The following is a 72,089-nucleotide window of genomic DNA, read 5'->3' on the forward strand; positions in this document are numbered from 1 at the left end:
CTCTGGAAGCCTGATTGGTCAGTTGGCTGGCTCTGTTGTAATTGGTCAACCGCTTAGAGATGTCCCTCCCCTTAGCTTATCACCAACGTGTAGGAGCGCTTGCCAAAAGAAGAATAAGTGGTACATAGTGATGTCACTAATTCCCGGAAGTAAACAAAGGAGTCCAATGGAGGCGTTTCAGGATGGGGGGGGGGGCTGTGTGGGAGAGAATCCAGCTTAGACTTTTTGTATTTCCACATGTTTATTTATTGAAGCTTTATTGAATCTTTATTGAATCAGCAGTCCCATTGAGATTAAATTGTCTTTCCATGCGAGACATGAGAACACGAACACAACGACACAAAAAGCAAGGAATAAAACAAACGAAACTCTTAATAAAACCTCAGAATATTAAGCTTTAAATCTCTCAATGGATTGTAAGACTTTAGTTTTAAGATTATTTGAAAGGTGCAAAGTACCTGAAACATTAGTGCATTCATGAGGGATTAACGTGGACGATCCAGGCTGCTTTTAGTGTCATGTAACTAAACTACTACTTTCGCTTGTTTGTAAAATACCCATTCATAAAGTCAGTCAACAATGGCAGTAGTGACCTTTATTTTTGAAAGAAACATGAACTGTGTGCTGATGGCTTATCCACCAGAAGTTTTTACAGATTTATAAAGAGGAGCTTTTATCTCTCTGCACATCGGGAGCATTATTAACGCTTCCTACACACACTTAACTTACACATCTACATGTGACACTAGACTATAATGGTGTGATTACATCCAATTTACTGGCTGTACTGCACACATGCACTTTTCAATTACTCTAAAGCAACATTGCCTGAAGCTATTTTAGTTATTGTATTTTTTGTTTTAGATGGCATCACATTAAATGAATCTGAAAATGACTTTTACACGTTTTTTAAAATGGAATTGAGAGAGTGCTCAAAATGATATAGAAAAATGATATTCTGGCTCAGTTAGGAAAACTCGCAATAATGTATACAATTATTTTGTCAAATTTGTTGGAAGGACAAATGAGACATCAAATTAGGAAATTTACTCATAAAATGTTAGGAATTTGTTCCTGTTTCTCCTCAAAATCTCAGTAATTCTTTGATAAGTATTTACAAGAGAAACACTTGAATATTCTCTGAGATTACAGTAAAGTAATTGTTAGATTTTTCTTGTAACTTTAACCCCCTTCCTCACCTCTTTATTTATTCATTGTTTACGCCCTAATCATGGTTAATTTGCCCCTTTCATATGGGAGGAACTTGGTAGAGAAGGACAAATGAGACGTCCATTAAGGAGAGAGACTCTGTCTGTCCTTATTCCCCCTCCTCCTCTAAATGCTGCGTTTCCCTCTGATGTGTGTGTCTGAAGTGTGTGTGCCCTGTGCAGGTATGATGTTAAGGATGATTGTTGAGACAGTAAACAGCGGCGTGCCCTTTGTGTAACCTCTTCCTCCTCTGGCCTGCAGCTCAGGACAGCGCTGTCATTCCCATTTGTTGACTCGTATCTCTGTGCCGCCGTGCGAGTTCATCGAGGTCTTTCCCTTTTTGATTCTCCATTGTAAACAGCCTCCCTCATGCTCTCATTCAGCTGCTTCTCTATTTGTTATTTTATGAATTGCTGCCACTTAGCTGCTTCACTGGATTTCAACTTCATTGTGTCATTGTGTGTGTTGCACGTACTTTAAGTATACTAAGCATCAATATAAAGACCATTTGCTCTTTACTGCATCTTATTACATTCACTTGCATCACTTTCTCTTTTATTTTGTTCCAATCCACATCCTGTAAAAGGATAGAAAGTGGACACATGGAAACAACCTTGAGGAGTTATTATCATGCACCACAATTATTGCCAGTCATCTCCCACTGCGCCCTGAATGAAACTTTAAAATTAGGACAAGAAGAAGCTACGAGTGGACAGCATTTATATGCAACACACATGCTGTTCACTTAACATTTACCCGCCTCTGTTCATCAGCTTCTTTCTGCATAATGAATTTATCTGCCAGGGGTCAGTCTTTGTACAACAGAGAGCTTTTTATTTCTGCCTCTGAACTGTTGCATGTGTGAGTTCATGTGCTGAAGAGATGTGGACACACAGTGTGATTATGAGGGAGGAAGGTTGACCAAGGTCCTGTTTCACAGACGCAGTGCATTAGTGCAATCTTTTAATAAATAATAATACATGAAAGTGCAACTGTAGATCATCACCTCCCTGCTACCAACTGCACCACCAGGGAGCTATAAGCCAGCTTTTGAAATGTGGGGTAGTGCAGAAGGTCATGAGACATGTTTGTTATTGTATATTTATTGAAATATTGTGTGGTCGTCTGGCAAGGCAAGTTTATTTATATACCTTTCATATGAATATATCAAGAAGACACAATAGAGAGAACTAAATAAGAAGACAGACAGGAGTTGAACACTCATGGGAACAGCAGACAGAGACAAACAGGAAGTAAAAGACTGACAGGAAGTAAAGACTCACAGGAACAGAGTATGGGCTCCGGCAGTTTGTATTTATTTATTTAAGAAGGGACAATACACATTAATTAACATGAGCACTTTCTGTAAATCTATCATTTCAATGTGCCATATGTATCCATAGAGGCACATTTTCATCTACAGTCCCTGACAAGTTGATGGCATTCAAACAAAAAGAAAAAGTTGTTAATGGAAAATAAAATGTGAACAAACTCTGACGGTGACACAAAACTGGAGCTGCTCTTCTCCTCATTGTGCCGTGTGATTGTGTCCAACATGATCGCATTTTTAAACGGAGCCAACAGCAGGGTAACATGATCCTGGAGAGGAAGCTCTCTGCAGTTATTCTACACACAAAGAGTGGAGCAGCTTTTCTGGCCTGATCATGACAGACTGAGAGTTTCCCAGGGACACATTTTTCAGCCCAACAAAGAAAATCTCTGCTTCATTCAACATGAGCTCACCCCACAATTCAGCCACCTTTCTTCTTTTGTGTGGAGCGTCTCCTGCCTCCGGACAGCTCGTTTACACTCAAATGGATCTGTGGGTGCTGGGAGTCAAAGGGACAAATCAGCAGCAGGCAGAGAGAAAGTGTCTGCCTGATGTGTTCACACGCTGCCGGATTTATTCTGTGCCAACAGCTGGTTTTGGAGAAAGAATCATCCCCTCTTTCACTCAATATGATTTCAAAAAACAAACAAATGATAACATAAAGTAGCAATAATGTCTCTTACTGAGAAAATGTGTTCCCATAAAACTAAACTGCATCCTCAATTAAGATTACAAGTTTTTATCTTCAAGATAACAGTCCAGTTTCAAACAGTGTAAAGTAACTAACTATATTTATTGTACTTTACTTCCATTTCAGGCTACTTTATAATTGTACTGCACTACAAACAGGAAGCAATATTGTACTTTTCACGGCATTACATTTTACAGCGTTAGTTACTATACAAAATAAATCATGATGTTTTATTACGGGCCAAGCGACCCAGCAGCTTATAAATGAACCCCAAACTTTACCAAGTGCAACATTGAAGAGAAGAACACATTAATGCATCAGTAATTATCATCAAATGATTTAAAAGATATGATTCTGAAATGGGCCGTTCTGTATTTACTTTAAGGTATACTTTCCTACTTTTACTTACCAAGTTCTTCTTCCAAGAATGGTCGGAAAGGCAACAAAACAACCTTGTTGGGTTTTGCAACGTACCGTGGTTATTGTTAACATTTTCTTTATGTATTAATAAAGGTGTTCATTTAAAGTGAGCGAGACTTTAGTTTTTTTGTGAGCCAAACTGGTCAGGGTTTTAACAATTGTAAATACTGTATGTTCCCTCTCAGTGTAAATCACAATGCAGTTGAATTGTATGGCAACTCACTCTTTAACAGTCTGGCTGACTTGTTGGTGACAATTTAAATGAAGGACTCACAGAAGTGGATAAAAACCGCTCTGGGATTATTCATTATACAATCATCACTTCCTTTTGTAAAGCTCAGCAGATACTCTCACTCACTTGTGTTTTTTTCCCTCAAACCAGCAAAATAATTTAAATAATGGTGTTTATTTTACCGTGCAGAAACTCTTTCTTCGCCCACGCAAATAGTAAGCCAATCCCAGTCTTCAATATGCTGACAGATGAGTCCAGAGAGAGTCATTTGCAGTGGGGCCAGTCTCCAAATGATACATACATCAATCGTAATTCGCTGAACGTGGCGGCGGCTTATCAATTCCTCTGCACGCATGACGGCCTATTCATCTGTGAAGGTTAAATATCACCAGTGAACAGAGTCAATACCTCACAACTGATAGCGGGCTTACTGTTGCCTGCCATCTCCATGGAAACAAAGATTTCACACACACCTCCCGCTGTGATCCTCTCGCTCTCTTTTCTAAAGTTTCTCAAGGACATATGTAAGGATGGGCAGGAGGGAAAGATGAAAAGGAGAACGAGTGAGCAGCTTCATCGTGATTTATTTAGCATGGGGGGGAATGTTCAGGTCAAAGGGAATACATCCTCGCGGTGTGTGGGGGCATGCATTCTATTATTGTATGGCCCCACACAGTGAGCAAAGCAGAAATGAGGATATCTGCACATTCATGCTTACCGTTCATCTCTCATGTATGTAAGGGGTAATGTGCATTAACATTTTATTTTCCATGAACCAACTGCCACAACCAATACCATGTTCCTGTTAGTGTTTACTTCCTGTCTGTGTTCTTCTGCTGTTCCCGTTAGTGTTTACTTCCTGTGTCTGGAGTCTTCTGCATTTCCTGTAGGGGTTTACTTCCTGTCTGTCTTCTTATCTGTCCCTGTTAGGGTTTACTTCCTGTGTCTGGAGTCTTCTGCATTTCCTGTAGGGGTTTACTTCCTGTCTGTCTTCTTATCCTGTTCCCTTCAGTGTGTAAAAGACAAGCATGAGCGTGAACTTTCACATCTTTAATCATCCGCCTTTCTTCGTGCACATGAGATCAAATTAGATTTTACTTGTGTAGGAACACGAGATATAAACAGAGGCAGATTAATATGAACACAGCGCGATGTCTTATCTCTGCTCCTGTATACCAACTCATTCAACAGATGTGATTACTCCTTAGTTTACACCATCCCCCCCCCCCCCATGTTGCATGCCCACCTCTCAGTGTTGTCATGTGCAGAATGAGAGTATGTACCACGCTATGTTCCAGTCAGTCTGATGAGGAATATGGCCCGAAGCCAATATAATTAGAGCCACACTGACTCAGTGTTCACAAAGCCGAGTGTGAATGAAAGCTCTTAATTTTGGTTTTGTTTGTTTCTGAGTTTCTGTGGCTTTTGAAAAAGAAGCATGTTTGTGGAGCGATAAGACGAGGTGTGTGTGTGTGTGTGTGTGTGTGTGTGTGTGTGTGTGTGTGTGTGTGTGTGTGTGTGTGTGTGTGTGTGTGTGTGTGTGTGTGTGTGTGTGTGTGTGTGTGTGTGTGTGTGTGTGTGTGTGTGTGTGTGTGTGTGTGTGTGTGTGTGTGTCCTCTTCTTCTCTTTCCTCCTACACTCTCCTTTACAACATGTCTTCTGCTTCCTTATTTAGCTAGTCTGTTTTCAATCTGGTTTATAATCTTTCTTTATTCTTCTCCTCCTTATTGTTTTACTCGAACATATCCTCAGCTAATCTTATTTGTGCTGCTTCTTATTCACCTGGACATAACACTGGGGCCTGTATTTCAAACATCATGCAAGCAGTTCATTAGAGTCCTGATGTGAGTTAACCTCCTGGAATTTCTACTAAAGTAACACAAAACATATTACATCTTTCAAATATTGGGAAATAGATGTTTAAAGATATGTTTCTGTTCTGCATAAGGATGTTTTTTTAGTAGATTAATTTAAATTGGGCTCCTAAGAAATACACAAAATAAAAATGTTGAATAAATGAATATGCTTGATAATAGACACATTTACTTCTTCTTGTTTCAAATATGAATTACATTTAGTAGAAAGTGTATTATAATGTAGGTTTTGTGATAAAAGATGCACCCAAAGTCCTTTAAAGATAACATAACAAAATCGTTGTAATAATTTGATTCTTTAAATTACCTAAATTGTGTTAAACTAAATCTAAATTATTCCAGGTCTTAGGAGTTTTAAATGATCAATAAACACCTGTACACAATAACTAGACGGCGCGTTGATGGGCACGCTGCTGCATTTCTCTGCAGTCGGAGATCTCCATAACACTTTAATCAAGGATCACTCTGCTAATTAGCATAGTGTTAGCTCTTTAAATTATCAAGGCTAAAGCAGCTTGGTGTAGTATCAGTCTGTGAATGGTGGAGGTCTCCCCCCCCTCCCTTAATTGGATGTTTGAATGCACCAATTTATCCACATAGGAGCATCTAATTAGGTTTTCTTTGACATCACAAACAGCTTACGCAGTTTTGGCTGGGCTTCTAGATTTGAGCCGGATTTAATTGTGGGTTATGGGAACGTTAAAGGCACGTGTTCACGGGGCTGTGAACATATCACCTGCTCCAGAGTTCTGTTGTTGCTGCGTCTCCTGGAGGAGAGTTTCTGGCTGGCTGCTCCTGCAGGAGTCTGTCTGCGGTCAGGACCTCAGGATGCTGCAAAGTGAAAAAGTTTTATATTCCAACACAATTTTAAGAAGCAGAAACAAAGTCATGCATCTTTAAACATTACTGAGAATGCTTTGAAACTTAACTGAAGCTGAACAATATGTTGGGTGTTATCATTGTTTTACTTTACTTTGCATAATGTAAATTAAACGTTGACAGATTATCAGAGAGCATTTTGGCTTCTCCAAATGCAAAATGCTGATGCAGAGATATATTGCTCTGTGTCTAGACCACCTCAAGCTCTTTGCCAGACTGTTTTGACCAGTATTCAACGTACCCTATGTGAAGCGACACTTGTTTTAAATGCCAACAAGACAAAGCTCATGTTGTTCTCCAAAGCAAAATGTAAACCCTTAAACCTCCCTCCTATCACCACTTTACAGGGTTCTGAGATTGAATCTGAGTCTCAATACAAATATTTGTGGAATTGTAATTGACAATTTCCTCTCTTAAAAGCAACATTCAACAACTGGTTGAAAAATGAAGGATACCAACAGGTTATAAACAAGTTCTGTTCTTCTTTCAAGGCCAGAAAGAGACAACATTTATGTCAGTGCTCTTCAGAAACCGTCTACCACTGTCCCTGAGGTTCATACAAGCCTTAAACCCCTTGAACGCACCATTGCTCCTTTTACGCTCGGGATGGATGTTTGCCCTGATCACCTGGGCCCAGGAGTTCAAAACTTTTAATCTCAATCAGATCCGATCAGATTTTGAAATCGCATTTTTTGTGATCCAGGATCAGACAAGTCGGCCAGATTTTGTCCCTGGAGTTCAAAGCAATTCAGGATAGGATCAGCCTGATCCAGATTACGATTTTTCAAGATGACTAGATCCTGAATATCAGTGGTTTAATCCTACCGATCGAAAAATGTAAAATAATACAAGGAAGACAAGAAGACCACATTGCAGACATCTATTTAGACCCTCCAGAAAAACGCGGGCAAAAATCCTTTATTATGCGGGCTAAATTCCTTGATTATGCGATTAAACATGCGGGGTTTTTATGTGATTTTATGCGGTGAAATTGCGGGAAGTTGCGAAATATGCGGAAATATGCTAAATATGCGGGGAAAAAGAATAACAATTTTTTTAAATATTGGGCTGTCTTATTTATTCTCTCTCACAACAACACATCCTGCCACTAACGTCTAAACCCCTTTACTATTCACACACACACACCTCACTCACACACACACACCTGACTCACACACACACACCTCACTCACACACACACACACACCCCACACACACACACACACACACACACACGCACACACACGCACTCACTTCTCCGCCTCATTCCGTTTTCATTTACTCGTTCGTTATCTGACCAGCTTCAATCTTGGTAGGTACTCACTTCGTTTCTTGTAGCCCTTGCGAAAGGGTTTTTGATGAGGTTTACTGCCTCGGTGAATGTGAGGTTGTTTGGCTTTCTTGTCCGCAGCAGCAGAAGCATTTTCGAATGTTTGGAATGAGATCAAGTGGGTCGTCCCGTTCGATTTTCTCTTATGCTCCAACACACAGTTTGCACGGGGTGCAGAATAGATTTCCCCCATTCTTTTTGTTCGTCCGGTAATTGAGATGGATTAGATTGTGTTGTGGCGTCATCTGGGTCGTCTTTCTCTATTGGTGTGAGCTTCCCACGTCATCTCTAACTAGTGTTGTTTAACATTCTGTGATGCGCCGAGCTGATGACGGTCAGGTCAAGACGATCCAACTTTTTTTTTTCTCAACTTTGTGTGGAAAAATGCGGGGATTATGCGACCTTTGATAAATATGCGGTCCTTTTAAAAATCTGCGCCATTTGTCTGATTATCGGATAATTCTGGAGGGTCCTTCTATTGTCCGCAATTACTTTTGAAAGGTGATGCAGATGGACTTTTTTTTGTTGAGGTATTTTTTCTTTAATCCTTAATTACATTTGTGATTGACCATCTTTGTGTGATACTTCATGAGCAAAATTATTCTATGTATCACTTTGGTTTGTGAAAACAACAATAGCACCCCAAACGTGACCAAAAAATGGAAAATGAAAATTGATTTGCATGAAAGCTAAAAATGTGTAATTTATTTCAGAACAAACTTTTGCCATTCTTATTTATATTGAAACATATTTTTAAATAAATGCTTAGTACATTTTGCTTCTGGTAAGTCCACTGGAAATCCCCCCTCTGGTGGATCAGGATCAATCCAGTTTTTTGTCAAACTGTCCCAATCCTGTGTTTTCGGTTTAGAACTACCCGTTTTGAACGATTTGACTCCAGATTAAAAGCTGGATTGCGATTTGCCTGATTGTCGGATCATCAAAGTGATCCTATCCTGTTTTTTGGTTTGGACCTTCCAAAATTCCATCTGATCTGATTCAGATAGGGATTAAAAGTTTTGAATCCTGGGCCCTGTAGACTAAACCATGGTCCATAATCCTTATTTATAGTCTATTCTTTGTTTGCTCTCCACCTAATCTTCCGATTTGTATCCTTGAATAGTATGGTGTCATGGCTTTGGCTTTTGAGGACTTGGTGACACTACTGTCCCTGAAGTCCACACTGAGATGGCGACAGTAAAAGAACCGACAAACAAGAAACGGAACAAGGTCACCTAAACTGAAACACAATTTACGATTAACTCACATTCAGATTTCACCAGACTTCCCTTGCGCATTTTGGCCTCTTCAGCCTCATGTTTTGGTTTTCGCAGCCTGCAACTTAGACTTGGTTCACTCTCACGCTGACACCTCGTTTTCCGCCAGCAGTGGGCTTCCCGTTTAAGGTGACCTATCATGGCAAAATGCACTGTGTACTCTTTATACATGAATAGTGTCCCCGGTGTTCCAGGGAACTCACCACGGAGGAAGTGGCACATCCTGTTCTCTTTTTGCTTCCACCCAAATCNTTTGGAGGGAGTTGAAAGTCAGTGTTGCCCAGCGACAGTCCCAAAACATCACTGCTCTAGAGGAGATCTGCATGGAGGAATGGGCCAAAATACCAGCAACAGTGTGTGAAAACCTTGTGAAGACTTACAGAAAACGTTTGACCTCTGTCATTGCCAACAAAGGGTATATAACAAAGTATTGAGATGAACTTTTGTTATTGACCAAATACTTATTTTCCACCATAATGTGCAAATAAATTCTTTAAAAATCAGACAATGTGATTTTCTGGATTAGTTTTTTCTCATTCTGTCTCTCATAGTTGAGGTATACCTAGGATGAAAATTACAGGCCTCTCTCGTCTTTTTAAATGGGAGAACTTGCACAATTGGTGGCTGACTAAATACTTTTTTGCCCCACTGTATAGGTATGGCCCTACAATATATTATTCAAATATAGCATGATAGGTCTCCTTTAAGTGCCACATTTGTTGGTTATGGTAGATGTAGACTTTGACAAAACTAGTGACAAACAAAAGCATATCATAATGATGGTTCCACTTTGTCAATTGCCAATATTTGGTCTCTTTTGTGTTGAAAAGTGGTCTTCTTACTGTCGGTACATCCTTGACCTGACTCTGAATGATCCCGTTTCTCTGTGCCGCCATCTTGACGCTCCCCTCTCGCACCAGCGTCAGGTAGTAGCCGCTGCCGAAGCACTTCTTCAGGAAGAGCGAGGAACCGCAGCAGCGCATCTTCCCGTTGGCGATGATGGCGATGCGATCCCCCAAGATGTCCGCCTCGTCCATGTGGTGTGTGGACAGGATGATGGTGCGGCCTGAGGAGGAAACACACCAGTGAATGGACTCAGTGAGAGAGAGAAACACTGGATTGCAAATATAATCAAATTAAAGCACAGATTGGAAATTTAAAAAAAGCTCCTCTGAAGCATTTTCCCTCTTTGGATTTTGTTTGTTTTGACAAGAAAATGTGTCTGGGATCAGAAGTGTTCGAATCAAGCCAATATCACAATCTGTCTCTGCATGGTGCTCTCTTATCTCCTCTCTGCCAATTCCACACTGTTTTTACCAACGCGGCAACAAAGCTCCAGAGGAGTGTGTGTGGGTGTGAATCTGGGACAAAATTAAAATGATGATAAAGGCCACACTAAGCCTGCTTTCCAGCGTTTCTGTGAGTCTTATTTCCTCTGTGCTCGGAGACGACGAAAACTGATTGCAATGACAACGACAGCATGTACTGCGAGGCTATTCACAGATGTGCAAATCCTTTAATATCACGCTGTATCAGATAACAAGCGTTAATTATCACGTGCCCCAAACACCAGGACAGAGGGAAGGAGTGTAATTAAGTCTCAGCATGGCTGGGACTCTGCAGTCACTTTTTATGGAGTCACTTTTAAAACATTTAACCTCATCTTTTCATCGTTTAGTGACAAAAAGGAACCCGATTCAACTCAGGCACTTTCAGCAGACTGTGTTAGATTCTATGTGTACGGCTAGTAATGCCACAAAGGTCAACTAAAGATAATAACAGAAGCTTTTTCTTTAGCAATGATGGTGCATGTACACGCTGCTACATTTAGACAGATTTTCAATTTGTGATTAACTTGAACTCCCCATATAGACACTTTTTTTATGCACATCATGTGAGCACATCTAGTTTATCTTCACACTGTAAACATTTCGCACTCTTCTATATCTTTTGCACATTTCTGTCCCATATCAGGCATTCCAATCTCAGAACATGCACTTTTATATCTTCACTTCATTTGGTGTTTATTGCAGAAGGCTGCTGAGCTGGTTAAACCCTCGCAGGTCACATATATCTCGGGGGCACACTCAGACGTCTTCAGCTGCAGCTCCACATTTTGCTTGGCCATCTATTCCTCCTCCTCCTCCTCCTCCTCCTCCTCCTCCTCTTGTGCCCTGTCACCAGCTGATCAGCTAAATCCCTCCTCGGTTAAATATTGTTTGCTTACGCTGTGCCGAGCAAGTCCTCAAGAATAAAACTCCCCAAAAAATCCCCGAGCTGCACAGAACTATTTAGTATAAGGGGGAGAGCGCGCTGCTGATGAGGGGAGGGGGTGAGGAGATATTTTGGACGCTCAAACTCACACATAATTTTCCTCAGGATTTGTTATGCTTTACAAGAGGAAAATCTAAAGGCTCAGCGTCCTCTGAGAGTTTGGAGTAAAATAAATGTGTTTGGACTGCAGACGGCCCACTCAGGTTTTCTGATTTATCGTGTTTTGTGGTGCATTACAGCAGAAAGTGATATATCAAAAGCAGTTCAGGTAAATTGGAATTACTCGCACAGCAAAGAGCGGCTGGAAATGTTCCGTTATTCAGCTTCCTCGCCTCTAAATCAACCTGAGAGGAATGGGTACTACAACCTGGACAGATGTTATGTACTTCTGCAGAAAGATGAATTATTGTGCAACACTTTATTAACTGCCGTCTGTGGAAATCATCCGTCCTTCTATTATCTTGGTTTTTTTTTTAAAGCGGGGGACACTATGCAGGCACACATTCACACTGTGAATATTATTATTAACCTGCACGCTTCAGACTGTGTGAGGGAACCAGAGCAATTCCACGCAGCCATTACGCATTATTTTGTTTCCATTTCAATATAATAAAGAATAAACTGAAATAATGTATTTTACTCAGTGGATGAGATTCAGATATGGTGTAACTGCTTCTGAATGGAGGAAGATACATACAGCTGCAATCAGCATCCACTTAAATACATATAACTTATAGTAGGTTTGCATGCTCTGAAATGATTTTCTTTGCAGCTCTGTTCCTCTCAAAGTGAATCACCTTCCTACATGTGTCAGATGTAATCTCAGTGCTGTACTGTGCCGCTGTAATATTCTGTTTATTGCATTTCAGACGAGCTGCTTTATCTAATTTCACTACACAAGCACTAATTAAATCATAAAATAACTTTACTTCAGAGGTGCTAATTCTTTTTTCACTTCCAAGAAATTTAGTGGGAGAAATCTAGTTTCGTTTGCTGTGTAATCTAAATCTTGTTTGGTTGCTTTTTTGACAAAAATGTCATATTTGTGTGGTGCTTTCCAGCTCAAATAAAAGAGGCCTCTCAGGGAAAGCCAATTCAATCAAAACACTTGTTTGAAAAGCCTGCACGCTTAATTAGCAGTGAAGAGCCAAAATAAGTAGAATGTTCTATAAAAAACACACTCTGTATTGATGTGCCAATTAGAGGACTAACAGGATGTGGGAGTTCTCATTAACGCTGAGTTATCTGTGGAAGTTAATGATGAGCTAATGACAGAGAGGGCGGCATGTCACTCAATGCACATTCAACATTTGGACACGTGTTGAGTTTATGTTGCTGTAATGTCCGTGTCCTGCAGCAGGAGACACACGGTATACAACGCTGACTGATGGAGGACACAATTACAGACTCCGTTGAATAGAAATGTCAATTAAAGCGTCTCAGATTCACTTCTGTTCCAGGACAAATTACAATTTCTGTCCACCCACTGCAGAGAGGCACAGAGTCAATCGGATACTGTCATTACCCTTAGCTCTCCTAATCGAATGTTAATATACACAATACAAGCGCTAAAGTTGACCTGTAGCTCAGCTCTGGTTGGAAAAGTTATTTTTTGTGTTTGTATTTTATTGTTATAATAGTTTTTCCTTTCTTTTCTTGTTCTCTTAATATGAACACTATCAGTAGGTTAGTGTGTATTTATGTTAATTCCTGCTGTAAAATATACAAACTAAAATTATTCACATATATTAAAGGCTGTGAACAACACCATTAGTAAGTTAACGTATATTTATGTTATGTCCTCAAGTAAAGTACCAAAACACATACAAATGATAGCAACACTTAAAGCTGACACTTAAAGCTTACTTGTCCTGAGACAAAGCTCAAGACAAGTAAGATTCAAGACCTTTTTTTAATGCCACTTAGAATAAAATAAGAACGTTTTACTGACCAACAAGTCAGTCCCTCAAGAATAACACATTTTATGCCATATTTCAAAGCCATTAGAAGTAAAAAAAATAACATGTTTGAAGTATTTGTAAGGACGCACTTGAACCCGGCAGAGCGTTGGTTCTTCCTCACCTTGTTTGTATTTGAGCAGCAGGTCCCAGATCCCCCTGCGGGCGTAGGGGTCCACACCCGCTGTGGGTTCATCCAGGATGACGATTTTTGAGCCGCCGACAAACGCTATCGCCACAGACAGCTTCCTCTGCATCCCGCCTGCAACAGAACAACCTCCATCATGTATTATGTCTTAAAGAATAAAGTATTTCCTGTGTTTTTATGACACAATATGGGAACTGATTATATACTAAATGTGTCAGGATGATCGGTTTTTTTCTCTCTTGCAAGAAGATTGATGTCAGAGGAGTAGACACACCTTCCTCGGGTTACTCCAGTCCAAATGCATCTGCTGCAGAGCTAATGTAGTGGAAATGTCGGCATGCATCAGCCTTCAGAGTCATTTTCAGTGATTTTGCTCACAAGTAACCCGTGACCGAGGACAGTTTGTCAAGCTCATGTCCCCCAGACAATGAATTACACAACCTGTGACACACAGGGGCGGTGTGTGTGTGTGTGTGTGTGTGCGGTGCAGCTTCACCTTGCAGCAAAGGGTAATCTGAAGATGATATTCCCTCCCAGCCAGGGGGAATAAATGAATGCACCGAGCACAAAACACATCTAGAATGAAATGTACATCACAGCATAACTTCACCAGACACACACCTGACAGGTTCTTAGCCAGATCCTTCCTCTTGTGCAGTAAACCAACGTCCTCAATCATCTGCTCCATCTCCGTCTGCACCTCCTGGCGGCTGAGTCCCTTCAGACGGGCGTAGAAGTAGATATGCTCCTCCACTGTCAGGCTGGGAAGAGAAATGAACATCAATAGCAATAAAAGAGGCCATCTTCCTGCCACATATTTATGTAAAAGTGTTTGAAGTGTCCAGAACTGTCACATTAATGCAATCCTGCAAGATGATGAGGCTGCTTTTTCTCAAGTGCACGTTTGGAACTGATAGAGAAAAGTGGGATCAAAATATGTCGTGATGTCTATCTGTCTGTGTGCATGCATTTTAACCCTGTTTAATAGAGATGCGTTGACTGTCAGGGATTCATATTAATGAAAGTAATCTGCAGGTATTCAGACGTAATTATGATGTAGGACTTGCAGGTAATCAGTTTGTGCAGAGAAAGAAACCGAAGGGACGCTAAAGGTGGAATGTACGAGTTGGGAACGATGCCATCAGGAGAAATATGATTTTTAGGAGAAAAGAGAAAGGGATAATGATCATGAGACCTCATTATGCACTCTAATGATCTCTTCTTTTAAAAACACTGAAATGAAAGCATGGTTATAGCAGTGTTTAAACTTGCAGATTTCCCTCACTCATTGAACAAGACGTTGTGCTGCGGACACATTCCCAGATACTTCCTGATGGAGTCCATGTCAGACAGGATGTCGTATCCGTTGATCAGAGCCGTTCCCGATGTAGGAGGGAACAGGCCGGTCAGGATGGACCTGCAGAGGAAACACACACACACAAACACACACACTCTGATTATTATTAAGCTTAGAGATGATGCATAACTCCTTTGTAATTATAGAGCTGGAAAGGAACTCAATATACCTACAACTATTTCAAACTTTTTTGGCCAGTCCTCGAGACTTGCATTATTTGATTTCGTTAAAATAATACAATTATGAATAAAAGATTATGTTTTTAGTCTCTCCAAATTGATTTCACATGGAATAAAGTGAATAGCTAATAGCATAAATAAACTATTTTCTTCTTTTTTTGCATGCTTCTTGCTTATGTAACTTTAAAAAGAATAAGATAGTAGCATGTGCATGTTTTCAGTGCTCTGTTATGTTTGGTTAAATTCGCTCAGAGCTTTTTCTTCTCTGCTTCTTAGTCTTACCTACAGTTTGTGTTTTAACCCCCTGTCATCCTAAAACTCTTCCAACCTATTATCCCAATTTCTTTCAAACATGCAGAGCACAACCTTCTAGAGGAGCAACAGGTGACTCACATGGTGGTGGTTTTCCCGGCTCCGTTGTGTCCGAGGAAAGACGTGATCTGATCCTCGTAGAAGTCCATGCTGAGGCCGTCCACCGCCAGCTTCTTCCCCGTCTTGTAGATTTTAACCAGGTTACGGATTGAGACGCCTGCTCTCATATCGGGCGGTGCTTTCTCCAGATACTCTGCAGACACACGCAAACAAAACATGCATACACTTATAAAACATGCCTTCATTATCTTCACAGAAAATGATATATTGAGAGTGACACATTTAAATGAACTTAAAAATACAATTATTTATTTAGAACACTCTGTATTCCTTTAAAAGTGTAACATTTGAAGACACCTCACTCGATCCTCTGAATGTTAATTGGAAATATTTTTTTTTCACGAGTTGCACACCGCTGTTCCTCACAAAGCAACAAACTCCATTTTCACCTGAAGTGACAAATCAGGTGTTGCTGTTTCTTTGCGAGCCGTCGCGATAAACTAACACTTCATTCTCACAGACACACACACACATATTACCTACCGCTGTTTACGGAGGGGTCCTTCAGCGAGGGGGGGGCAGCGGTCGTCACAGAGGCGGTCCCGCACCAGTACGACGCCGTGACGGGGAAGTACCACGGCTTCGGGATCCCATACTGACCTGGGATCAGGTGATATTCACATTTTACTTCAGAAACATGAATTACAGTTCATGTTTCCTCCCTACACATCCTGTCTCTCCGTTATAAAGCATTAAGTCTGTTTGCATGACTGCATCAATATTGAATTTTGATCTCATTCATGTTTTTGTGCAATAACATACATATTCTTAATGACAGGATGACCAATTTGTGTATATGTGTATATCCATATGTAGCCAATGCAAAACTCACATATATTATAAATCCTATATCTCTACTCTGTACATTAACTGAGTTTCTAAGAGAATCATTAGGTGTCAAATGAATCAGCTTTAATAACAGTGCATACCTGGGAAGACGTTCTCGATGTACCAGGTGAGCAGCCAGTAAAAGACGGCGTCGAACAGCATCATGATGATGGAGACGATGAAGGTGTAGCTGTCGCCCTCCTCCGGGCTCTGGAGGATGTTGGACCACTGGATCCCGATGCCTTGCACCTCGTACTTCGCAAAGTTCTCGCAGCCGTACCCGAACGCCACGCAGGACAGCAGACTCTGGAGGATTGACAAGAGCATGGTGGATCGGAAAGAGTGCGAGGAGGAGTTAATGCGTGCATGACTTTAACCAAGCATGGGGACTACCGGCATCTTTTAAATATATTTAATGTACCTAAGATTCTAAATCTTTATTTTTATTAAATGGTATTATTATTATTATTTAATTTGTTATTGTCTTATTTATTTTGTACTTTCTACCGAGGGGGTCATCTGTTGAGTATTTTTAGATTACTATGATTCATTTTTTTGTATTCTCGACTATTTGACCTCCTTGTAATCTTTGAAATCTTATATATCACGTAAACAAAATTATTATTATGATTTAAACTTTCTTTTATCTCCCTAACAGTATTCATTAGTAAGGAATAGCACAAATTCTGCATATATTCAGGTTTAATATAAGTATTTTGAGTCTCTACTGTGACATGTTTCCAAGCTTTAATGTTCACAAAGCTCTTTATTTGTTTTATGGCGCCTGTGCTGCAGCATCCTTTTCACCCTCTGTCTTAAACCAGAGCCCAGCCTAGAGGTAACATTGGGATTTTAGCTTTTTCAGACCGCTAAGCTAACCAGCTCCATATTTTACATCCTGACACGAAAATAGTGTCCATCTGCTCGTCTAATTATCGGCAGTAAAGGAGAAACGTCATTCCAAAGCAACGACTCAGAGGACATAGCATTCAGTGATTCAGGTGATGACTTAATCTGAGCATCGAGGTCACGCTCAGCTGATCGGCAGCGGCAGACAGAAGGAAGCTCAGCTGCTGTAATTGCTGCGCCGGCTTTGTGAACATCTCTCAGGACTTCATTTCAGAACAAAGATGGAGACTGAGCTGCAAACTGAGATTTGTCTGTGCTCTCATACAGTACAGAGGGAAATTGCAAATGATGCTTTTGCCCATGAGACATCATCTGCCGCGGGCCTATCACTCCGCACCGCCAGCTGTTTCATCACGCCTCATTTGCTCACAGCGTTTGTGAAGCTGCAACAATCACGGAGACTGCCTGCCCGGTGTTACACAACCAGGCTGAGGAAGAGGAGCGACCTGCTGCAGAGACACAGACCTCCAGCTTCCTGTTTCCTCTGACAAGCAATCAGCAGACAGTCAGAGAACGAGGTGACAGCAGGGCAACTATCCTTGACCTCGGAATGAATGGCTGACAAAACCACAGCAGCCACTTATATAGCTCCGAGAGGAGGTGGAGGCGGACCAAATAAGCGCCTCACATGAACACATGTCAGATTCATCTGGCTGCAGCCACAGAGCATCGTTAGAGGAAGAGCGATCAGAGGCGCTGTGCAGAAAGTCGTCTCTGACAGCTGCATGACGGACAGGAGCACAACCAGCTCCTGTGTGACGAAGATTGATTTGATAAACTGGAAGAGTTTTTATTCCTGCAGGAACATGTCGGAACAGAAAGTCTGGAAAGTTTAACAACACTGGGAATCGGTTAGTTCATTGGCAGAATATTATTTTGATACTCATAACTACTGAGAGAAAGATCAGCATTGCATTGCGATGAGTAAACTGGTATATTTATGTAGGTCCTTTTTAAAGATAAGATAAGATGTACTCTATTCATCCCAATCTGCTTTACGGACAACATAGACATTGAGAGCCTTGTTGTATTGAATTCCCTTTGTGTTTCTTGCAAAAATAAATATAGTTAATTGTCTCAGTTTATTCTATATTACAAATTATATTAGAAGAGTTGAAAATAATCACACACACCAGAATATTGGCAATTATTTGTAATATACTGAGAGAATAATGAGCAGTGCATTGTGATTAGCACAGTAGGTAATAGTAATGTACTTATGTTGGTCTATTGAGAGTTTCCTAAATAAGAGTGCATTATTAGACATGTTTTAACAAAACCCATATTCTGAAGTGAGCGTCCAGATGTTGAAAAAGCAGGAATCAATTATGACCTGAGCAATATCAAATGATTTTGCAGGAATTAGCATTTTCCTCGGGATTTTTCCAGGACAGAAAGATTAATTGAAAATATTTCCAGAAAACAGAATAGCTCGAGGCGCTCTCTTGTTTCCACCTCGTTCAGAAGTGCAGGTAAAAAAAGATTTAAAAAGTACAGTAGAGAGTGCTAGGATGTGATTCCTGCCTGCAGCTGCTCTCAGAAGCTCTTCTCGTAAATCCAGGTGATCTTTAGAAATTATAGACTTCATTATCAAGGACAATGTGGGGGACAATTTGTATGCCTCGGCACGATGGGGTTTCATCCCAGCTCTGGACACACACACACACACACACACACACACACACACACACACACACACACACACACACACACACACACACACACACACACACACACACACACACACACACACACACACACACACACACACACACACACACACACACACACACACACACACACACACACACACACACACCAGTGATGAAGTGTGAGGATGAACTGGATAGTGGTTTGGTCAGAGGAACATTGCTCATGCTAATTAGAGGAGCAGAGGGAGATCCATCTCACTGTGCAGAGGCAGAGGGAGATGTAAGCGCCGGGGGAGTGTGGAGATTTAAAAAGGTTTGCACTCCTTTATATTTAAAATGCATACATCACCTGCATGCAGAGTGCAAAAGGAAATGGACTGGAAAGAGTGAAATAATGTTTACGGTCAAAGTTATTTCTATTGGATGTCGGTTTGAAGCAGATTTAACAAAGTACAATACATTTGAAAGTGTGTCTATTAGGAAGCCTCAATTATATAGCCTTAAAATGATATATCACAATGTATTTTTAAAGATATTTAATCTACGGTAATCGAAATTTCGTTTTTAGTCCTTTCAGACAATATGAATATTTTTCATTATTTTCATCTATTTATTCAGGCATGCATTTAATTATTTAATTCAATTTCATACATTTAAAAAATAATAATTTGTATGCACTCTGTGGATACAGCTGAATGGTAATGGACATTTTATTAATAAATAATATAATACAAACATTCAGACGGCCCTAGACGACATGCACTTTGATAGATAAAAGCACGACAGTGTTTGCTTCTCCTCGAGTTGATATCGTATTGTTGAAAGGACAAAAAAATAGAAGATAACCGGATGAAGTTTTGGGACGATACACAGCGATGAAGATTCAGGATGCTGTGTCTTTGTGTGCAGAAAGGACAGCGTGAGGACAAATGATAGCAGCAGCTCCATAAAGGTCGCAGAAAGGCTACACTGAAGGTTGAGCAATGGTGCAGCATTTATCTTGATGAGACAGAAGAGGGTGGAGAATCTTCCTCGCTGTGTCCGTCTACTCCCTTCTTTATGTGCGTCCAGTTTTAATAAAGTTCTGCAGGTTTGTGGCAAAATATGTCAAGACAATTGGGAAGCAATGCAGAGTGACAGGATGAATATGTATTCCTAAATGATTGAATGTTTAAAGTTCACAGAAACTCTAAATCCATCTTGCAGATACAACTCATTATCAGAGTTATGCAGAGAGGATGAGGGCAAATCTATAAAGAAATAATTGAGTAGATGAACTTCCTTTCAACATGAGAAACGTTATCAACCGGCACCTGATGGAGTTACTTTGGACTTTGCACACGTCCAAAGTAGTAGTTGTATTTTCATAATTACAAATATCTTTACATTTGAAAACAATTCATACTTTTGCATTTACATTTTGCATTTCCCTGCCACTTAAATAAATGTTTATCTAATCTGTTTTCTTTTTTATTGGGACAACAGAGCACAATCAGCGAAGATTATAAAATTAAAAAATATATATATAAGACATTAATATATGTAAGAATCATTGTACGTGTTCATTTCATTATTTGTACATTTATTTATTTACTTATTTGTGTGGAAATGTATTCATTTATTTATTTTCATTTGTATATATTTTTTTCTTTCATGTTTTATTTGATACTGGAACAATACAGCACAATTGGTCAACATAAAAGAACCATTTTAATTAATTAATTAAATTAAATAACAAAAAAAGATCTTAACCATGTATAACAGTTACATTTTCCAAAGATCTATCCCATTTATCTTCTTGGAATCTAAGAGTACAAGTTCATTTCTCCATAGAGCAGATAGTGTTTATTTTGTTAATAGGAAGAGCAAAAGTTACTTTGGAAAAGTGCATGCATTTATTTTATTATTATTTATGCACAAAACGTTTTTAGGTGGAATATCTAAGGTTGAAATGGCCTACTCCTTTCCAAAAAGGCTTCACATGTGGACAATGCCAAACATGTGTGCATGGTCATCTTATCTTTAATAATCAAACTCAAGTTTGTTTGGATATACAGTAGAGTAAATGGAAAAGGAGCTTTGATTGCCAAAGTGTGATTATCGTGGCTGGTAACATACCTCAGAGTACGGTGAGTATGACAACAGCAGGAGGAGATATTAAAACAGACTCACCACCGCCACCTTGACCGGGAAGCCCATGACGTCCCTCCAGGCGTAGCAGAGGACGTGCGGAAGGTAGAGGACGAAGTAGATGAGGCCGCCGCACGCCGCAGCGAGGTTAGCCTTGGAGAAGAAGACGCTGATGAAGAAGCACTGCGTGACGGTGGCCAGGCAGAACACCAGCAGGAAGACGAAGATCACCGAGGGGTCGCTGTACTGCAGAACCTTACCGTACTGACACAGGAAGCAGACACATGACACTGAAGCAAACACTTTGGAGTTTTAGTCGAGGAGATTGGAGGAAACAGATTCAGAAAGTGTGATTAAAGATGATTATTTGAGGAGGAGGCAGAGTAAAAGAGTTTTAAAAGGGTTCAAATAGGATTTTGTGTGAAACAACCCAACATGAAACTCTGTTACTGTGCCAGTTTGAAGGAGGACCCTGCTCTATTTTTACTGAGTTTAAATCTGGAGAGTCCCAGTTTGGAAAATTATGCTTTTTGATGCAATTATGATTAAAACCTCGTGATTTAAACGTGTTTTCCTCATTAACATAATGTCAGACTGAAGTCTCTGCAGAAGTAGAGCTGGGTCCTCCTCTAATCGATGGTAAATCATGTCACCTTCAGGACGAGAGCGAGGAGCACGGCGCTGAGGGCCAGCGGCAGCAGGCTGGACACCGCCCAGCTCAGCCAGTAGATGGCCCCCCGCAGACCCATGATCCTCACCGTCTCCTTCAGACGCGCCTCCTTCTCCGCCACGATGCCCTTCACGATCATGGCCACTGAGTAGATCCAGGCTAACGTCATGTATAAAGGCAGAGACTGGGCCAGAGAGCGCAGGAACCTGGGGGGGGGGGGGAGCCGGGGGCAGCTTATAACGGGGGTCTGGAGGATGACTCGTGGAACACCAATGCTCATGTGCAATACCGTTAACTCTTCATTACCTTACATAGTTTGTTAATGTTAGCGGCTCATCTGTAGTTTATATATTAGCCTGCTGTAACTCCTAGACTTGTTAGGTTTGCAATGCATCCTGGTACATGTAGGCATTGCACATCAGAAGCAACATAAACCTGGGTCTGGAGTATGGCTGCTGATGCATATTTGTTTTCTGCCAGCTTGAAGATTACATCTAAAGTTATGTGTCTTAATCGTTATATTTTAATAATAATATAATATAATCATATATAATTTGTGTTCATTATTTATTCATTTTGTCTCCAGGTTTTGTTTTCATCTCTCCTTTAACAGCACCTGCACTTGCGTTATGTTTTTTCTCCTGTGGCTGTTTCTTATTTTAAAAGTTATACAAAAAAGACACTGAAATATGCCTGACCGCTGTGTAAAGCCACATTTGATCTACATGCTCATTTGATCCTACTGTATGTTCATATAGATCACATTGATTATCACTGCTGTCACAGAGAGGCTTCGCTGTGCAGACTGCATCTCCTGGCTGAGATCTCATCACATCCATAAGCTTCCTGATTGTAATGATCTCTGCGTGCAGTCACATCTCCATGATCCTCCTGCTGATTTCCTTGTCCAGAGGAGAGGCATTCAGACACACATGGTGTTAGGCGCACCAGGAGGAAACTGACACACTTCTCACCACAGTGCTGATAAAAAGAAAAGCTTAAAATGTACAAATACAACTTCTGAATATATGTAGGCATGTTGTTTGAAGTGTGTCTGCACTTGACTCAGAAGATGGGGGGGGGGGGGAGGAGTGTGTGGGAGAGGAATGGGATGTTAAGTTTGAAAGTAAATGTAATGTTCTAGCAGCCTCACATTTCTGGATCAATAGCGTCTAATTGCATTAATTAGTTTTAGTCCTGTGTGCATGAGTGATTGATGACACGTCAATAACACAGAGGAGGTCTCTGTTGTTGTGCACGACTAATTCATCACATTTTAATGAGTTTCAAAGCATTTGGAGGATGTGTCAAAACAAGGACACCCTGCAGCGTGTGTGTGTGTGTGTGTGTGTGTGTGTGTGTGTGTGTGTGTGTGTGTGTGTGTGTGTGTGTGTGTGTGTGTGTGTGTGTGTGTGTGTGTGTGTGTGTGTGTGTGTGTGTGTGTGTGTGTGTGTGTGTGTGTGTGTGTGTGTGTGTGTGTGTGTGTGTGTGTGTGTGTGTGTGTGTGTTGTTGATCCTCAGTGATCTGTTGGTTATTAATAAAAACAGATTCCAGAACAATAGAAGGTAGTCGCTGCTATAACAGAAGAGACCGAGTGCACGGGATCAGGTGTCGGTGACAGAAGCGTTTGTTGTCACACCTAATCCAGATACAGCTTTATGATAATTGCCTTTTGATTTGCTATTATTATTAATGCGATGAGAATGGCTGTGAAATGATCACTTAGAGCGGGCCTGTGATCTGAATACACATCCTCCAAGGCTCTGCTCTAACTCAATTTATTGTTGTTAATGTTTACAAACGGCTGATGGCTCCAAACACATCATGCTGATGGGAAATTACATTTCACCCAGCTGTTCAAATATCATTTTATTTGCCAGCCGCATTTCCTAATTAAACTGCAAAAAATTGATTAGGCCGATCGAGAATAACAATCCTTTGTATGTCGTTTACAACACTTCAGAACAAGGAGCTGAAGGATGTGCTGCAATAATAATAATAATAATAATAATACTGCATGCAACTTGAAACAACTACAACGTGTTCAAGTAATAAGACTTAATGTTGGTCACATTTTCTGGGATTTGTTTGTGCAGTGATGGATGATGTTAGGAGCATTAGATGATCGCGCTCGACTGTATTATGCATCATGAGCGTGATGAAGCTCAGATAGCCTTGCTCGTCTTCACTATTGTTCTTCACTGTTCGGCCTGCGTGCGTATATTATGCATGAGCTCAAAGGCTGCAGAAATATATCTACTATCAGACTTTTCTTTTAGTCAGCACGGGAAAAGGAAATATTAATCATGTTTGGCTATATCTCTGACACATAACCCAGGAGTACATTCATCCTACTTTTTCTCACAAATCAGAGCCGTGTATATTCAAGTTATGAACATACGGGATGTAAAAGGTGCAAAACTAGAGCGGGAGAAAATGCATTTTCATGTCATTCAGTCCTCCAATGATATGAAGCACCAAAGAAGAAGAAGTGATGCAATTAGAGGAAATAAAAGGGCAAAAACGGAGCAGTGATATTAATTTGACTTAATTGCAGTGTTGCTTCCATGCTCAATTAATTACACTGAAGAGGCTGATTTGAAGAATTAAGGGTAATGATTTGATTCTGTGCTCATTAATTGGTAATGATTAATAACAGCGAAAAATACCAAAACACAAAGCATGAACAATCCTCTGTCCAGAGCAGCAGATTTATATTTCCCTGCTTCTCAGACTACAGGAAATAAAAACTCTGACTTTCTGTAGAGTTCTTCTCCTGAATGTACCAACATTTAGCATAGCATAATGCCTCGTTGTGCATATTTTAACAAAACATTTCATAAATAAAAAATGTCTTAAATGTAAACTATCAAAAGGGGAAGTTTCACTATTGCTCCCTGTAGTGTCCCTCTCAAATTCAACGTTTCAATACACAACGATGCAGCTTTGTTGGTGTTATAACTCTCCAAAATGGACATTTATGAAAAATAAGTGGCTATACTTTGTCAAAGGGTCAAATGTGACAAAAAAGTATTGGTTGCATGTATCTTAGAGGAAACAAAAACATCCTAAATCCATATTTAGGAGTTCATTTGACTAACTTTGTCTATTTGTTTGACTAAAGTTAGCGTTAGATAATGATATATTTGCATATTTAAAATAACATAAGTTAATGTAAATACTGAACTTGTGATATCTATTCGTTACATTTTATTTATTTATTTATTCACCTGTTGTGTCCACTTTAAATCAAAAATGATTTTATGCATTATAAAGATGTTATACTTCTTCAAAAGTCAATGAAATAGTAGACCTTTAGTGCAAAACAAGTGGCTAGCTTTGAGCATTATATTGACACTGCATGCTTTGTGTTTGGGCATCTGCGCTGAGTGTCTCCTCTCCACTGACCTTCACCATGATGCTTATGAGAGCACATGGCACCGTGAGCAGAACCATGTTCTCGAAGAACGTAGCGGCCCACAGGGCGCCGTTCTGAATGCCCACGGCGCGCAGCACCTCCTTCAGGCGGAGCTCCTTCTCCAGCACCAGGTCTTTGATGATCATGCACACGGTGTACATGAAGGCCAGCACCAGGAACATGGGAAGGATGCCTCCGATGTTCTGGATGAAGCTGGACAGAGCAGCAGAGAGGTGAAGCAACAAGGCAATACGAGGTCCTGAAATGCCTCTGTGTCTATTTTTTAAGTTTGGAAGTACTTGGCGTGAGAAAGTAAGACAAAAAGCTCATATTTTCAGATGTGGTCAAACATGTTAATTTCATAGATAAACAAAGTTACAGCTGGAATCAGACACGTTTGGTCAAAGATGGCCGCCATTTATACAGGCCATACCAGAATGCCAGTTTCATATTCATGTCTCAGATGAACGTAAATGCTGAAAACTATCAACAGCACAGAGACATTGCCGCATCACCTTGGGCTAACGGTGAGTTTGATGAGCTTTTTACTATTTTACAACATTTGAGGGGAAATAAAGATGAATTGATAATAAAGATAATGGCCCTAAACAAAAAGAGAATCAGCTTTTTACACGCTTACTTTATTTTAAAGGTTGTCTTTTGCAATATTACCCTGTACGTGCTCAGGTTTGGGAAGAGAGAATCATTTTCTAATGTTTTCAGCGTGAGGGACGATGGAGACGATGGAGTCGTATCCGCGGACTCGCTGCCTGCGAGGCGTTTTTATCGTCACGCTGAGCTAACCTTCATAAACCTGGTGCATCAGCTCAATCAAACATTTAGTGCTGCAGCGCTGCCAGACGTGATGTATGATCGGAGGCTGTTACTACACAATGAGGCGATATTAAACCAGATTCATAATGCCACCAAAATGCCATGTCAATATCTTCTCCCCAGGCAATATAACAAAGTGCTTCCTGTGCTTTATTAGACAGTGAAGGAGAGACACCAAATAGATTTTGACAAAGTATAGATTTTTACATCTCACTGTGCTCGCATTCCATAAATACTGACTGTGTAATGCAGGCAAAGCTCTCACACACACAGAGACACAAAGTAAATGCTATTTAACATCTAGCACGTTCATGAAACTACTTTCTCTTTTAATTATGGCTAAGGCCTTATTGCATCGTATCCCCTTTAATTGCTCTTAAACTTGCAGATTTGTTTTCTTTTTGCAGAAGTCTACGGTGGCCAAGAGGTGCAAATGTGCTACAGCGGCCCCAAACATTTCCATCAGGAAAAACGCTGCAGTTTAATAAAAAATTCAAAAACACAAATGCGACCAAAAAACATGCAAAAGGAGAAACTTCTTCACCAACATGACGAAACATAAAGACAAAATGAAAACAAGCAACACTAGAAGGGATTATAAAGTTGGCCAACTGTCACTGTTCTCATAGTTGTATTGGTTTCGGCAGTATATTTGACTAGGTTAGTTTGTAGCGAGCTAGCTTACAGCAGATCTGCAATAATACGGGAAGGAATCATGCGATCACATTAAAAGAACTGTGACAGTTAGCAAACTTTATTATCACAGAATCTCCACAAGCACTCCGGTCCCAGCTGTGTGCGTCCCTTTTTAGTGACCCCTGGTTTCCGTTGTGTTTGCAGTGTTTTGCTAATGCAAGCTTTTAGTAAACGCTGTGCATGTTTCGTCAAGTTTGTGCAGATGTTTCTTAATTTCCATGTCTGATGGCACATTTGTGTTTTGGGCCAACGTAAGAGACGGCCATTTTGAATCAGTCATTTAATTTGCCCTTTGAATTGCCTTGTGTTGAAAGGTGCTATATAAATAAACTTGCCTTGCCCTCATTTATTTTCAAATACGTTTCCTTTTCAAATTGATCTTTGTAGTCTCCTACTGTGACTGCTTTTATTCTCGTGGACAATATTTCTGGAAGCCAATTCACTCATAATGATATGATGTATTAGGAAAATAATGTTTTGCATGGAGAGGTTTGTCAGTAACTGCAAACACACCAAAGAGATGAAGTGAGTTCCAGTGAAAGCCAGAGGAAGTTCATTTCAAAGAGAGAAAGACAGACTCTTTTTGGAGGACACTTCCCCGGCCCTCGAGGGATGGATCACTTTCAAACGAGGACTTGATTAGCTGCAGGATGGCACAGAGTTTCCAGACCCAGAGCGACTAAAACCACAATCTGTTACGAGATTAGAAGCAGAAGAAAAGTGCCTCTGAGTCTGGAAACTTGAAATCAATATGATTTGGCAAATAAAGCTACATTAGCACCTCTAGTTGTGAAAGCATCAGGTTGAATGCTAATTAAGGGTTTATCTGGATAACATCTATGTAACAGCTGACAGACGATAGGTGGTGGGGGATCAGTGATGCACGGCGTGTCTGACACTGACAACCTTGCCACCAGATGCTCCTGAATTATACATCGCTGATCGATCGAGGTGCTTAAGTAATAAAAGTCCCTGCAGGTCTGTGTTAACATCAACAGCCTGACCTACATTTAGGGACGCTGGAGGACTGATTCTCAGGAAATAAAGACGAGAGAGGAGAGAGCAGACTCCCACAGGACGGAGGGCTATTCTAAAGAAATCTCATTCTGAGCAGATATACCAAAAATACCTGCTGGCTGCAGACGGGCACTCATTGAAGGGAGCAGACTTTATTATTCAATATGCTGCTAGAAATGATTGCTCAAGGAACATGTGGTTAAGGGATAAAGAGTCCTTTGTTGTTTGAAACCTCATATTTATAAAAGGGAGGCAACGTTTGGAGAAAGAGCTAAATACACATTGAAAATCAGCCTTACAAAAAGAATATAAATTAAAATAATGATGACTGCAATATCAGATCAAGTTAAAAAAAACATGAAGGCATCAAGTGTAGCACAAACTGAGAAAATATTTAAATATCTTTATCCACATTTTCTAGTGAAAAATTATTCGACATTTAATCATAGATCCACCAGAGCTTTATGGGCTTATTGATTAAACGGATAAATGAACAAAGATAAACGTCCGGCTTTTGTGATCAACCTGTTGATAGGCTACACATCGCCAGCATTGTGACCATTAAGCATCCAAATAAACATGTATATCCCTATTATTCTCTAATATCAGCATGGATAAACACTCTTTATAAAGCTGTATTTGCAGTAGATGATACGCCTTTTTTCCAGGAACATTGTCCCTCCTGTGCATCACTTCTGCACCGAGCCCAAGGCATGAAACAGCTGATTTTATCTTGTTATGAGCTTCAGATGTCCCAAATATTATCCAACATGTCACCCACTCTGAGTGCAAGCAGTGCACACATGAGGTTAATTACCATATCCCCTCTCTCATCCTGAACCGAGCTCACGCCCACCGCAGCCTGCATCGCGTCTCTCTGAAAGCAGCCTCAGATCTCACACCAAGCGTCTGATGTGCAGCACAGCATCAGTTCCTAACAAGAGATGCTCTGATTCATCCTCCGTGGGCAGGGGGCCGCTGATAAAGAGCCGTTTATGAGCTGTCGGCCTTGCAGGGGTCAAGCTTTATCCCCCCCATCATTATCATCTCTGTGTTCAATGTGAGTATGAAGACCGAGGACGCCAACACCGCTTGGTTATCTGCGGCTGGAAATGCCAGCAGGGTCAGTGGTGTTGAAGAAGCTCAGATTGTTCGAAGCTCATCGGGAGCAGAGAGGAGGAAATGAGCAACGCACAAAAGAGGAAATCATCTCAGAGGCGGGCGTGATGACGAGCGTCCAGGTCAGAGCAGATAGTACGGCCTCAAAGTTTATCAGAGAGGAGGAAATATTGTTTCTGTGAGATGATAAAGGATGGCAAACTAATAACAGTTTTCTGAGCTAAGTGCTAAATATTTCAACAACTGTCGAAAAACGACCTGCCGTGTCCAAAATGAATAAACTTCCTTTTGCCAAGAACTGTGACTGCAACCACATTTTCATGTGTCCAACTCTTCTATTAAGAGTGTTTGCATGTATGATATTTCTCACATTTTTCAGATGGTAAGAGCATTTTAAACTAATAAAGTAACTTGATGCTATGGTCAAGTTATACCTGAAGCACAATCTCTATTCCTTCTTCAAGGGGACATGTTCTTGTCATGCTCAGGTTCATATAAGTATTTAGAGCCTCTATTCTGACACGTCTCCATGATATAATGTTCAAATGATAGGGGTGGGGGGTGGAGAAGACCATTAACATGCACACAAACCTAAATAACGCACTACATGAAAGGGAAAACCACAAAACGCAGAATATGGCCTCTTTAAGTGTAAAATAATCACCACAGAGGTTTTCCCATCATGCATCTTTCCTTTATGTGATTCCGCTCTGTGTATTATTTATGAATGAAATAGCCATTTTAAAGTGTTAATCATTAATAGAAATGCCCAAACCGCTTTGCAGGAGGAAGACCCAATGGTGTCGCGGCCGCAACTCCAATTTATCTTCTGTAGTAATGAATCCTTTGTGTTAGGAAGACGAGGCAAATAAGCGGATTTAATGGCGACAATGAGCTGCACCTGACGACGCAGCTGATACAATGTGGGAGAGAGTACTCCCTGACTTCAAGATGGAAGGATTCATTGCTTTGGGTAATACAAAGTGCCAAAACTGCTCAGATTTAAACACCTCCACTGGGTGCAATATTTATTGTAACATCCTTCAATTAGTACTTCTGAAACTATCCTCCTACCATGCATGCCAAACCAAGTGCACACGATGAAATATGTGCATTTAACAACGTTTAAAACGCAGCTGAAGCATGAAGTGCATACTATTACATCTTTAAGCAGCAATGGAAATATATACCCGACAGAAAGTGCGCCGTAGATGTGAATTAAATCAATATTAATATTCAATTCACATCGGTTCAAATGCATCTTCAATCTGAAGTCATGTGTCTGTAGAATATGTTTATCCAAATAACCTGTTCTGCAGATTCTGTGTGATCCAAAGCAAATCAGATTTTTAAATGAGCTCTCTCTAATCTCTGATTGTGCGTTTCCCCCACAGGGAGAGGATATTCAGTGTCTTCTGGAAGGGGCGTGTTGTGTTGTCGGACTTACATCTCCTTGGTAATTATCTTTTCCTCTGGATGGGCTTTCCCCTTTATTAATGGAGATCATAATGTTGTGTGTGGATGGGAGTCATTTCCACACACTGAGGAAATCTGAGGAAGATTAAGAGTGATACGCCGTTGTGTGTGTGTGTGTGTGTGTGTGTGTGTGTGTGTGTGTGTGTGTGTGTGTGTGTGTGTGTGTGTGTGTGTGTGTGTGTGTGTGTGTGTGTGTGTGTGTGTGTGTGTGTGTGTGTGTGTGTGTGTGTGTGTGTGTGTGTGTGTGTGTGTGTGTGTGTGTGTGTGTGTGTGTGTGTCCAACATGATATCAGAGGAGAATCTTGCTCTCCTTTTGTCTAGGATAAAATGCCGCAGAAACGGGAGGAAGCTAGGGACTCGCCGTGGTTGCGTAAATAATTCAGCATCCATCAACTATTCAGGAATTTCCTGTGGTTTGACTCAAATCAATAGTATCTCCTTCATTCCTTTCCCCTCGCTGACCCTTAATGATTCCACTCTCCTGTTACATTTTTATTACAGTGACATTATTACGGCAGTCCTCTACCTCTGCCCCTCCTCTGCGATCGGATATTAAAGAAATGTACGCCAGACAAATAAGAGGAAGTTTCCGCGGGGAAATCTGAAGGCCTAAGTGACTGATCAGACTATAACTCATGTACGTGGCGGCGGTGAGTGGCACCTCCCCGGAGAGCGCACTGTTTTATTGCTGTAATGCCTCCTTCCTCTGGCGCTAATCACACGGCTGTCAGATAGCGGCTCTGTACTCACCCGTCATCCACGTAGCACGGGTAGGGCATCTGCTGCGCGAACACCCCAAGCGGCTGCGTGCTGGGGGTGTGCGCCCGGATGATGCCGTGGTCCATCATGTCCTGCAGGTAGGAGAAGCCTCCCCAGATGTAGCGCAGGTCGTTAAGGGGGTTGTCCCGGGCCCCCGGAGACCACGACCTTATTAAAAAAGAAACACCATGATCCGTCTCGGCAAAGGGTAAACTAGAAGCAGTCAGAAACACTGCCAGGAGGTTTATAGAGGAGACATGTCATACAGGAAACTTTCAAAGACAAAAGAAAACATCAGAAACATCCAGAATTCTTCATGTTAGGGATTAAAAGGAATACTTTGAAAAGTTGCTGGTTGCTTGAAGAAATAAAAAATTCTTAGAGTCTTACCTTTAAAATTATAGCAACACTAATTCTAAATCCACAGTTTTAGAGGATAACCCCTTAAGTGATACTGATGGCAATACAGTATTAATTGATACCGTTTCTTTTCCTACTTGTTAACGGAAGCATTCAGACGCACAAAATCAAATCTTCTCGTTATACACAATTTGAAATGTGTCAAATCAGAGAGAGTGAAAACAGAAGCAGGATGTTTCTGATACGAGAGGTTCAGTCACACACCTTTCCTTTATGTTGGTGGTGCCCTCGGCCTCGTCGATGTCCATACGGATTTTGTACTTGACGTAGGGCGGGGGGAGGCTGGCGTTGGGCTGCAGGTTCTCAAACACCAACCCGGCCCAGTACGTCTCGTTCTCCAGGAGCTCCTGCGCTCTGCTCAACAGACGGCTCTCAGTGGGGACCGCCTCAAACTTATTGAGGTCCAAACACTGCCAACAGAGGTACCACAAATGACAGATTAAGCAGGTTTCATACAAATCAACAGAAAAGGGGATAAAGCAGAGTTATGCACGGACTCCCTGACAGACTGGCAGATGGATATTTAGAGAAAAGCATCACTCAGACTAACAGAGATCCAAATTATGTGGCGCTGCCAGAGGGGAGGGGGGGGGACATGTTTTGGGCTTCAGCAGAGACAACAAATGAGATACAGCCTCGATCTGCAGACTCGTCCCGGCTTCATGAAAGGATAATGAGCAAGGCATTCTGGGAGGCAGTCTCACCTGACAGCTGTCCACACAGCCCGGCCGCTGCAACAGTTTTATCATGTCTCCCCCAGGACCCCCCCCTCTCTGAGCTATATCAAGCTGCAGCGGTAAACAAAATATCACAGCAGCAGCAGCATCCCTCAGTTATAACGGTCACACAGTTTGGACAGAGCTGAGCGAAACATATGGATCATAATCCAGGCTGCAGGAGTTGGACAAAATAACTTGTTGGTACTTATTTTCACTGATACTGCAATTAGGATATGACCATTTTTAGCATCTTTATTGTCATAACTATTGAGAGATATTCATGGTGTGATTACTATAGAGAATCTGTACCAAACAAAGATATGTTTCCAGTTCGTAAAATAACTTCTGTAGACTGGGACTTTTCTATTGAAATCAGATATTTTAACATGTTGCCTGTTACTAAATATTACTATAGTGCAATGCAACCTTTTTATTGTGTATTTTTAAGTCTGGCGCAATGATACATTTCATAATACAGGTGTAACAATTCAACATATAAAGTCTTATTTTAGGAAAACCTTTAGTGTATTAAAACCATCACAGTCCAGTAACATGCAACACCACAGCAATACTTTTTCAATCTTTCACTAATATTTGCATGTTTTTGAGACAGTTATCATAAATATAATGACACCATACTAAAAGGAATATATATTTTCGCAAAATAAAAAAAAAGCATTAGGGCAGTGTCATCTGAATCTAGTAATGGTAATGCTGCATTTACTAACCTTATGTCCATTTTTCATTAAATAGATTCCACCATCTCAATATCTTAACCCTAGGGTGATTGTGGCTGTTACGTAGTGCGGTTGCATTTCAATGGGAGGATTTTTGAGGATGTCACCTTGTGTGACAGCCTCTTCCTCTGTATGAATGGGTGTGACTTGTACATTGAGGAGTCTTAAAGGTCGTTTAAGCTTGTGATATAAAAACAGAGGGTTCTTCAGCCAATCAGAACATGGACTCAGATAGTTATTAAAATGCTAGTATGTATTAATTCAAGGACACACATTTCTGCTTTCAGGCACCTATTAGCAACAGGCTAACTAGTATTGAACAAATGTAGACACAGCACGCTCTCTCTAAGGAGGCATTGTTTGTCAGTAAGATTAGTGATGCATATGAACATGTGACTGATTTTCATATGCTCTCTAGCAGAAACTCGTTTATATAAGGCTTCATTTACTCAACTATATTAGTGTTTTGCACGTAACCTTTACATCAGTAGTGCTGACAGTGTGTCATATTAAGCCCTGGACTGGAAGACACTCTGTATTTCTGCAGATGTGTTGACTTGAAACACACAGTACAGGCTGTATAATAATGTCATCGTCCTGGAGTCAGTTCTGAGCGATGCATTTTGTATAAGTGCAGAAAAGAGATTTAATTAAGTTGGAACTTCATTGGGCGAGTGTGTTCAACCCAAGCTGCCATCTTACCTGCCTGTAGATTTATATTAAAGCGTGTGTGTATATGTGTACATGCACACACAGGGAGAAGAAGAGTTTCTGTGGAGATTGTGCCAGGGATCAATACATCACTGTCGTGTGTGTGTGTGTGTGTGTGTGTGTGTGTGTGTGTGTGTGTGTGTGTGTGTGTGTTCTCCTACAGACTCACTGTAGTCAGGCACATAACAATGTATTTTTGATGATGATCATGGAAGCTGTGTTGTTGTGACAGATGTTTCGACAGTTTTCAAGTTAAGGACATTAAACTTTAATGAGAATAACACACAAGCAGGAGATAAAAAAAAAAACAGCAATAAAAGGCACAAAAAGCTCTGCGCTAAAGACGACAAGTTGCTGGTTTAGTTGATTCATCTGGATGCTTTTTAAATAACCCAACAACTGAGGGGGAAAAGTCGATTAATTGGTATTTTAAAACGTATTTTGCCACTGAAAGAGAGCACTTTAAAAAGAGAGCACTTTAAAAAAGGTTACATGAACTTATTTTTAAAGCCAAATCCAACCAGAGAACTCACCTGGGTAATTTCAGGGGTTCAGGGAAAATATGAGTCACCGATTTCCTCACCAGGGAGAATTATATTTGACATGTCAGAGAAAATGCTATTTTCCCCATCTCTCCGATGCAGCAGGAGCATTTAATAAAAGCACAGAAGAAGAAAAAAAGACTCACGCCCAGGAAGTTGGAGAGCAGCTTCAGGATGTCGGTGGTGGCGTTGTAAACGTTTCTCCAGTCGTTGGGGGGCATGCCGGGGGGGCGGTCCTCCGGGGGCCCGTTGTACAGGAAGTTGGTGAGCTGCTTGGACGTCCACATCGTGCTGTCTAGGCGCTGATCCAACACAGCGGCAAACACCGGATTCCCCAGCAACGCCTGATGTCAAAGGGATTTTTAATTGTGGTGAGAGCACGACGAGCTGCTTCAGAAGAGGAAGCATGGAGGTCAGCTGTGATAGTCATTCTGCTGCAGCGTTAATTAGGAGCGCTGAGATAGATGACACTGTGCTACAATTATTCCAGAAGTGCTCATGTACAGAATACAGTACAAATGTACAGTATGTTCAACCTGCAGGGACATAATAGTGAGAACATGCATGCAAATAAAGTATGTTCATGAATAGGACCACACTAACTAAATAAAGTGTACATAACAGACATGATATTGCAATATGGAGTGAAGCAATAACCAAATTGCAGTCAGCACAGTACTTAGTCAAATACAAATATGGAAAGATAATGCAGTGCTGCAGAGGAGTCCCGGCCTAATGTTTATTTTCTATATACTATTATAAAATATTTTTGTTTTTGTACATAATTTCTTCAATAAATAACATCAAGACCATTTTGATATCTTACTCTGATATTTCAAAACATATGGCAATTGCAAAATCATTCTAAATGACTGCAATGAGTTATTATTTTCCAAATTGTGCGGCCCTACAGTGAATGCTAGCATTTCCTGTAGTGGATATATTTACAGTGTCTGCACCTTGCCTCACATTTGCAACATTTGTGGTAGTGTAATCAATGTGTTTATACTGTAACCTCATACTATTTTGACTTTCTGGTTGGATGCAAACTGCATATCATTGTACTCTGTGCAATGACAATAAGGTTGAATATAATCTAAATAAACAATTAAAGAGTGATCACTAACCTCTCATAACCTATGCCTATTGAAATATACAGTTTTTTCTATGTTCCGATATAAAGTAAGTGCGCTGTACCTCAGCAGGGATTTCCGGCCTCTAAAGTATGAAACTCTGAGATTGAGAAATATTCTGGCCCGGGTGCTCAGTGGCATTTCAGTGTCAACACTTCGGATGGTATTATTCATATCCTCAGGACTGGGTGTCAAATTAGGAAATCTCTCAGCTGCATATGCCCTTTAAAAAACTTGCTCCATCCGTCACAGTGGAAGCTATGTTAAGGACATTACATGTCAAAAATATGTGTTTTTAAAGGTCTTTAAATACATTTGTTTCCTCCCTTACAAGGATTAATCTACCTACTGTATATATATATATATAGTATTGTTTTATTTTAGACATAGAGCCTGAGGTTAAACACCCTCCTCTGTTGCTCTCCCTGAGGTTTCTCCCATTGTTTTCCCTTTAAACTGTGGGGTTTTCTCCGGAAGTTTTTCCTTGTACGATGTGAGGGTCTAAGGATAGAGGGTCATACTGATATTCTGAACAATCTGTGCTGTTGTATTAGCTGTAAAGTGTCTCTACTGTAGGCTATTTTTATTTTATGTACAGCACTTTGGCTCGACCAAAAATAGTTTATAAAGGTGCTATATAAATAAAACTTGATTTGATTTGATAAACAATGATTGAAAGGAAATAAAGCGTGCATGTAGCATTAGCCTCAGTTGCCCTTCAGGAGGATTGTTCACCTGTATCCAACCAAAGCCTGCGACATGATTGGTTGATTTGACTCTGACCAAAAAAAGACTAAAAAGGATCTGAAACTCTTGTCCTGTGGCTTCCAGATGTGGCTTTTAACTTGGAGTTACTCTACTATTACAAAAAGTATAATCTTGATTACATTTGGTAAATCATTGACTTTAAAAGCTTTGTGGAAATGACTTCCTAAGTGCATAAAACAGGGGAAAAGTCCCTCTCTTGCCCTCCACAGAGAGCATATACTTGCATTGAATCAACGCCTGGGATTAGTCGATATTACTCGGACTACAAATGACACTAAAATCTCGTCCTCTACAGATTCTGCTTTTTATTTGCAGATATCTTATTTTTGGAAGCTTCAGTAGAATTGTTGGGACCTGAAGAACAAAACGACCCTCCCTGCCACCACTGTAAAAGCACCTTCGCGTGTAAACAAGATGTAAAAGGCACTCTCACGTTGCCTCTGCACACAGCATGTCCTTCTCTCCGGATCTCCTCGCTCAAACACAATGTCTGTACTGCTGATGGTAATTGGTCCATCAATGGAAAATGTGTCTACGACCTTGAGGAACCTCAGAAGATGACAAACCTGCGGAGCCACCAGCTCGGTGCGGAGAGGTGCAGCGAGAGAGGGAGCGGGGAGAAAATGAAGACAAAGGAGGATTGCGGTTCCATTTGTGTAAAGGTTAGGGCGAGGGTAATGAATACCACGCTATATGGAGCTCCAGTGTGTGCTCCCTGCAGCTGCCTATAAGCTCATTTGGAGTGACACTGGAGTAATGTGAGTGTCAAGGAAATACGGCGAGAGGAAGGAGAGGAAAGGGAGGGAAGGGGGGAAGAGTCCATGTCCTCTACTTGTGTGGATAATCCTTTCTGCCAGGGTGGAAATTATCCTGCACTTATCCATAATTACCTCCCTCCCTCCGTTTCCATTCCTAACAGAAGGTGCGACAAATTTATATACACCACATGTGCATAGTCTCAACTGGAGCTCCTTTTTTAAGGAGACAAATACCAGGTGGTTTTAAAAGAAGCTGATCTTCTAGAGTTTGTTCTGTATTCAAAAGTTCAGCTGCAGAAAACACAGGGAAGGAGGGTGTTTTAGAAGGTGCAGTCAAGTGTAGAGGAAACGGTGCCAATGAGCCACTGAGAAACCTCTGAGTCAGTTTTGAAAAAGAGGAACTATTCTACAAATTGAAAGGGAAAATTATGCATTTCTGTGAATTTGCACAACGAAGAAATTATCCAACAAATAATGCTTCCTAAAACCAGATATTCTTGTTTGACCTTTTTGTATGTACAGAAACAAGTCACTAATGACATGTTGAAGTTATTTAGTGATCCATTTCCAGTTTAATGCTAAGCTAATGATCCTACATTTTTTTTTAAAACACACTTTTTTAGGGTTTCTTTTATTTGGAGCAGAAAGTACAAGACGTAAAATGTGCATGTTACATGTTTAACATTTAAAAATGATTAAAAAAGTTCGGAGTGCTTGAAACTCTGGACAAAAAGCAACATTTTTCCCAAAATCTCGGATTCTACGATTTGTACGGCGCAGTTTTAATACGTCTTGATTATTTCCTGCAGATTCCTGCTTATTATTCTCTGAACTTGTACCTACAAATACAGAAAATGAAAAAAGATGATGTGTGCTTATGTGATTGAAGACTCACCCGTATTGTGTTGACTTGAGAGCTGTTCTGCAGGAAGCTGTAGAGCCGGGGCCCGACTTCCTCCCAGGACTCAGCGAGCTCTCTCAGCTGGGCCAAGGCGTTGAATGTGCTGTTTGCCTGAAACAAAAAACAATATTCAACAATAAATAATCTCACCTTCCTCTGAGTGAACACACACTGAGCCTCTTCTATAGGCTGAGAGTATCATCCCTGAGGAGCTCCCTGTAACAACCCCCCCTCCCCATGCTGAGGAATGTAAATGGGCTTATTTACCCCTGAACACTGACTTGTAAACAGTGTGTTTGTGAGGTGTGAAGGGCCCCTGCTCCAGCACCGGGCCCCTCGCTGTGAGCATTTCTCTCCTTCTCATTATGCATTCTGAAAACAAATCCTCTCCACTGCCGGATGTTTGTTTTGCTCCTGCAGTTATCAAAATGATGCTAATATCTTGGAGGAATGTCATGTCATGCATTACATCCAGCACACAACAGGCTCCTGACTAACTATTGCACCGCTTTATTCTTATTTATTCACATGTATACCACAGGTGGTAACTAACTGTGTGACATCCAGAGTTTGTATTATCCCACAGGAGGCTCTTCACACAATTACTGATCCTGTTTACAGAAGATTATTAGATATATCAACTCAACGGGAGAATGTGTTTTAGCTTTTTCTAAATCTACTCATTTGAAGCACAAGCAGCCTGTCCACATATTTATCAAGTGCGAGTAAACCATCAGCTGCTAAAAACCTTCTTTAACCGTGATATTCACGATTAGTCCATCAATCCTAAGAGATATTTCTATATTAAACTTCTTACTGTATTTTTACTTCATCTCTTTATTTTGTATTTTTACTTCAAATTTGTATACAAATATGTATACTTATTTGTATTGCATTTTTCTTACATTCTTATGTTTATATAATTAATTTCATTTTATTTGATCTTTTATTGCACATTGCACTTTTTAATTTTAATAGATATTGTTTTTTTGTTCATCCTTTTATTGCACATTTTACTCTAACTTCTTATATTCATAGAAATGATTGTATTTTTATTCTTAAATGAAGCAACTGTCATGAAACCCAATTTCCCGCTGGGATAAATAACCCATTCAAACTCTGATAATAATCATTTCATTTGATCTCATGCTTTGGGCTGGTGGGTGTCTTGTGCACTCATCCTCGGCTGAGATTGGTATTGAAAGTGGATGACATTGTTGATGATGTTGGAAATTGTTGATGATGTTGTTAATGTTGTTAATGATGTCAGGAATTATGTCTTGAATGTTGTTGTATTGTTTTAAGTGTCGGACCCCAGGAAGAGTAGCTTGTGTCAAGAGCAAAAGCTACTGGGGGATCCTTAATAAACATAAAGTAAGTGTGCCTGTCATTCTTTCATTATGAGTAATGTTTGGTACCTCTTTCACCAGGAGGTGTGCAGCGGGGGTGTCGGGGGTGTAGAGGACCTTCCCCTGCAGCAGCGGCCTGAAGGTGCTCCAGATGTAGCGCAGGCTAGGTATTTCTTCCAGGGTCTCGACCAGCGTCTGACAGAAAGCGTCTGCAGGAGAAGAGAGGAAGAGAAAGTCAAGAATCCTGTGTGCAAACTGTTCGTCGGAAGGAGGAAAGAAATAAGCCGTTTGATCTGCACCGTGAATTTGCAGAAGAAAACATGATCAATATTAAACATGAGGCTGAAACTCATGTGAGACCCTCTTACCAGACTCCTTCTGAACCTACAGTACTGAGCAAATATGAATATAGAAAGAAATAAACATGCATTTAATAACTTATTTATTACTAAACCAGACATTTATTTTACATAATTTAAAGACCTCGATCTTCTGTCTCCAGAAACATAATGCTACTAATTTGTTAATTATAATCTGTATCATCAAAGTGCGCATGTTTTTCCCACAGCAGAAACACATCGCATCACATCGCAAAGAGAGGCTGCTAGGTAACACACTGTAATACAGAGTTATAACAACATGAAACAAATGTACACTGTATGGACAGTGTTCATGCAATCACTGCACTTCAGAATAAATATGATGATGGGATTTCTGGGGGTATGCAGAACTATCATAAAGAAACACAGCTGTCATAAACTAAATATGTTTTAATGACTCACATGCAAGCATATTAACCTGACGTTATAACACCAACATTTATGCATTAACAACTCTCTACTTATGTTAAATTGTACTTGTATGAGTTATAGTTGGTCCTCTGGTCCTTTGCAGACCACGTACATGCACACAAACCTATTGTTCACACACTACAGGAAAGGGAAAACCAGAAAAAGCAGAATAGGCCCCAATAACAAGCCATTGCTTCTATTTTTCAAGATGTGTTCCTGGTTTATAAATGGACTTCACTCTCATGAAGTGGACAGTTGCTGCCACCTCACTGCATTTCAGTTGATTTATTGACACACCATGTGGAAACAGGCCTAGAGTTCAGAGCTGAGGACAAGAGAGAAGTCAATGTGCTCTGCAGATCATTACTAATTTAACATATCTACAGCGTTAATATTGCACGGTGCGTTCAGGGCACAGGAGTCTCTGCACTGCGAGGATGCAGCCTGCAGTACTCCAGCTTGTTGAGGATATAGGATTCCTGCAGCGCGGTACTTCATCAGACAATTGATGAGTGCAGAGAGTCGTCTGCCAGTCAATACGACCGTCTGCTTCTTATCTCACTTTGTCATGACATCAGCACTTTCCATGTTTCCCTGTTAGACCACAACCCTCCTCCTCCTCCTCCTCCTCCTCCTCCTCCATCGCCCCATCAGGGAGGTTTTAGTGGCCATTTTCACTGCAATTAAATGTTAGCCTCTCTGCCTCCAGGCCATTTTCCCAGGTGCTCCTGGGAGGTGTGTGTGTGTGTGTGTGTGTGTGTGTGTGTGTGTGTGTGTGTGTGTGTGTGTGTGTGTGTGTGTGTGTGTGTGTGTGTGTGTGTGTGCAGCTAATGGCCGGCCCTTAGTCTTAGTGTGGCCAGCTGTTCCCTGCACACACACTACACTGATGTCACTTCCTAGAGTCAGCGCGCTGCTGTTTCTTAGATCTTTTGTGTTGAAGTTTCAAGAAAATGCTTTTAATTGGTTAGATAGTTGTAAACTGCGGCATGTCAATCTTAAAGTTGACCTGCAATTTGGTGAACAGATAACATGGGCAAAAAATAAGTAGATAAAAAAAACCTGTATTGAGATGATGCTAGTCTTTTGTAGTTTCTCTCCGGCTTTTTTTGTGCAAAATATGGGACTCTGTACAAACAGCAATTATTTGGGTTAATATTTGGAGTATTTAGGAAAAAATTACACATGAAATTAATTGGAGATAATTTTATATTATGCATTTCAAATCATAAAGTTGGGGTTTTCCCTTCCATGCAGCGTTGTATAAAGGTTATCTAAATGTTATCTAAATGTTTGGAAAAGGCTTTAATCCCTGTTTTCCCTCCAGAGGGAGTTTTCTCTCCAACACACTTCCCCCCCCCCCCCCCCGCCTGAAACACCTCCATTAGAATTATCTGTTTACTTCCCAAACATAGTGACATCACTATGTAATATTTGCGCTTCTATTGGCTAGCGCATACCGTGGTAGGCTAAGATAATCATTATCAACTTCACTAGTATACAGTGGAGTGGAGGAGATATTTGAATCAGCTCCTATATGTATTTAATCCAAAACCGTTTTTTAATCCAATCATGATATACTGAAAGATTAACAATTTAAAAAAAAGAGCGTGCTACTTTATTTAATACAAATGATTTGATTATGAGAGAGATTTTTTAAGAACCAAAATGCTCAGAGATGAAAAACTCTTCTCCATGATGGAGCATGAATATAGATAACACTCAAGCACTTGTATCCTGGGAGAGATATATCAGGTTTTAATATTGTGTGTGCTAAAGGGAGCATCAGATTACAGCGGTTTGAATCTCTACGGAGAGGTGACGGAGAGTTATGCCTTTTTTTTTCAAAACGAGGGAACAAGAGAATCTGTTCTGTGCTGCGGCTTTAGCCACAGTCAAATAATTGCTTGGAGCCTCGAGTCAGCCCCCTCAACTTACCTGCAAATTTAATCAATTTGAGTTGCACCCTGGAGACGGGCTCAATTCAGCATCACGGCGACACACACTCACACACAGTCACATTTGCACACACACAGAAAAGGATATTACTCGAGGTTCACGATACTCATATTTCAGGTATTTCATGCAAGACAGACACACATTTATATGAGAATGACATGTCAGTCTGAATCGAAGTACCACACGAATCAATCGAGCAGTTTCCTTCACGAGCTACAAATCAAGTGCTGTCAGCAGCATTCCTGAACAAAGTCAAATAAAGTTGAATAAATGTCAGCGAAGTCCCTCTCAGGAGACGGAGAGGCGCTCTGACATTTCTCTCTGCTCCACACTCAGGTATCTGCCTCAGTGTGTATTACAGGGGGGGCTTAAACCAGAAATAAAGGGTACCCATTACTAATTATTTAAAGAGACGCCCGGGGGCTAATCCTCAGAGGATGACAGCACGAGTCTCGAGATAATTAGTTATGAACAATGTCAGGGAGAATCACACAGGGGAAAGTAGGACGGATGAGAGAGGAAAGCTTATTTTGACAGAACTTGATGTTTAAATCACTTTCAATCAAGAAGTCCGCAGCGAACAAAGATAAAGTGTTACTTCAGTGCTACATGCAAAGCTACAGCGACTTAAGTAGACAACATGAGCCAACCCACTAATATTAAAATCTAACTTCTCGGACATGTGTATGAATCTAAGTGTGTGCTGTTGTTATTGCCGTGCACATGTGTTAAAAGTTAAAGTTCCAGCAGTGGATGAACAGTTATTTCTGGTTTTGGATAACGATGCAGACTTTGCTGTCAGCCATTAATTGGGACGGGAACATTGCTGAGCCATTAACTAAACTCAGTGTTGGCTTCTCTACTATTCCTCCAAGTGTGCTTTCACACACAAAAAGCAGTTGTAATTGGCCATTATGCAGACACGCTGCATACTCCAGGTTCATTTAACTGTACACAGACTGGCAGAAGGAAATGGCACAGCGTATCCACAGCAGCCATTAGCATGCTAACAGAGACGTTAGTGCTTATTCTGTACGGAGGACACAGTGTTTGTGCTAATTGTGGCTGGCACAAGCATGCAATTCCACTTTGCTGTGTTCACGACATTCCCCGGGAATATAAGCTGCTTATTAAAATCTAATTTTGTGCAGTTGTCTCCAAAGAACAGACATTTAATGAAGCAGGAAGACACAGTCTCTAATGAGCTCAAGGCTGCAGGAAGATGCACTGAAGATCTGAAAGTACAAATATTTTATGGATTTTCAAAGCATCCCCACCAACACCTACAACAACTCTGATACTTGTATTTTACTCTGACTTTTTAAAATGAAATCTGCCTGGCTATTTATTCCCTAGTATACAGCATCAACATGAATTGTATTTATTTATATTAAACTGAATAGAGTACAATTAGAGTATGTCTTTATACTGTAGGTTTGCATTTGCAGTGTAGGTTAACAACAACAACAAATATATATAAATAATAATATGTAACTAAATGGACATTTATTTGAATACTTGACCTATAAATCATATATGCATTGTGCTGGCACTTAAACACCAAACTATCATTATTTAGTTTAATTGAAATGGTTGCATCCCTAATCCCATGTTTACAGGTTTACACAGAGCATCTGTTCAGGAGAATGGGAGAGAAATGGAGACAGCTGCAGGACAGTTTAAAGTATTACTGAACTTTATGCGAGTAAAATTGCTGGATGGAGTAAAATTCAAATTCAGAAGTCAATAAAGTGTTTTGGTGACACCATCTGTCCTCTGAGGGGAGTTTGGGTCACCATATGTTCTTATTTTCATACATAAAATCCAATGGATAAGTTGTTCTGGAATACTTCAGATATATGGGGTGCCCAGCTTTTAGATGAAATGAGAGGATCTGATTTGATTGGGTGTGACTGAAGCCAGCCCCGTTACCGTGTTCCTCATCAGAGCCGGTTAGTGTGCAGCTCAGTGCCAACAGTGCCACAGGTGTGTGTGTGTGTGTGTGTGTGTGTGTGTGTGTGTGTGTGTGTGTGTGTGTGTTCCGGCATGACACGTAACAGCTGACTGAGCCATGCAACACAGATTCATCAAAACACAACCCATTGTGTGTTTCCTTACCCACAAGCACACTTATAAGGGATTACAGGGTTCTCGATCAAATAAAATGAGTATTTTATTAAATATACAACCTATCTAACCCACAGAAATGCAGAAAAACTTTAATTTCACTTCAATATGGCGGCATATTACAACCATTCTAGGCCAATTTAAGATTGATAGCCAGCTAGGGGGGGTTATTCCAAGAAGAAATCCCATTTTAAGTCTTCATTTCACAAGAAACAAACTTTATATATTTGAGATTGACAAGAGAGTGTGATGCAATCTTCTATATTGTAAGCACGTGGTTTCTTGACAAACATTGTTTTCTTGACAAACATTGTTTTCTTGTTTTACTGGTTGCAAAAACAAGTCTTGCCTTCCATTGCCGCATACAGAAACATGATTAAGACATGATTACAGTGTGACACCTTTATGAAGCACTCACCAGAGCTGTTTCCCGCAGCAATGGAGACTGGCTCCTTGTTGTCCTTCAGTTGAGGTGAGCTGCGGCTCATATTGACGTCAGGCTGCTTTCCACACAGGAGCATATTGATGCTGCCCATCATGTCTGCTCGGAAATCCAATGCACTGGCCGCCTGGAAGATCATGGAGCTCTGCAGCCTGGCCACCTGGAGACAAGAGAGTAAAAGTTAGAAAATACAGGGAAAAAGCCACATCACGGTAGAGTTTAAAATGTGGATTCCTGTCAGGTGTAGGGACACTTACCTCCTCAAACACTGGTAATGCATCTCGAGTGGTTTTCCCCAACAGGGAGGCGGTGTCTGCTGCATTCAGATCCAGAGCTGCAGGCACCTGAAGGAGGGAAACAACTCAATACAGGAGCTCCGAAAAGGAAATATCCAAGGCATTCAGGAATGTTTGACATTTTGAAAATGTTTCCTTTCTTATTTCCTGAGTTGTACAGCCAAGATTTACTGTTAAAATATCCACATGAATTCACGTTTTTCATTTCCTGAGATCACCTGTGGCGTCCTAACCTTAGCCTCTCGCTGGGACAGATCTAGACGGAGACATTATACGACAGCGCTAATGTGTGCATACCAAATGTAAATTGTGTTTTAACATCGTCATCCCTGGCTCTGGTTAATAAAAACTGCATTAAGTGCCGCTGTGTGTCACTGTGACATTCTGCAGGTACACAGAACGCGTCCAATTACAGGAAACGAATGGCGTGCCCTTTTAACCGCCGTCGTTTTTATGCATCAGGAAAAGGATTGAACTAGGAGCGGATGCACTTACAGGAAATGAAATGACACTTTGAAAACACATGTAAAGAGGAGCAGAGGGTTCTCAGAAAAACAGCTGAGTCATCCATAAACGGAGGTAGATATTTCACCGTTCAAACTCTTCTTTGCGTTTGTTTTGATAGTTGTTTGTAGTAATATTTGTTGAGTTAATAAGGAGATTAAAGCCAGACAAAGAAAACACACCTTGACATTTGATTGACCTTTCCTACCCGTGCATTGTGTTCCTGAAATGATTTCCAGAAACACAAACAAGTCGTGGCGGTGATGAACCCTGACTTCCTCTCTTGTCCTTTCCTCTATGTTTCTGTCACTATCACAATCACTCAGCAGCGTCGGGCTTTAAGTGTGAAGCCTTGATGTTCACTTCCATCCATTTGCTCACGGCACTGAAGAGCCTCCCCCCATATCTTGTCTGAGCATTTTTTTATTCCTCTCCGAAAAAGCCTGCGGGCTTAAATTGTTCAAATGCTCTCCCCTACCAACTTCCTGCCTTATCACTTATTTATGGGATTTGCTGTCCCATATATTTCCTCTCAGAGATAAACTCAAAGAAGAGTGCAGGCTTTCATCATCCCAAAGGGAAGCTGCAGATTTAAAAGAACTCAACAAAACATTGGTACTTATAAATAATTCCCTCCTGATTGAAATCACTGGAAGAGACAGCGGTGCACGTGACAATGACAAATGTAAAAGCTATGTATAGAAAATTATTTATCAGTCACAATGAAAATGCATTTAAGATAATGGAGCAGCAATGAAATGTAGGTTTTTTTCCTGACAGGGGATGCTTAGCAGCTTTTTACTTTGAACATATTTCTTCATGTCTCTAAGTCACAGAGCCTGACAAGCGGAATGTAACTTTAAAATTGGTTACTCAATTGTCTGGCACAGAAAATCATTGTCTTTGAAATTCTATTTACTGCAGGCCAAGCGAGACGTATAGTTAGAACAGACAACGTTCCCCAAATAATTGTAAACTGTATTAAGCTGCAGAGTCTCATTTTACAGGACGTAACTGATGGAATATCCATGCTGGAAATTACCTCTGTGCAGCCGTGTTTACTCCTATTACTCATCTCTCAATTTAGAATACATCTCATAACTCCAGCAGAGAAGAGATCAGTGCATATTGTAGCAAACTAATATTACAGACAATATCACAGTGAATCATTTAAGACCTTTCTATCAATGTAAAGGCAGACTGGCTAGCTGAAGCTTGAAGATTAAAAAGTTTTGGTCAACCCTGAACACAGCTCAGGATAGTTTAGGAATAAAACTGCATCACAAATAACAGTAAAAAGGTATAATAGTGGTTTTCAAAACACGTCACACGTGCTTCTAGTGGATAGCTTAGTGTTTAGCTCATTTGAATCAATGCACAAGCACTTTTAGTTTTGAGTTGTCGCTTCGGATGAAAGCGATTGTGAAATGGAATGGAAGCTGACAGTGATAGATATAGTGTATATTAGATGTGGGTGACCTTGCTGAGCAGGAATTAGGTCTATCCAAGCGCAGACATTAAGGCCCCGATTAATGTTAACACCTCTCCCAAATGAATTCACTCTCCAAAAAAGGAGACTAATTGTGTCCCGCTCACTGTTAAAGCTCCTCCAGATCTCAGAGTTGTGACTTGTTGATGTGGTCTCACCTCTGAGAAAACGTTCCTTTCGTCCAGGTTCGTCAGCAGAACTCTCTGAGCGTTGAGCAGCTGCTGAGGATCGAGCAAGCAGCTGACATTTTGGAAAGCCTCCTTCTCTGACGCGGTGCTGAACTGGATGTACTCGTCTAGATCTGTCCCCTCACACAGGACGCTCTGCAGGGCGCCGGGCCGCAGGGCGTTCATCATCTGAAAAATACAAAATCTCAGAACTTAGCATTGGATCATATTCTATTTAATCATGTGTTGTGTCCTAGCATGCAACATAGAATATAAATCAATCGTTTGACTTTATCATCCTGTAATAAATACTGATAAACTAACTTTTAGAACGACACACACAGACGAGGAACTTTGACTTCCCGTGCACACGCTACATCTTGAAGCAGCATGGATCTTTTCATCAGTGCACATTGTATTTGAGCATCCTTATCGATGTCAGAGAAACATAATTACCTTCCTGCAGCTCATCTGATATCACTCTGTACATACCCTGCATCAATTGAGGAGCGTTAAGAGACAAGACACTCTTATTGCTGTTAAGACTTCATTTCATTCCAAATTACCTACTGAAGTCATCTTCAAACAACCTTTTTTTATCAAGCAGAAGCTCCAGTCTGCTTTGATTATAAACCGTCAAGACAAGCAGTCCCACAGGCAGCGCTTCTTGGCCGGGACGTTTTTAAACGCTCAAACACAAAATCTCCTGGCACATTTGGGCTTTTGAACATTTTGGTAAATGATGTTATTTACGCGAGGAGGTGGCAAATCATGTTTCAAAGCAGCTGGGATTCTTATCGGAGGCTGTTTGCAGGCAGTGTAACGAGATGATACTCACTGGGTTGAGTTTAATCTGAGCGTTCAGGAGGCTTTGGACGACTGATGGAGGCACCGACAAGTCCTCTTCCAGATGAGCGGAGAAGGTTTCATTGTCTCTCAGAAGACTCCTCAGGATCACAGGTCGAGCTGAAACAAAGATGGAGGATTGTGATTTTTACAGAAATGCACTTTCTGAAACAACAGCAGTGTTCTTGTTTTTTCTTAATTTTTTCAGTTGAAATGTCCAACTTTTGGCATTTTTTGACATCCATTTACATTCAAAACAGGTTTGACTGTATGATACACTGTGCATTTCTTTATTAAATAAATGTAAACATACTTTGTATTGCCGTTAAGTTGATGCTGTACGGTTAAAATGTGCTGCCATTTGTGTGTGACATGATATAACTCAAGGGTACATGGATTTGACTCTAGGCGTCCTAGCAGAAGTTAAAAAGTGTTATATTTCAGAGTTTTTTCAAACGCAGCATTATTTTGATACTTGCATCCATGTTTTAGCTCCTCACTCGCCATCTGCACTGCAGATATTCTGCAGCCTTTATGTCTCTGCCTCCTTTCTTTGTCTATTCTCCTGCATTTGAATTCCACAGTACTGTTCACATATAAGCATGTGTGTGTCATTTGCCTTAATGGACATCTGTCAACGATGGAAGAGAGTGTGTCTGTGGAGCTAATAGGACGGCAGGATTTATTCTGAAATGAAAACATTAAAAGTCTGTGTCTTCAGGATCACTGCAGTGCAGCTGCCCAGCAATGTTATCCTAACTGAAAGAAACAAGGGCCAAGCTCATGGAAATGAACCCTCTTCATGCATGCACCTTATGGAAATATAGTGTTTTGTTTTACATGTTGCTTTGCAGTTGCATGCAATTGAGTTTGAATGATGCTTTCTGTTAATGAAATTGTTGGTTGGTGAAATACTGTTGAATACTCGAGCTGAACGAGAGCCAGAGGAGACAATGTGCTGCTGATTGTTAAACACACATGTTCTCCTGATTAGCTGCACACGTATAGACTGCTCATTGAGAGGTGCACGCTCTGCATCTCCTCAACATGTGTGTTCTGCTCTCCGAGACTCACAGAGAGATGCTGGAGGGGTTACATAATTTAATTAGATCAGCACTTTTGCAAGTGTAACACATGCAAGGTACTGTAGTCAATTATCAGGATGTGGGAGGATGTGATACTGGGTGACTCAGAGTTCAATGAGGATACGTGTTTGTTAAAAACAACGATCATTCAGCATTGTGTGGAATGAATGATGCTGTTTGTGTTATAATAGCCTTAAAGCAGCAGCAGCATGAGGTGAGATCCGGCAGGAGGAACATGCTGTTTCTGATTGAAGTGACCACCTCAGTCTTTCAATCAACCTTTGGTAAAATAAAAAAAGGGACGACAACATCACCTCTGCCTTCAGTTTTTTTGATAGCACTCAGTCTCATTCTTGTTAATGACCTTTCTGCTCTCAGCCAATCCCGTTAATTATGCCCGTGCTCAGATCTCTGATGGATTTAATCTTGTATATTACAAGCCGGCGACCCCGAAATGCAAATGGCCCCCGAGCCGTTTGTTGAACAGCAGTCCCCCTCCCGCCTTTGTGTTTTTGCAAATGAGGTGGTGTATGAAAATCTGAATATCATCAGGCTAAATGAGCCTAATGCAAAGCAGCAACTTATCAAGACAAACGATGTGTCAGTCTGCAAGGCAAATTGCATCATAAATAATCACGCGCCATTGTTTTTGAGGGATAAAGGGGAATAACAAATCCTGAGACTTGTCATCACCATGAAGGGGATACTTTCCCTGATGGAGATGACGTAGCAAAAACGCAGCACACAGATTGTTGCTGAGGAAGAGTATTTTTAAACATTGTACTTTTTCTAACAGTGGCAATACAACTTGTACATGAAGAAGACTCATTTCCATGATTGTGTTTGAGTGCTAATAAGGATTACCTCAAAGTCTAACGGGGTGTCTTTAAAAGTGTTGTTTTGTCCCCTGGATTATATACATGGTTTTATATGTGTATAATTGTCATAATACCAAAGTTTAGCAAATGTAAGGCCTTTGATCAGTGGGTTATGGACTCAGCTTCCATTGTGTTACCTCGTTCAGCGATTACCTAAATGGAATGGACTTTGTGATGGCTACAGACATGCGTTTCCGTGGTCGTTTGGGGAAGTTACTTCCTGGTTCAGCAAAAGGCGTGGCTGAGGGCTGAGGACTCCTATATACTCGATCCAATTTGGGACAAACCATGTCCTTCCAATCCTTTTGTATTCTGTTTCTCTTAACTACCTATTTTCTTCTACTTGGTTTGGCTTAGCCACTATATATATTCCATTTTGCGTCATTCTGGCAGGTCGGTTTGTTCAGTCAACACCTGTTTAATCACTGTTATATTTCTTAGTGTTTTTTTCTGATGACCTCTTTTATAGGGCTATGATTCTTGTTTTTAATTGGCACAAATAAAAAATAAAAAGTTCCTTGAAACAACTCCTGTGTCCTGTATGCCTACTGCAAATGTAAATCCTTTCATCAGCAGGTTAAAGGCTCAATCACCATTGTATTTCCATTTATGGCGAAAGGGATTTAAAATACTTCATGCAAGTCATGTTAGAAAATCTTGTTCATTTTAATATACTTTGCACATTTCTCTTCAAAAGTACCTCTTTATAAATCTGCATAGCTATCCACTTTCAAACCCAATACTGCACACAATTGTTTTCCATTTATTTTGTCATATTTTACCATTTATTTTCTCTTTCTGTGTCTATCTATGTATGCATTATGCACACCCCTGTACTGTATGTGAATCCTATATGGCAATAAACCTGTCTCTGATTATGACTTATACTCTAAACTAGTTTTTTTCATATAGAGTGTCCAGCTGCATTAAGACCTTGGTGTTCTTACCCTCAGCAGTGTTGGTCTGGGACAGGACGGAGTCCCACTGCTCCAGGTCGTCTGCCAGCAGCAGAGCCTTGCTGAGAATAGATCTGTTCACCACCAGCGTCTGCAGCTCCACTAACATCCCAGCAACTCTGCAAGAAAACACCAGAAACTGATAAGAAACAACAACCATCATATTCTGTTTGCTCCTCATGTGCAGCCTGTGCGTACATGGAGTTGTTGAAGTTGTTGACCTGTCCCGGTGTCTCCCCCGGGGTGGGGTAGTTCAGACAGGGGTTGTTGATGTTGCACATCATCCCCTGCAGCCAGGGCAGCACGCCGGCCGAGGGCATGGCTTTGTTTGGGTAGTGACCTGCATGAAGACAGTTTTTATTATTATATTCTCCTGAATATCACAAATTCACAATATGGACTAGTGCAATATTCCAATATGCCCAGTATTGGTTAAAGGCTAATTATGTGTTTGAATATCATTTTGAAGTAGTTATGTGAAGCTGCAGAGAAATTGTTTTTGTTTTTGTACAGACTTCGACACATATTTTATTTGTACAGATCCTCTTAAAAGAAAATTATGATAAAAAATGTATCAATCCCTTCAATAGTGTGAATCACATCAATTTGCAAAGTCATTATTTTCCAAAACATAGTAAGACAAGCATTAGCTTTGAGTTATTATGGAAGCACACATCCCAACTAAGAGGTTTTGCATACTTACATTGTCCTTTAAACACAGGATTGTTGGTGGAGCGCACCCCAACCAGGATGAAGAAGAGGAACAGAGGCCAGATCAATTCCACCACCAGACGCACCTGCATGCATGAGAGCAGAGAAAAGCGCTCTTATTTTCATAATTTGTTTATGGAATACATGAGTGGAACATATCATGGCTCACAGCATTTGCATTGTATATTCCAAAAAATGCGACATCATGCAGCAGCGTGACAAACACTGGTAAAGTCAAAGCAAAGGAGATTGGACCATGAGTGTTAGACGCTGTGTGTCCATGAGATGTTGCTACACAAGCTCTATTCTCTATGTTTTTACTCCAGCTCTTCCTGGATTGATAGAGAAACCGTCAGTGTCTCCTGCAGCAGAAGCTATCACATTTAATCTTCTCACGGATGAAGAGCGCCCTCTTCTTCACTTGAACACAACCACTTCCACACCTTTAGGCAGCATGTGACATGTTAGGTTTGTATTTCCTCCCCAGGGGAAATGTGTGAAGAGAAAGCACAATTTAATGACCTCTTTCTTGAAATCCTGCAGCCTTGCTGGATGCTCCGGAGACAAAGCACCAAGAGTTGGGAGGGCTAAGCATTTATCTGAATCAGGTATTCCAGGTCCACTGGACTACTTATCCGTCACTGTGGAAACAGTTTCTTTATGCAAGAGTCAAGGTAGTGCGCTCCTCTGAAAGCGGAGCGCAAACTAGCAATTCTGCATTTCATAATTCAGTGGGAGGAAATATCTAGCAGGAGGACAAAGCTGCAGCTACTCCTGCCTTCACTTTGTTTAACCTCTCAGACTTTTATGCCCCCCCGACACCTCCCTACAAGTCCTGCACGCTAACCTGGGCTGACCCTCTCCTCGTGCACGCTCTCTACAATCCCCTGCGCCATCATGTCCAGCAGGAAGCAGCTACACTGTCTTCATAATTAAAGAGGAGGTGAGAGAATACAATAACACGTATGGCTTAAAATACCACAGCTCCATGGCAACGTTATCAATTACAGTTACTGCAGCACAAGAGGGATTTTATTCAGTTGAACGTGCATTAAGCCTTAGTATTACAATTGTGTCAAAAATTACTTTTCAACTATTTCAAAGAAAGCAGATTGAGAATTTCAAATTGCAAGTCCTTTAAATCCCTGCAGTGTGTGTGTACGTGTGTGCGTGTGCGTGTGTGTGTGTGTGTGTGTGTGTGTGTGTGTGTGTGTGTGTGTGTGTGTGTGTGGAGTTGTAGTTCTGCTGAGAGGGTGAATTATCATAATGTATTCCATGGGAAAGGCATGGAGAGGGAGCACAGCGATCATGGGGACTTTCTCAGACTGCCTCCCCAGGCGTCTGCCATCGGACACAAGCTTCCTTTATGAATAGATAATCTCCTCCTATGAAATTATGTGAAATACTGGACCATAAAATCAGTTTCATGCCTGTTATAAAATCTTAAAATGCCTGCTGAGGCATTCATATAATTGGTCATTAACCTCCACAAGCCCTCCACAAGCTCCATTGTCCTTGTAACTCCCACTGGTTTTGTCTAATACCGATATTTCATGTCGGCGTCGTCCAAATATTCTACATTCAGAGCACATGAACTCCACTGCCCTCTCACATAGTCTTCCTGTTCCTTCTGCTAGTTGATCAAATTAACAAGGAGAATATTTCCCGGATACAAAGTTCTGAAATAGCAAAAGACTTTGCACTGAGTCATTCCTAGAAACTTTGATGAAAGCAGATTTTGTTGTGAAGGTGTCTTTTGTTCGCTGCCAGTGGGAGGATGCTCCTGCTGTAAATCAAACACACACTGCAGCCCTTTGTAGCAGACACACACATATAACGAGACTCAGCGACAACTTGTTGAAATGCAGCAGTGACACATCTCCCCCAGCATGGGACCTCATGTCCAGCGTGAGTGGGGGGGCAAGGATTGCAATAAAGCCATATATATCACTATATTGTGTATCACCAGCAATGGATTATGGGAGACTTGAGCTCAACAGCAGAGTTAGGATATCATTTGCAAAGTTTTCTCTTTCCATCAATGACGTTTGCATAGTCTTGCATTCACATAAAGGCACTGCTAGTATTAATTTTTAAGCTTTAAAAGTAAATTGACATAGTTTAATAGTGTTTACAAAATCTATGATATTATCTACAATTATATACAGTATGTTGTATACATTTTTACTCCACCTTCCTTTGTTTATATTAATATTTTCATTCTTTTTGTCATCTTTTATTGCACATTTTGATTTCAACTTCTTATGCTTACATAATTATTTCGTTATATTTTATTGCAGACTTACTTTAACTTCTTATTTTCGTATTTATATATTGTATGTTACTAGTTAATCTTTTGAATGTCCACTTTTAACCTTAACTTCTTATATTTAAATACTTTTTCATTTGAAGCATTTACTAAATTTTCAGATGCTTAAATAAAAAAAGTCCCAAATAATCCAAAGATGACACGCTAAGCTGAACTACAGTATAAGAGGCTAAGTGTGCATAACTAAAATGTGTGAGTGCTTGCTTAGACCGAAAATGACTGCTGCAAACACTGCAGATATTGTAAATATGATACATATAAATACAGTTGAAGCACTTAACACAGTGGAAGGCAGTCAGATTTACTTTTGTATGCACGTAAAGCTGGTGAAGCAAGAGCACTGAAAGCAGTGAAAATGAGGAAAAGCAGGTCAAAGTTGATCTGAAGTTTAGCGGTGGGATAGTTGATGATTGCACTGTCAGTGTCAGTTTGTGTGTGAGGTGTAACAGCAGTTTCAAAGAAAGCTAAAGAGTAAATAATACAACTTGTTATCTGGTAATATTTGTGTAAACTGTGGACTTTTGAGCCAACATTGATAAGAGGAGTAAAGCTTCACAACTGTGTACAAATCACAGGTGCAAATATGATATGATAGGAATCCTTGAAGCACTTGAAGACAGTTGAATAAACACTTCACATGTTAGCCATCAAAGTTGTTGGAGCACTAAACAAGTTTAAATGATGAAAGCTGAGCAGAGAGTGAGCTGAAGCTTGCACCATCAGTGTCAGTTGAATAATCAGTTAATTGTCTGCTATGATTTTTGTAAACTCTGCACATTTAGCAAACATTTCTGAGTTGTTGCAGTGACATGGAGTTTGTAAGAGGAACCAGAGACAGTGTTTGCCCTTCAAACAAAGCATTTTAACATCTGTCATCCCTCCCTATTCCATATATTAGTCCACACTGGCTCTGTTAGAGCAGGAAGTCAGGCCATGTGACATAATGTGCAGCAGAGACAGATCTGCTCAAATTGAAGGTGACACGTGGAATTGGTGAGCATTAAGGAGAGATTGTTCTCTGAAGGCAGCTTACTGCTATAGGAGGCTGTTTGGTAGTAAATCCCTGCACTCATGAATAACTTGATAAGACTGACCACACTGAGCAGACATATATATATTTATATATCAATACACACACACATTGATTTGCAGAGCGTACCTTTTGTCTCTTCCGCAGAGTGAAGTTCTTCCACAGCAGCAGAGTGAACTGCGTCAGGAGACCCATTACAGCTTATCCTGGCAATATCCTGCCAAAGCGTCGCTATGGCAACTGGCCCACTTAATAAACCCTGCAGGGAATAAAAGGCAGAGTTTGGTTTTTTAATACAGAAGGAGCAATGCATCTTGGGGGAGTGCCACTAATCATTCACTTCCCCGGGCCTCGGGGCTCTCGGTGCAGCACCTGTTCCAAGAATTATTATCACCTCCACTCAGCGAGGCTCATGCGCACACTCCCTGTGTGCACCTATTAAAGAGCGCTTGCTTGTTTTACTTAATGTACTGCATATTACATTATTAGGCCAGAAACAAAATATATATAATTTTCCTCTTAAAGGGGCGTCACGCACTACATATCCTCTTTTAATTAATCAGCCTTTTTGTGGTAAAGCAAAAGACAGACCTCACTGTTCATACGGACCAGAGATAGTTGTAAAATCTTTATAGCAGATTTTATAAGCCACTGAGCACTGATTACACAGACAATAAACAAATAGATCTGCTGTGGCATTTTTACACTGCTACATCAAGTATGACCTTTATTAAAAACTGACTCTGAATACAGTTGGTGAGCTCTGTTTATTACTGCGTTACTGAGTCTTAGCGAGTGTCCTCTCTCTCTGTGAATTACCCACTATGGTTGTAATCATTGATATGTTCAAGCAACCTTAGACAATGTAGTATAACAAAAGACAAACAATATACCATGCAAGTGCATTTTCTAAAAGCTGAAATAATAATTCAGATAGTTAGGGGCTAGTTTGGTTAAATGGTGAGTTCACATCGGACGCAAAGAGTTATGTGTGCAGCTTGATTACATGTAAAGTTAAAGGGGCCCTATTCTGCTCATGTTCAAGTTGATATTAGTATCTAGTGCCTCTACTGTGACATGTCTTCATGCTTTAATGTTCAAAAAGCTAGTTAATTAATGGCTTTTCCAATCTGTATTGATATGATGTTAATTCAGCATCATTATCGATAACGGGCATTACAATTAAATCACGGCAAAATGTTAACTTTGTTGGTTATTGGTATCTACTTAGAGGTGCATCTTATTCGAGTGACGCGAGTTAACTTGTGATAGAAAGAGTGTAAACGCAATAGGAATAACTGCAGCAATGGTTATTACTTATGACAAGGAGGTTATGTTGTGCAATGTGTTTGTTTATCTGCCAGAACACACACATCTATTCCCACCAATGCACACAGCCTTGGCGGAGGTCTGCTCTCCGAGTGTCCTTCCACTTTCCATTAACAGGATGTATTTATCATATGGTATGTTATTACCTTCAGAAAACGAGCCACACTATATATTATGCAAATAAACATGGTAATGTATTATATATGTTGTTAAATGTAAGTGTATTTCAGATGTCTCTGCTAAATTATATTTTCTAGAGTCATGCATGCACGGGTATCTTTTGAAAATGGGTTTCTAAATCATTAGAAAACACAAAAATGGTTTATACTTAAATCACACTGGACCATGAGCAGCTAAACACTCAAACTGTGCCCTTCAGCATTCATGTCTTCTTTAATACCAATACACCACTGCATACATTGAAGAACACACACATTGTTCACTTAACTTCCAATATTCATCAACAATATTTGTATTCTATTCAGTTTAATTGTACCATTTAATTTCACACTTTTCCTTTAACTTTCTATTTTTAAGTACATTTTTTCAATTTTTTATTTTGAAATGGAGCAACTGTCACACAAAAGGGATACATTTGAAAAAACAACAGGTTAAATATCATTAAAATGTTCCGAATTTATAACAAAATGTAATGCATGTATGTTGTAAAAAAATGTGTTTTGCCTATTTGAACAGCAGCCATTTAAATATAAACATACTAAATGATGCTCCAATAGTACGACTGACAACAAACAAATGCAAGGAGGTTGTTCAAATGCTCAAAACAAGACAAAGTAATAATTGTTAATATAAAGGTGTGTTACCTAGCTATGTTTAAACACGTGTGTGTGTGTGTGTGTGTGTGTGTGTGTGTGTGTGTGTGTGTGTGTGTGTGTGTGTGTGTGTGTGTGTGTGTGTGTGTGTGTGTGTGTGTGTGTGCGCGGGGGGGGTCTCAGATGAGCTTTTTAGCCCCAGGGCCGTCCTGACAAATGTGCCACCTTTTACCGCTCCATTTCCTCTTCCTGCACATCTCCCCTCTGTGTCTTTACATTATTTACTGCTTCTCCATGGATGCTTTATTTACTGTCATGGGAAAGTTGAGCTAACTGCACTTCCAAACTGAAAAATAAGTGCTTTAATAGACGCTCAGGGCAATTGAAATATCTATAAGAGAATATTTTTGAGATGAAAGTAGGTCTCTCACTATCCCTACATCCGTTTGACAATCTATGTCACAAACATAACTACGCCCAAAAGTATTACTCTTATATTAAGAGCATTTTAAACCACTGTGTGCTGGGACCGGAGGGCTTGTTGACGTTAGGGGATTATAAATTGTATAATATACGTTTTATTGGCTTATTTTAACAACGTGATGTAAGGATTCTTTCCAATATGAATAAGTATAAATAGTTCATGTTACTATAATGGCAAGTATAGATGTTTTGGTTTTAAAGCAATACAAATATCATAATGCTGTTTAGTCATACTGCTTTGATTCCTCTGCTGTGAATACATGCTATAGGTTGAATGTTTTATAATAATACTAGCTCCTGCACAAAAGTTTTTCTTGTAGTACTCTCTCCACTATTCACGGCTCTCAAGACTTCTGGACGGAGATGGTTGTTATGGAGTTGTACGAGGGGAAAATGGGCTTTACAAAGAGGCCTTCTCCACGCTCGAACGCTCGACTCCATCAGACGCGTGTATAATTGAGTGTGTGCTACATTGCCGTGCACAGCTTTCAAGCGTCGTCTTTTGAAACATGTAACGGGCAGAGAAGGACAGCTTGGAACCACCTCCACTCTGAAAAAATGTCAAGCATGAAGGGTAAACAACATCTCCCAGAATATACTCCACCCATACGTCAAGAAATGTTTTTATCTGAGAAATATGTGTGTGTGTGGGCGAGTTCTGTGGAAAAGCCCAGCTCAAGGACTGTTTTTCAATTCCACATCTAAAGAGGAGATAACAAGCAACAAGAGAGGGGCTGATTGTGATTTGCATTGCAGCCGCGCTGTTACCAAACACCATGAACACAGTTCTCCAGAGAACACACACTGTGGAGAGTGTTTTCCAAATCAAAGTTTTAATCTACAACTAGGTGAATAATCAAAACTTGTTTTTCACAAAAGTGTTGACATCAGGCTGGAATCAGCTTTCTCAGTATTATCGAGATAGTGTCTTGATACCAAAAAGCTAAATATTGAGAGGATATACGTGCTGAAGCATGGGAATTGTTTGGGGACCATCGAAAGCAAAGTGCATTATTTCAGCGTACAAGAGTACAGATATTTACTCTTAAGGCCAAAATGGCTGCTGTTCCACTTCCTTATTCTTTCATCTTCTAACCAACTTTTTACAATGGAGTATTTTTCCCTGATCATGCTGCTGATTTAATCGCTGAACAATTACATCAGCAGCATGTTCTCTGATCGTGCTGCGTTAGCTCTTTGTGAAACAATAAGGTGAACTGATTAAACACTAATAAAAAGACATTAAGAGGACTGAGCTATTTCTGAAATATTGTGTATAATACAAAAGAAACAAAACCTGTAGCTCTGGCTGAAGTTGGACCATAGCATTAAATGTGTTGCTTTGAACAACGATAACAGTTTCTTTTTTCTATTGAACTCACAATTGTGGGTGAAGGTAGTAGCATAAGATAATATCTCCAGTCTTTAACACTGGGGAAGTAACTCAGTCTCAATGCTTCCTGCTCCCATTCATTGCTACAATCTAATATCATGACATTTATATAAAGATACTTTTTTTTTTGCAACCAAAAACATATTCAGAAAACCATTGACCTCCAGGCGAGAGAAAAGGAAGTGATAAAATGCTGAGTCATATCACTGTTTTAGGACTTAAAATTACAGGTCATGACACAGTTTTAGGACTCATAAAGCTAACTCGTATAAGGGTTTTAGGACTCAGAATGCTGAGTCATGTCAAGTGTTTTAGAGAACTAGTGCTGATTCCTGTTAGGGTTTTAGGACTCATAATGCTGAGTCATGTCAGGGTTTTAGGACTCATAATGCTGAGTCATGACAGGGTTTAAGGACTCATAATGCTGAGTCATATCAGGGTTTTAGGACTCATAATGCTGAGTCATGTCAGGGTTTTAGGACTCAAGGCTGAGTCATGATAGAGTTTAAGGACTCATAATGCTGAGTCATGACAGGGTTTAAGGACTCATAATGCTAAGTCATGTCAGGGTTTAAGGACTCAATGCTGAGTTATGTCAGGGTTTACAGTCATTCCTGCAGCCCTCTTACACTGAATTGACTGCGAGTGTACTGTCTATCTCCCGACAGTATGGGTGGAATCAAGATGGACGGAAACAACTCCTCTTGATTCCACCCATACTGTCGGGAGATAGACAGTACACTCGCAGTCAATTCAGTGTAAGAGGGCTGCAGGAATGACTGTANACGACTGGTTAGTCTCGAAAGTCACACGCCATCCTTTATGGTCAAAATTTGACGGCAAACGGTCCCTTTCTGCCCGCCGGTTTTAGGGCTGACACCACTTGCACTTTTACTTATCTTTAATTCGTGGAGGGTAGAGTCTCGTTAGACTGGTTAATATTGATAATAATTATGATAATACTTTTCGAATTAAATTATAAGACGTGTTGTATTCATGGGCCTAAGTTTCATTTTGTTAAATGGCATCGGAATGTCAGGCACCGTGACACTCACGTCTGCTAGCTACAACAAGGGTAAATAAAGTAAGTATAGTATAGAGGGTATTACATAGTAATAGAAGTTAGACCGAAAATTACACCATAGAGAGAGAAAAGGAGGCAGTGAGGCAAAACTTTCACTGAGTTGATCTCTTATCCTGGAACCTATCCTGCTCCGGAGCAGGCTAGCCGCTCAGCATAAGTTATCTAGCCCGCTAAAAAGTGAACCAGCTTCGTATGACCGGAAATCCCTGAAGTTAGCTTGCTAAACGAAAATCCTGATTCGTAGTATAGGCCCCTCCGGAGCAGGTTAGGTTGCAGGCTAAGAGCCCAACTCAGTGAAAGCACTGCCTGCTGACCAATCAGAGCTCTGTGTGCGGAGTTTAAAGCGATCAAGTCATATTAAAGGAGAAAGGAAAACCTCCGTTGCAGGAACGACGGCTGTAAAAAATCACAGAATGTGTGAACGTGAACATTAATAGAATATCACCTCCCATCTTCAGAGCAATCTGACTATTATAACATTAGCGTTAAGAAAGCTTAATTAAATATCTGCCACAACATAAGTAATCGGATCAAAGTAACATTACGTACAGTCCACGGCACCGTGAGTACAGACGTCGATGTGTCCCACTCCCATTATCATTCATATCACATCACATCATAATGATAATCATATATTTCCTTATCTGAGTCAGCTTCTTGAGCCGTATCTGGCCGTGCAAAAGTCACAGTGTCACATACTGTATGTAGAAGTATTATTTTAAGCAACACATTAAGTTGACGAAACACTCGGGACAAATCCACTCGTGTCTTAGACGGGGCAGTGATATAAACCTGTTAATGTACGCATTCAAACACTTTTTCTTTTACCAGCTGTATTCACCTTGCAGGTGCAACTATGTGGCTTTTTTCCTGGATAAAGTGTTTGAGTCATGGATGTTTAAAGTTTAACTTCTTCATATTTGACTAATACTAAGTTCACTTTTCATTCAGGAAGTATGACCCTGCGCTGTCAGTACGCTTCTCCATGATTGTGATTGGTCGAATGCTCCAAATACCACCCCTTTCATGTGAACGCGCACCTAACAAGATACGGCACGGCTGGCTTGAGCGATCCACTTGATAACCAGCGTCGTAGGAGTTTTTGTGTCTGGCACTGACTTACACTCATTTCTATTTCTCAAAGTCTTCTATACGCTGCATCTCTTATAACGTGCACATGTTGTTACCTCCTGTGTTCACATTGTGCAACTTCTCTTGAGTTAGTAGACTACAATGCTAACAAGCTAATCACAATCATATCGGCAATATATCTGGAAGATTTGAACTTTAACACTCTTTTGAGGTTGCTGTCTTTCAGCATAGAGTGTATTGGGACATAATGTCTGTGACGTCTCCGATAGGTTTCTGCCGGGTTTTTGTTGAGCCCAAGTGCTTGAATCCTATCTTGTCTGCATTTGACAGATGTCTGATTGTTTCCTTGCTTTAGAGTACATGTCTTACTGGAGTCCCAAGATGAAAATCATGTCCACATCAAGATTCAATATGTGTCAGACTGAGTGCATTGCTAGATTATTTTCCATGTACATCCCGTTTCTATTAAATGTAGTCCTGTTGGAAGCTGCAGGTCGTAGAGTTGCGTTGTCAATCAGTCAATGTTCTTCACGTGATCCATGATCCTCCCCATATCCCTGCAGTGACCTTACACTGTCTCTTGAGATATGAGTCTCAGTCTAAGCCCACCTTAACTTAAAGAAATGACCCCGGAGCTTACCAAGACTTATTTCAATCCATTCCTCTCTGATACCTCAGACAGTGGAGGGTGGAGAGGCTAAGCAAGACAAGTCTGCAAGCCTCGTACTATACAGCATCTGGAGTACTGTACATCATACATGAGTGCACCAAATGGCCTTGTCTTTGGAGCCATTTAAGGCAACAAATCACCTGCAGGATAGAAAGGAGACCCCTGTTTCTGCAGGTGTTATCACATGTCAGGAAAACACAGCTCCAATGTGTAGCTTTGATAGGAAATACACTATCTTAGTTTATACACATAATAAGCACATAAAATAGTCTTTATCTTCCCGTCAGGCAGGTCGTGTCCTCTGTCCTTTACGCAACAAATTGGATATACAACTCCAAACATTCATAAATGTCCTCTCCAGTTTATGCAGTCGCAGTTTGGCAGCGTGTTTTATGTGAGCGATGACTGAAATTAGTATCTAACTAAATCTGCAATAAGCTCCCGTATTAGAGTAAAGCTCCCATAGGACAAATGATGTGCCTACATTAAATTAAGTGAGCCTTCTGATGCCATCATATCACCCACAGCATCTGTGTCTGTGTTCCCATCATTATGCAGAGAGCTTTAAAGGCAATCCGTGCCACTGCTAATGTCGTATTCCTGCAAAAATACTGTCAATTAATGCGCCTCCCAACGGGCACCTCTGGGTAAATGGATTGATTAAATTGTACATTTGAGTGCTTTTTTTTATTGTTTGATGCACTGGCAATGCAATTATAGGCTAATGTAGTCCTTTACATCTCCGCTGGCAGATGGGTGCCTTCTAGAGTTTGGAAAGTTGTTATTATTTTTTATTTAACGCACCTTGATCTTTGGAGCAGATCACATATTGCAGTTTGTTTTAAAACAGCCTTATTGCCACAAGCTTTTGAAAATGCAGCCACTTCCATGATACTGTCGGAAGGTTTTCGAAGCAGCACTAATGTCATATCTGTTTTGACTGAATAGAACGGGTTTCAATTCAAGCTGTCCTTAACAAATGTCTGCATTTAGGAAAAATCACACAAAAACGAAATATCAGGGGAGGATGTTCTTGAATGAACATTATTGAACAACAGTTTCAACAACAACATCAGAAAAAGGCACATGCCATCATGTTCATATATTGAAATGAAACGTAGGGCATAATAGACAAAAAGAAAATGAAAGATAAATACATACAATAAAACACATTTTAAAAAGAAACGCAAAAGATGAATTTGCATAGATGTTTGTTCATGTATAGGTTAATTGCACATGGTGGGTTTTCATGTCAGAAGGGCTGTTTCATTGTTAGCATAAAAAAGCGTTGATTCTTTGAGTCAGTTTCAAAGTTTTCCCTTTCTTCTTTGGGAAGTTTCCTCTGAAGGCCACTCCTCATCCAGCATCACTTGATGAATAATTCATTGCTGTGGGTTTCTTCTGGGTAATTTGTCCGTGAGTTCAGGGTGTCGCCGCTCAGGCATTAAAAGACAGGCGTCGGGCTATAATAAGTAAAACTTCATTGGATTCTAATTTGTCATTCTTTCACAAAATGCGGAGGTTAGATGAAATGGATGGCTTTTTAATTGTCTTGCTGTGGCTATATTTCAGCGCCTGCAGTGACTGAAGTGTCTAAAGCATTGTTGAATTACCTTCTCTGCTTTATTTTCACTCGAGGTGCACATTCTATTCCTCACCTTATTCTACCTGTCGTTCATGGCTCTCTTTCTCCAAAGGTTATACAAATGTCGGAATACCATGTGCGGATTAATGTGATCGGATGGTTTTACAGCATCCATCCTCTGTTAGTGACTGGCAGGATGACATTATTACAGTGGCCAAAAAAATAAATAAAAACATTTTAAATAACTCTGTCGTGTCTTGTCGTGTAGATGGCCCCTGCAATGAGGAGCTACGAAGCTAGGTAGCTCTTGTTAGCTATCTAGGTAGCTCTTGTTAGCTACCTAGCTAGCTATTGCCAAATGTGTGGCTCTCGTAATTCAAATTGGAAATGATTAATTCACACCCTATGGTTAGACTTGCAGTGTGGAACTGTGTCTTCTCTTCAGGCAGTGAGAGTAATTATAACAACTTTGTTTTTATGATGTGTTTTGTTATTTTAGGCAGGCCGAGCACTCTCATAGCCCCAGAGCCAAGCATAAGGTGAAAAAAGGGCCGTTAACTTTATGTTGTCTGCAGCGCTCCTCACAGTTTACTGATGTGTCCTTAGGTCAGATGACCTTTAAGTAGATTCGATTAATTGTTACTGTCGTTGCACATAGTACAACAGAATGTTGCAAGTAGAGGAAATGGTAGATAAAGTGCATGATGTTACAGTATATTCACCGTATAATTAAAATTATGACCCCACATTACAGTACCAGAGTTTTTGCATATGTAAGGCAAGGTACAGACAAGTTTAAATAAATGTAAATATTTACATATACGGTGTAAGATTTACTCACTTCACTTTATCTGCAGTACTCCACGTAGTTTACTGCTGTCTCCTTGGGTCAGCTGATCTTTAAACATTATATATTTATTAAGTCACACTGCTAATGCTTCATTTAAATGCAACATCATGTCTGCATGCTGTTCCCCCGTAACAAGGAATGCAATCATAAGCCAGCATGATCTCAATTATTAAAACTCCATATTCTTTATTAGCTTAATAATTCTGGTTCAGGCCGAGGAACAGTTCATCAAACTGACCAATCCTGGGAAAGGATACGCGGTTAGTGGCGTGATGAATGGGGTCAATATGCTGCTAAAGGGGGGTACTAAAACATGTCATTTTAATCATGGGGAGAGGAGATGGCAAATTATTTCATTAGCATTTCATGGCATCTTGCTGCACTGCGTAAAATAGAAAGAAATGTCCTGTAACTATAATGCTAGGAAGGAATGTCTGTCACCCCCCCCAGAGAGTATAGACATAATGGCAGTGTGTAGAATGTTTTATTCTGAAAACAGCATGCCTTCAGTGTCGGCGCTTGTGCACTTTACATGTTCTATGTGCTGTCATGTTTTGTCAGTGTGTCTTTTGTGTGTGTTGACAGTGTTCTGCACTGATTAGTCCACGGCTAATATAATCGCACTGCAAAAATGTTTTTGTTCACAGGCTGCCTGGCAGAAATGGCAGTCCAAGCGCCAATGCATTTGTCACATGTAATTAATTTTCCTCCCATAAAAACGCCCACTGGGATGATGGAAAAGGTGGGTTCATTAACCTTCCTCGGCCAAGCTTCCTGTGGCACTTTTTTACGATGTGTTGGTCGCTGCTTTGTCCACTAGCCCGTAGCAGGAAATGTGCAGGAATGAAACACTTTCCTTCCTTTTGCTTTGGGGGATAAAGACCATTTGCTTCAACATTCTCCGACACTTTAACTCTTCCAACACCGGAGGACATGTTGGATCCTCTCTTTACATCCCTGTCCCTCCTCTGTCTACCTCCCTGGTGCTTGCATTGGTTTCTGAATCACTTTTTTTTTCACAGTTTATTTCAAAATTGACATTTCATGGAGTCAAATCTCCAGGGGGGAACAATGGGTACATTCCCTCACAGTGAGTGATATGAAGTGCTGCAGACCTTGTGAATGGGAAGTGAGAGACATAAATAAATAAATAAATAAAAGTGTATCTGTGAGTGACAGGAACCACCGTGGTGGGCAACTCTGCACTTCAACTCGTTCTCCTCTTTGTGCAACTCTCTCTTCTCTCTATTGTCAGTCAAGGCACACACAGCCTGCTTACTCCACTGAAATATTCAGAGATATTATGCACAGGCTGAATGAAGCTTGTTAAAACAAAGGGGGGGAGTGAGTGTGTGTGTGTGTGTGTGTGTGTGTGTGTGTGTGTGTGTGTGTGTGTGTGTGTGTGTGTGTGTGTGTGTGTGTGTGTGTGTGTGTGTGTGTGTGTGTGTGTGTGTGTGCTCTCCCATAGTGCAGCTATGTATAGATCATTGTTTGAGGAGCATCCTGACAGCTCTCCCTCGCAAATTGACTTGTTTGTACTCGAGGAGCTAATGGAGATACGGTTATAACAGCGGATCTGCAGGTGCTCTGAATGGATTTCTCTTAGGGAAGTTTAAGCACATTATTCAGTAAAAAAGCAAAACAAAATGTTGCGAAACCAAAAAATATTTCCTTTAACTCCATGCTACATTGACGCCACATTTCAAAATGCTATATCTATTTAGAGGCGCTAAAATGTCATTGTTGAAGGTTGTTCCCAGACTTTAATTAAGTCCGGTGATCTATTTCGTACCTATTTAAAGATTTTTAAATGTAAATCTGTTATGTTTTAAACATCTTATTTTATGTTAGCTTTAATGAGGTTTATTGCATCGCTTATATGAAGTCAGGTGATCAATTGGCCAATGTTACGGGATGGTTTTTGTTCCAAATAGATTTGGCGGTGTCTCTGTAAAGGCGATCAGAAGACCCATGCTTTAATTTGCCAGTTTTTATTTTGTTATTTTTACACCTTGGGCTTTTACATTTCTTTAAACTTCATATTGCCCTATTTCATGTATCTATTTAGAAGTGTGGAAATATGTATATTTTTGTTGTGAACATTATTTATTTTCTGTTGCCTTCTCTGAAGTTTGTTGCAAATATCTTACTGAGTTGGGCAATCGATCGGCCACCGTTGGATGATAATATTTGTTTTATAATAGTTTGATCCGGTATAACCAGATTAAGTGCTACTGCATTAGCCTCACTTGGAGCCAAATCTTCGAAGCGCTGGCCAACGTGCAGTAGCAGCTGGGTTTTTTTGTCTGCAATGAAAGATGTGTAGACTTTCTGCTGTCCTAATATCAATGGGGAGCTTGTTCCACCATTATGGGGCCAGGACAGGGAGAGAGCAGCTAGCTGATTGGCCGATGCAGTATTCTCTGTGTTAAACGTGTTAATGTTAAACTGTTGATCCCTTTTTCATTATATAATCCCGTTCAGCTGCAAGCCTGCGATGAAGAACATTTAAAGGTGCATTTAATCACTGCCGTATGAGCATATTCCCTCAATGATGTTTGCTGTAGCTCATCAGATACAACTACACGAGCTCCAGGGAAACAATGCATTGTGGGTGGTTGTAGATCACAGCCACGTTTGACTTCTCTCTGCATTGATGTGCATGCTAACGGCCTCTTCTTCATGAGCAATTAACTTTGACAAAGCCGAAATGCATATTTAACTCGTTATATGTAGCCTCAAGGCAGTATCACATGTTATTATTAATGTAATATCATTCAAACCAATCATACAGATTTGATTGCAGCATATGGATGTGTAATGTTTGTTACCTCGTCATAACTCAATTATTTGTCCCATTTTCTTTTTATTGATGTTGTTAAGGTGTAAGTAATGAATTGCACAGCGATGAATGCTTGATAAATTACCTGTACTTGTATATAAGATCAGGAAAATCTGAGTAATTGGATCTTTAATTTTTAAATTTGAAATAGCAATACTTCACTTCAAAAGTGAGTTTAAAAAAAAATAACAGCTGTATATCCGATCAGCTAAGGTCAACAGCTAAGCGATGTCCCGCCCCTTAAGGAAAGGGAAAACCCGAAAATGCAGAATAGGGCCACTTTAGCAAGGAATCAACACTATGAGATTACAGTCATTTTGCACACCGTCCTCTCTTAGGCCACGTTTACACGGAGGCGAAAACGAACCTTAGTCGATATCAAAAAAGTCTTCCGTCCACACGGAATTGGCTCAAGAAACGTGTCCGTCCACACAAGACCGCTCGACCCGCTGGAAACGCTGTTGTAGATATGCCGGGCCTGCAAGTGGCCCTCTACTTCCACCACAAAATACACCAAAAGCAGCGAATAAGACCTCCCGAGCATGGTTGCCTGGTTGCCCTTCTGTTTATTCTCCGTGGTGGATTTAGCAACATGTAGTTCATGTAATTCTCCATGTCCACTTGTTGCTGATGGTTGTGGTAGAGGAGCTGTAGATTTTGCACTAACATCTGTAGCATGGTCAGTAGCAGTAGCTACTGACCATGCTACAGCAGTGAATAGCAGAGGTGGGGAGAGGCGGGGCTATGGCGTCATCGTTATCAGGAAATTATCGTATAGGACGTACACACGGAGCGGTTTGGCACCCCAGAGCGTTTCATCCGCAGATGTACCCACCTTGGGACCCGTTATCGTTTGAGGGCTTCGTTTCCACGGTTCCGTTACGGCCTCGTGTGGACGAACCGTCCATACGATAGAGCAGGGGTTCCCGCTTTTTTTGCCGGTCATAGCCCCATCTGAACACACACCCACACAACGAGACCAGTCAAGTCCATTTGTCAACAAAGTTATCTTCTGAAATAAATCTGATTTATGCAAGCAATTCTGCGACATTTGCTACATCCGTGCTCTCATCCAGCTGCAGAGCGAAATATTCACTAGCTCTCACTTGCTCCAAAAGCTGAGCAGATACTCAGTTTCACTCTCAGTAGCAGCAGCTCGATTCTGATGGGTCCGGTGGGTCGGGGCCCCCCACTTTAAAAAACACTGCGATAGAGAACTGTAGCGGATACAATCCGTTTCGTCTCCGTGTAAACGTGGCCTTACACCGCTGCACCTGAATCACCCTGGGTGCAGCAGATGGGTTGATCTTGGCTTCTGGACCTGGATATTTGAAGGTGGTGTATTAATTCTCCTTGCGCTCCCTGCGGCTCAGCTCTGCTAACAGTCATTCATCTTCACCGTCATCACTCACATCCTTCTCACCCCCCTAAACCCGGAGGGTGTGGACGGAGACTCACAGAGAGAGGCAGTAATAGATTACCTCGATGGTCAGCCTGTCACACTCCATGTTGGCTCTTACATTTCCTGTACAGTTCCTCCCCTGGTCAAGATCATGCTGCAGCAACCAGGCGATGGTTGTTTGGCCAAATAGTTGGTCAGTGTCCCGGCGGTTTTATTCCCTCTTCTACTTTTCAGCCTTTTGGTCTCCGGAGCCTTGTTTCCTGCTCTGTAATGCTGAGAGGATGAAAAAGAAAATGGCAAAAAAGGCGCCTCGTTATAGCTCCATAATGCTGTCATTCAAATTTAAATTAACTTTCAAATGCTGCACACTGTCTTTTTTTCCTTGCATGTCTGATAGTGTTTAAAGGAATAATTTGTGCCCAGTCTTAGTAAAGAACAAAACTACGCTACTATCTTTAGCATTAAACTATTTTGAGTAGTTGCAATAATAAGCCTTTTTTTTTTTTAAATATATCATATTATGCATTGGCTTCAAACTTTCCTCTTCAGAAAGACGTCATGACTCTTAATCCAACAGCAGCTGTCGGAAGTCTTCCAAGATTCTCCAGTTTCACATATAAAGATTTATTTAAAAAAGCTTAGTATACACGTTGAATATAGAAGAAAAAAATAATGACAACATATGGTAGATTCATATTGGTTAAACACAATTCATTTATTTGATTAAAGCATGTCAACATGCCACTCTGATTTGTTCCAGTTTCAGAGATTGCATATTGGAGCCAACATGTGTTTAACTTTTCCTCCTCTGAACAGCCTCATCCTCTGAAATGCTATTCTGCTGTTCATGGCAGTGAAATCTCTGCAGGCAGAATGGGTTTGACATTGGTCCATGGTACAGGCAATGGAGGGTGACATATCCAATATCCAGAGAGTGGCAGGGCTAAATATTTTTGTCAGGCCGGCGGCTTTACTGTGGAGAGATGTGGATGAAGGGTTCATTTTGCTCTGAACACAATTGTTGAAAGTTAAACTCCAGGTAAACGCTTCTCTCTGCTCTGCCCTTGTTGGAGGCAATCATAGCACACAGGAGGACAAATGTGAAGGCTTTTTAGTTTCAGGAGGACAGATGTGGAGGGCCTTCCAAAATACTCTGAACAGATGTAGAGGCAGCAGCAAAGTCACCTTCTGTAGATCAGTCAAATAAAGCAGCGCACATCAGCGTGTCAATTAAATGTGACGCGTTGTAAAGCATTGCTCTGTAGATCTTCTTCTCTCTACTACCTCTTTAGGATTTCAGTATTTGTTAAAAATACGTAATGTTTATTGTGTAGCATGCACAGTAACCATGTTAATGTTGACATTACTAATACAAAATAATATGACACTTATTGTAAATGTTGCATCATGCAAACACAGATTTCCTTTTCCAACCCTTCGACTAACTTTTAAAAAACATGTTGATATCCAACTTATTGATAAAGTTTAAAGTCTCTTCATGTTCGATACACAAGAACACATCTTCTTCAATTATTGTAATGTTAGGTTCGAAGTTTGTTTCCCATCGTATCTTAATATTTGTCCTTGTTGCAAATGGAGCTGATGTGATGCAAGACAAATGACAGACTTGATCTGACAAAGTATGATATCTTATCAAAACGTAGGTAGAATGCTGTTAAAACCTGGAAGATATCAGCACAGCTCACATGTCTTAATCAGAAGAATGCAACATTAAACATGTGTCCTAATTCTGAATATATATAATAATATGTGGTTTAGAAGACAAGTATCAAAGTTACATCACTGCATATTCTTATTCATAGTGTAATGAGGAATGTATGTTTGTTTTGTCCATATTGCTAAGTAGTTTTTCCACCAGAGGGGCAAACTTCCGTCTCCACTTCCTGAGGGTAATGGGGCAGCATCGTTACTCCTCTTTGGAGACTCCTTTGTTTCCAAGGCCTTACTGTTAGTCAGTCAGGATTCCTCTCATTGAGATCTTCAGCCCACAGCATTGATGGACATATGGCATTCTGGCTGCTGTGTGTTTTTTGTGTATGAAGCTGTGCAGTCGGTGTGTTTGCAGACAGCTCTTTGTCTCGGTCATGTCTAGTACCGTGATGTTTGTGAGCTCCTACACTGAGCCCCAGTCAGCTTCCTGCTGGGATAACAGCCCGAGGAGGGTGTCAACATGCAGGGAATAACCCCGGCCAATCCTTGGACTGTTTTCTTTTTCTTTTGAAATGCCAATCAGACTTTGAACAGAGAGCAATTTGGATCAGGCCGAGCCGTCTGCACTCGGAGGGATGAATCCAAGGTCAAAGCTTTTAAACATCCTCTGTCACCCAGAGACATACACTTTGAAAAACTGGATAAGAAATATGCCAAGAAAGAAGCCTAGTGCAGGTCTCTAATGGAGGATAACAATGGATTGTGGTGACCTTTTGCTTTAGTGGTTTACCCACAGAGTACAGTCACCTGCATGAACGGAGAGAAGCTGTTAAAAACTGATCTTCTGAAACTCTTTCTCTAACTCTTAGTACTCCCCCCCCCCCCAAAATATTTGTCAGTTGTATATCAATTCCTCACCCCTAAATAATTAAAAAAGAAATCTTATTTTGTTCATGTCTTCAGGCTGTTTAAATAATCCGGAAACAGAGAATAATCTTGAGGAATCGAAGACAATGTAAACTGCATTTAACAACAGCAAAACTGGATGAAAACATACTTTTAATAAACTTTTAAACAGCAGAATAATCCAATGTACTACTTACCAAACATACCACTATTGACTTAATGCACTTGCAACATGACACGAAACACAGCCCACTTCTATCTCAATGTATGAAGATCTTTCTAAAATGTGTATCCTTTATTCATCTTTAAGCCTTGCTAGAAAAACATTTTCTTCACAAATGCAACACTGGGTGAGAAATTCATATGCAAATGGTCATTTCAAGGGTGATATATTCATTTGATGTTTATAAGAGATAAGCAAAAAACCCTCTTCTAGTTGGTGTAATGCTCACTCTCTTCTTCGGGTGCAGGACACAGTGTGGTGCATTGCAGATGCACAATATATTTACAGGACAGGGAATGACTTATCTTTACTTTGGAAGTCCACTGTGAGGAGAATACTGTACTGTGAAGCGAGGCGAAGTACTTGCATGCAGATGCTTCTCTGAACACAGCTCCAGTGTTGCTCTTTATTAAGAGACAGTGCAGCTTGTGTGAACGTCCTGCAGCCGGTTTATCCTCCTTTTTTATCGACTCGTGCAACGAGGTGAATCAGAGCAAGCTTTTTTTCTCAAATACAGCATGAACAGATACAAGTCCATTTCCTGTATTCCCTGCTGCAGGCTGTACCACCACACGGAGATCCATTCATTACTTCTGTGTCTGTGTTACCTGGACAAGTTGTGCATAGAGATTAGAGACAGTCAGAAAACATCCAGCATGGTTGCATTTTGCAGTTAGTTAGAATTTCAGCTCTCTTGCACTGCATGTTGAGTCAACAAAACTAGTTTCCCATCAGATTGAGACAGCAGTTTTTGGATTTAATTCACAGGAATCCTGTATTATGATTAGCCTTTTAGCAGCACTGCAAGGAAAGAAAATGCTGCAATTCGACCATACTTCTTCAGCAACCACATGTAGCGCTGCACGTTTAAGTGGTCATTTAAACAAGATGTAGCTCAAATGGCTTCTCTTGGTGTATTTGATCCTGAAAGCATTTCCTTGATACGGTGTCATGTAGGGTGAGTTTTTCCAACAGAGAAGGTTATTATATCCTCAAGATTTACAAAGGAGAAAGAAACTCATAAACCCCAGAAAAATAAGGA

General features: G+C 40.5%; 1 protein-coding gene across 1 annotated transcript; it reads right to left on the minus strand.

Moving 5' to 3' along the window:
- Positions 1 to 6,571: 6,571 nt before the first annotated feature.
- Positions 6,572 to 54,972, minus strand: LOC104955793 (ATP-binding cassette sub-family A member 1-like). Its single transcript, XM_010783189.1, has 23 exons — positions 54,874 to 54,972; positions 51,378 to 51,471; positions 50,873 to 51,014; positions 50,666 to 50,793; positions 47,748 to 47,875; positions 46,901 to 47,098; positions 44,711 to 44,797; positions 44,430 to 44,613; positions 39,207 to 39,346; positions 37,783 to 37,899; positions 34,375 to 34,572; positions 31,724 to 31,929; positions 31,091 to 31,267; positions 25,189 to 25,411; positions 21,152 to 21,373; positions 16,520 to 16,724; positions 16,074 to 16,190; positions 15,552 to 15,723; positions 14,908 to 15,039; positions 14,244 to 14,383; positions 13,599 to 13,736; positions 10,044 to 10,308; positions 6,572 to 6,587 (listed from the first exon to the last, which is right to left on the minus strand). Exons 1-23 carry the CDS (start codon positions 54,937 to 54,939, stop codon positions 6,572 to 6,574), a joined length of 3,495 nt encoding a protein of 1,164 aa, XP_010781491.1. The 5' UTR covers positions 54,940 to 54,972.
- Between the last annotated feature and the right edge of the window lie 17,117 nt (positions 54,973 to 72,089).

The sequence above is a fragment of the Notothenia coriiceps genome, unplaced genomic scaffold, assembly GCF_000735185.1.
Source record: "Notothenia coriiceps isolate Sejong01 unplaced genomic scaffold, NC01 NC01_scaffold00000661, whole genome shotgun sequence".
NCBI classification, from domain to species: domain Eukaryota; kingdom Metazoa; phylum Chordata; class Actinopteri; order Perciformes; family Nototheniidae; genus Notothenia; species Notothenia coriiceps.

Coding starts and splice junctions, on each gene's coding strand:
- LOC104955793 (XM_010783189.1), bottom strand. CDS start 54,939: ATGGGTCTCCTGACGCAGTTCACTCTGCTGCTGTGGAAGAACTTCACT. Junction 39,347..44,429: donor TGCTGCGGGAAACAGCTCTG/GTGAGTGCTTCA, acceptor CTTCTCCTGCAG/ACGCTTTCTGTCAGACGCTG. Junction 34,573..37,782: donor CTCAAGTCAACACAATACGG/GTGAGTCTTCAA, acceptor CTTTGACATCAG/GCGTTGCTGGGGAATCCGGT.